The 63,228-nt window shown below is 36.6% G+C and overlaps 4 protein-coding genes across 4 annotated transcripts; all 4 read right to left on the bottom strand.

Moving 5' to 3' along the window:
• Positions 1–7,308: 7,308 nt before the first annotated feature.
• LOC110289495 (olfactory receptor 8K1-like) lies at positions 7,309–8,259 on the bottom strand. The gene has a single exon (XM_021155720.2). It carries the CDS (start codon positions 8,257–8,259, stop codon positions 7,309–7,311), a length of 951 nt encoding a protein of 316 aa, XP_021011379.2.
• Positions 8,260–19,897: 11,638 nt separating this feature from the next.
• Positions 19,898–20,857, bottom strand: LOC110288714 (olfactory receptor 8K3-like). Its single transcript, XM_021154988.1, has one exon. The coding sequence runs from the start codon at positions 20,855–20,857 to the stop codon at positions 19,898–19,900; it is 960 nt and encodes a 319-aa protein (XP_021010647.1).
• Positions 20,858–27,730: 6,873 nt separating this feature from the next.
• Positions 27,731–28,693, bottom strand: LOC110289822 (olfactory receptor 8K5-like). The gene has a single exon (XM_021156210.1). The coding sequence runs from the start codon at positions 28,691–28,693 to the stop codon at positions 27,731–27,733; it is 963 nt and encodes a 320-aa protein (XP_021011869.1).
• A 9,410-nt stretch (positions 28,694–38,103) lies between these two features.
• On the bottom strand, positions 38,104–39,030 carry LOC110289414 (olfactory receptor 8K5-like). Its single transcript, XM_021155610.2, has one exon. The coding sequence runs from the start codon at positions 39,028–39,030 to the stop codon at positions 38,104–38,106; it is 927 nt and encodes a 308-aa protein (XP_021011269.2).
• Between the last annotated feature and the right edge of the window lie 24,198 nt (positions 39,031–63,228).

The raw sequence follows: 63,228 nt of genomic DNA, 5'->3' as shown, positions 1-63,228 counted from the left end.
CTCTTATGGCTCCTTCATGTAAAAAGGAGCTGCCATCTGAATACCAGGTATGGACAGCCTGAGGCAATGTACACTCCTGTATTTGTGAACAATAAGGTAATAGTTCCTCTAAGGTTTCTGGTTGAGGAAGAAGGTTGGAAATATTAAGTGGGCATGATTTGAAAGTAAGTGTAGAGTCTTCAATTAGTACTACATGAAGGGAAAGAACACTGGAGGGAGCCAGAGTTTATGAGTCTTTGTATGTTAGAAGCTCTGTAAAGTTATGAGAAAACTGTGATATTCATCCCAAAGTTTAGTTTTTATTGGACTCTCAACTAAGGAGTTCAGTGGCTGCTAAAGTTCATATATAGTGTGCCCATCCCTGGATGGTTAGGAATGACAAAAATCTCTTCTTCCTTTGTAGAAGGAATTGTTAAAGACAGAATTAGGTATTTTTCTATAGTAATGGCATTGTGGGTTAGGGTAATTGTTAGTCCCAAATAGGTGACCTGAGGAGTTGACAGTTGGATTTTAGAAGGTGAGATTCTGTAGTCCCAACTAGATAGGAAATTTAGAAGAGCAGAGATGTCAGCTTGGCTAATTTCCACAGAGGCACTATAGAGAAGAATATCATCTATATAATGGATAATATTAGATTTAGGGCGAAATAGGTGTGGACTGTCACAGAACCCCTGAGGTAGAACAGTCCAGGTGAATTGGGGTAGAACAGTGGGTGTCAGGGTCAGTCCAGGGAAAGGAAAAAGTGTTTGTGACTGAGCATCGAGGAGGATAGAAAAGAATGCATCTTTGAGCTCTAGGACTGAGAAATGAAAAATTCCTGAGGGGTTGGTAGAAAGAAGTATGTGAGGATTACCCACAATAAGATGGAGAGAAACCACTTCAGAATTAAGGAGTCTGAGATCTTGAACCAGGGAATAGGTCCCATTAGTTAGTTAGTTTGTTTATTTATTTATTTATTTATTTATTTATTTACTTATTTATTACTTTTTGACTGCTAGCATAGGGTTGTTAAAGGGGGAAGGGGTAGGATGGAGATTTTTTCCTTAGGAGGACAGAGATAATAGGCTCTATTCCCCTGAGGCTCTGGAGAGAAAGAGGGTATTGAGGTTGGGTGATGTAGCTGATAGGGTCTTGTAATTGGATGGCAACAGGATAATGGTGTTTAGAAACAGAGGGCTTCTGGAAATCTCAGACTCTGTGGTCTGCATGAGAGGCTGGCAAATGAAATGACAAGTTAGAGTTAGTAGGTTGGGTGGATGGCAGGAGGAAGACAGGGATTGCTGGTAAATTTGGGTTAGGTGAATGGGGGGTGAGCAAAGTAAATAGAGGCTCCTAATTTAGATAGAAGAGTCCTTCTCAATAAGGAACAGCACACATTTGGCACTACCAAAAAAAGAATTAGTGAGGGGAACACCCCTAATACCTCAACTAAGTGGTGGGGGTCTGGTGAGGTTGTTAAGGCTGTCCCCCAACCTGAACAATAGAGAAACAAGAAAATGTGTTGGATCCCCAAAACTCCATCAGGACCAATTAAGAGGCCCCAGTGTCCAAGAGAAAGTAGATGGACCACCCACATACCATGACATCCAAGAATCTTTGCTGGTGTTGGAAGTGGTCAGGTCAAAGGAACTTGGGCCCCTTCAGTCACCCATGATCAAGCCTACTAGATCAGCTAGAGGATGATCTTGGAGTGATATCCCTGTGTCCTGAGTGGCATGAGGGCTATCAATAGCCCATTGTCCCTCCTAATGCCATTTTCTGCATTGTGTATGTCGCTTTCAGGGGTTATGACATGCCTGTGTCTAGTGACCTTGTTGGCCACATTTGAAACAGCAGCTTCTTGGCTCCTGAGTCTTAGAAGGCCAGGAAAGCTGGGGAGTAGTTGGAGCTGGTTATAGCCTTTGCCAGTGATAGAACTTAGTGGGTAAACCCCCACTCAATTCCCGAAAGAATCACAAAAAGAGGGTCTTGATGTAAATACATGAGGTAGTTTAATGAAGGAGCTCTGGACCAACATGTATCCCACACAGGAAATAAAGGATGTCGGCCACGAGGCTCAAAAGCTAGGGGTTTTTATGGGTTAAGGGGCTTAGGGGTGTGAAATTCAGCAATGCGACACACTATTGGCTTATTCAAACATCAGCAGAAAAATTATATGTACGTGCAGATCAAGTATCAGCAGCAAAAAAAATACGTGCAGCAGTTCTGTGAGTTGGATGTTTATCAATGCTAGCAGAGTATCTGGTCAACTTGACTCAGTTCAGATAGCCCTGTTATGTCCTCACATTCCTCTTTATCTTTCTGGTCAAGCTGTTCCCAGGAATGCTTTAACTAAGGAGCATGCCCGGGTTTGTTTTTCCTTTTTCTCAGCTCCAGGCAGCCTCTAGGCTCACAAACAACCAGAAATTTCTGACTACTTTATATGACTTACAGGTCTTGAAATTTCATCTTTCTTTCACCAGCACATGGTATTTTTGTCTTTTGCAGATTTTTTCATCCCTCTCATGGCATACCTTAAAGGCCATAGCAAAGACTTCTGCCTATGGAGTTAGAGGTCCCCTCTCAAAGCATATATGTGTGCTCTTAATATTGGAGTAGCTTTGGGAGAAGAAGTAGGTAATAAGGAGTTGTTTACCTATGGTTCCTAAGGACCTAATTCAGTATATTGTAAGAGTACCTTTGTAAGATGCTCTAAAAATTGAGAAGGGTTTTCTTGTTTCTCCTGGATGACCTCTTGGAGTTTTTCAAAACTGGTTCTAGGGTAGACAGGAGACATGTTGTGAATAAATATTTAGCTAAAATGCCACCTGGGATGTTATAATTGGATTGAAGATCTTGGTTGGTCACTGCTTCACGCCTGATCAGGTATGGTGTGTGGGTTTGATGAACTTCATCTGCATGTGTTCTAGCCTGTTTCCATACTTGCCTGCTCTCCTCTGCGAGTAAATTACTGAGAATCATATGCACATCATGAAAAGTCAAAGTATAAGATTGAATGATACTGAAAATCTTTAATAAAGGCAGAGGAGTTATAGGTATAAGATTCCCAGTCTTTTTTTTTTTCTTTTTTTTCTATTTGAGAAAGTTCATTTGGTGAGAAGGGAACATATACCCTAATTAGAGCATCTACCCCAGTGACATTTCATTTAAAGGAAGAACAGACCGAAGATGGAGGAAGTGGTTAGGAGGAAGTGGGGGAGTGGGGGGTTGGCTGTGGATCTAGCTAGAGCAACTGGTTGGAGGACTGAAAGTAGGTACCAGTGTAGGACATCTGGTGCAGCGTGTAGCTGGCAAAGGAGGGGAAAGGTCTGGAGAAGCTGAGCAAGGATGCTCTGGAGAGGTCTGGTAAGAAGAGGAAGATGGGGAGGCTGGGAAGTAGGAGACATTGTAGAGGAAGCTTGAGGATTGTAAGGGGGAGGTTCCTTAGCTGAATCAACAATAGTAGAAGTTTCTTCTGGTTGGGATTTCATAACTAATAGGAGTTGAGTTAGGGAACAGGAGGAACAAAGATAAGGTTTGGAGTGAAATTAAGAAAAGGCCTGGACATTGAGAACCTCCTTCCATTTTCCAGTTTGTTGACAATAATTATAAAGATCTTGTAAAATGGTAAGATCAAAAGTGCCATTATGCATACACTTAGAGTCATTACCTAGTGAGTAAGGGAGTCAGACCTGATTGCAAAGGTGGATACATTTGGAGGCTTTTATTCAGGTGCTAGTTTTAAAGGTTTGAAGTTTTCCAGAAGGCATCTCAGTGGGGATCCTGGAGACACAGTTGGCTATGCAGGACACATTGGGAAAGTGGAAGCTAGCAAGTTGTTTGTTCCACTGTCCCAAGGACAAATGCAGTAGCTAGGAATGACAGCCAGGCCTTATCACCAGGTTATCATATGATGAACTAGGGAGTTTAGCTCAGGCCAGTGCCTGGGTGCCAACGAGAATGGTTCACCCAGGCCCAGGATTTCAAAGCAGTATAAATAGAACCAACTTAGAAACAAGAGAGAAGAAACTCACCCAAGGGGAATTATTCTAGAATGAGGAGTCAGAGCAGTCATAAAGACCATGGATAAACCAGCCCTCCCTTGGAAACAGGGACTCTGTATAAGCATACCAAATTGCCAGTGTTTGGATGGAAAGAAGTGATCCCATGAGCAGAAAGTGAGCTTGTGTAGCATGTAGACATATCGGGATGTGGTTCAGACCTGTGGGTTTAACCCATGTAGTGGTGGCCAGTCCTTGCCTGCCCAGGATCTATGCAGGGAGATTGCAAACACCAGGTCTCATAGCACCAAGGCTAGAAGTAGACAGTTTGGTCTCAAACAAATCACCTTATGCAGCTGATCTCACATGGGATGTTTGGGGGTGGGGGGCGGTCAGAGGTCAGAGGCAGCCTCTGGAAGAGAGTAGAGAGAGAGAGAGGAGGATGCGTGCATAAAGGGATATGACACAGGGACGACACTGTTGCCTAGAGATGATATGTCTTAACACTGGGTCGGCCACAGCTGGTTGTAAAGAAGCCTGATTGCTGTGAAGTTGCCTCTTGTTGTCCATGGATGCACCTGGTTGCTAACACTAAGACTGATAAAATGCTAGCATGAAAAGGGGAGTTGGGCACCAAGTTTTAAACAGTTGGAAATTGTTTAGATTGAGGAGTAATTTTAATCATCTGAAGTAATTGTCATCTCAGAGTTTACTGGTGAATAAGCTCACCCTTTCCAGTTCTTTTTAAATTCCATCAGGCTGGTTCAATTCAGGGGCTTTGTCTAAAATTCCTCTCCAAGCTGACTAACTCAATCTGTCTTCTCTCAGCTTCTCTCTGAATTGCTCTGCTTGGCATTAAACTAACTCTGGCAATTAGTTTTAATCTTCTGGTTTCTTCTTCTTATTCTCCAGCTTCAACTGCTTCTGCTGACATGCACTTATCTGCACAAATCCAACTATCCTGCATTGCATTGTACTCACTGCACTGACTCCCAACTGACTGAATTAAACTGAACTCCATTGCATTGCCTGAATTCAGCTGTACTGCACTCACAGAGCTCTCCTCCACCAATTAGATATCACTTCCAAACATTCCTGCTTCCTTCTAGAACTAACCTTTAATTGTTTGAGATTAAAGTTGTATACCAAACTTGTGTCTGTATTGAGCCAGACCATACTGTAGTCTTGGGCATGTTTGAATTCCAGCTGGATCACATAGACCTAAAAGCTATTTTGGATGTGATCTCTTGCCAGAGCAGCCAGTTTGCTGTATTAAAATTCCTCTACATTAGCTTCTGGTAGAGGAAGGGTCAAGTTTCTATAAAAATGGATCCCCTGATAAATCAACCATGATCAATTAGAAAGATTATCCTTGAAGTGAGAATAAAAAAGACACAAAATGGGTAATAAATGGAAAGTGGATAGAAATGAAAAGAGTTAAGGGGAGAGAGCAAATATGATAAAAGTAGGTACCAAATTATCAAAGAACTAATGTAAATATTTTAAACAAATTAAAAAGTATATAAAAAATGCCTATGACATTTCAAAAATGTTTTACAGGAAACATAATATTATATCAACCTAAAATGACATCTAGTTTTTCATCATGATTAATTCTTTCATACCACAATCCAGGAATAATAAATTAATGTAATTGTTTTACAAATTAATTTAAATATACCATAGGAATTATTTAGTGATATTGGTATTTATCAATGTTAATGAATATGTAGATCTTTTATTTTGTGCTATTTCTGAATAATATTTCAACTTGTGTATATATATTAATTTGTATTTTAATGTTATTTTGATTATACCTACTTATAATTCAATGAATGTATTTTATTCTAGACCCAGTAAAACATATTCTTACCAGTACATAGATATAAGAATATTAACTATGATTTAATTAATCAAAATTCTTAGATAACCCATGGATCTGTTATAGTACATACATTTTAGAATATCTATTTGTTGGAAGTCTTGTGTCTGATTTAAATTGTCAGCTCTTGTGTAGTAAAGTTTTAATATATTTGTGAGTCCTTTGATCCTGTTCTTAATTAATAATGTTTTAAAAATTGTGAAAGTTTTCTTTACTCTAAAGTAGAAGCATAAAGTCGCCCATGAAACATTTTCTTTTTATTCCTTGTAGACATTTGTGGTAGTAGTTTTTAAAAGTATTAAAACTTGATACATAGTAAAAAAAAAAACCACAAGTGTTAAAATTGTACTTTGATTTTAAAATACATTTTATTGAATTGGAATGAACCATATAAATACTTAGGCTATATCTTAACAGGGTATTCTTTGCTGAACCAATTATGCTTAGCAGTTTAATGTCCAAATGACTTCTTATTTTATGGAGAAATTTAAACATAATTGAGAAAGTTCATCAAAGAAAAGAATATATTAGTATCTGATTATAGAAGTGTGAGAGAAAAGCTCAAGCTGTCTGTGACAGGGTCTATGGAGGATACGGGTTATGGTTTTTTTAGAGACATAAGAGCACCATAGTGTTTCAGAAATCTATCACATTTTATGTCAGCTTTCAATGGAAAAAAGACACCTATGATGGTCACACAACTGCTCCTTCAGTTCTAGTTATCTTCACTGTATAAACATATATATATATATTCATACTGTAGCAGCATATAGATAGATTACCATAATTCATTTGAGGATTTTGGTCTTAAAATATTGTACCAAGTGGTTCTGAACTTACTCATGATAACTCTTCATGGTTTCTAAAAAAAAAAATAAATAAATAAATAAAAAACATCTTTCTGTGTATAATTTTCCTTGATATATAAAGTATTATCTAACATTGATTGAAATTTTATCCTAGATCTATTCTTTACTTTGACCTTTACCTTTAACTTTTTAAATTGATTTTCTGTTGTAATTACATTGATCACATTTTTTTCTTGCCTCCAGTTCAACTGGTATGTTCTTTATGTTATAATCTTATTTAATTTAAGTACAGAGTGACAGCTGTAAAATGTAGGTTACCAATTCTATACTTTATATTGATTCATTTTAATTAACCTTTATTTTTTCTTTTACAAGATGAAATTTAAACAACAAAAAATCCTGCATTTCTACATTTTCCCATATTTATAAACTACTGTTTCCCATGGGATCATGATTGTCTTTTCAAGATTTTATTTTGTTAGTCCTATTTTTTATTCTTTTGTGTTGGAAAGAAAAGAGGTTTTCATGTAAGAAATGAAAAAAGAGACTTAATCTAGTTGTGCATTTCTGCTATTTGATAATCTCATGTGTCTCACGGTCTGACATAGTATGGAAGCTATGCACCTGAATTGAGATATTAAGTGTGGATTCTGAGTCCTTGAGTAAGAGTTCTCTTAAGGCCCTCCTTTACTTCTTTGTTTCTTAGGCTGTATATCAATGGATTGAGCATAGGAATGACTAGTGTATAAAACACAGAGGCCATTTTATCAATTTCAAAAGTATGACTAGATTTGGGTTGCAGGTAAATAAACAGCAGTGTTCCGTAGAACACAACCACTACTGTCAGATGAGAGCTGCACGTGGAGAAGGCTTTGGACCTCCCCTCCTTGGAGTTCATCCTGAGAATTGCCACAAAAATGAACATGTAAGACACCAGCACAATGAGGAGGGAGGAAAGTAAATTGCAGCCTGAGAAAATTAAAATAATCAGTTCTAATTCATGTGTGTCAGAACAGAGCAGAGATATCAGAGGGACACAGTCACAATAAAAGTAACTGATGATGTTAGAGCCACAAAAGGACAGTGTAAATAACTTAATTGTGAGAAGTAAGGACACAAATAGGCTATAGAGATAGGGTACCAGTACCAGCCCCCAACGTACTTTCCCTGCCATGATGATCACGTAGAGAAGAGGTTTGCAGATGGCTACATATCGGTCATAAGCCATGGCTGAGAGGATAAACAGTTCAGTAATAATGAAAATCTCAAAGAATGTCAGTTGCACAGCACACCCTGTGTAGGAAATGATATTCTGCTGCATAACAAAATTTACCATCATTTTTGGACCAATAACTGTAGAGTAACCAAGATCTGTGATTGATAAATGTCTCAGAAAAAAGTACATAGGAGTATGTAGTTTTGAGTCTACATGAGTCAGGATAACCATGCCCAGATTGCCCATCAGTGTTACCAAATATATGATTAAAAATATTACAAAGAGTGGTGCTTTGAGGCCTGGGTTGTTGGTGAGTCCCAAGAGAATAAATTCAGTGACCTGGATCCTCGAACTGTGGTTGGATTTCTCCATTTGGCTCAAATGTGTCGATCTGTGCAGGAAGTAAGTTTAACATAAGTTATCTCTAAAATCCTGTATGTCAGAGAGCCTATAGAATGACATGTATAGTATGGTTTCTTCAACCTAACCCGTTCTGCTTCATCCAAGAGAAATATAGAAGACAACATTTATATCTAAAAAACTATGGTACAGTGGGCTTTACCAGGGGCAGAATAATAAAAGAGTATTAAATGCTTTTAATTTTGTTTTCATATTTTGTTCTGTTTTGAGACTGGGTCTTGCTCAGAGTGGTCTGGAATTTGTATTTATCCTGTCTCTGCATCAACAGAACCTTCTGTAGTCTTGTCTGGCTTCACATTAACTACGTGGCTTAAAACATCCAAGAATTTACAATCCTGCTGCTAATACCTGTGAGAGCTGAGAGATAGGGTTATAGGCATGTGCCATCATATTCAGCCGTAAGCACTCACTGTGATAAAAGAAAGAATATCTACTTCATTTGTTGTCAAGTTTGTAACTAGGTAAAAAAGTTTTTAATTTTATTTCTCCTTTTTAAATTTTCAATTTTAAAAGCACACACATCCTCAAACACACATAAACACACACATACTATAGCTAGATATAGATATAGATGATATAGATGTAGAGCTAGATAAGATATCTATGTTTATGTGTACATCTACAGGATATATACATAAATATAGATATAGACAGATATAAATAACAGGAAATGTCTTTTTCTAAACAAGTCAGACACATGCTTAAAGAATGATTAGAAATACCTTACATGTAATTTTTTACAATCACATAGCAGTTAGGACATCTCTGGTTATGGATGAATGTACATATCAGCTTGTTTCCTAAAGTGCGAAATCTAATTCGAGAGGCTTATTTCAGAATATCCTAACATCTCAGTTTGATTTTTTCGACAATTGTCCGTGTTGAATCACTATTTCTAATGACCTCTGAATTGTACATCTCTGTTTTGTGAAAGCATGGTCCTGAATATCCTGACTGTTTTAAAATACCTGGAGAGAAATATGGAAAGAAACCAGTAGAACAAATATAAATTTCAAGAGAAAAAGGAAAAAAACATTTTGTGCTGGATATACTTTAATCTCCTTATAGACCCAAATTCATGTGATGCTCTCAGTACACTAGGAAGTAGATAGTCATCTCTTTCCCACTCACCTAGGATTCAAGCAAACTGAGGATTAGAGGCTGCAATCATTTTAAAAAGGTGACCTTTATATAAGTGGCAAAGTTAAGCTCCAGGTAACTCATCCAGCATAGGAATATAGTCCCATAAACGCTATATTGTGCCACATCTTCAGGAAAGTCAACCCAAGTAAACATGGACTATGAGGCAGAGGTGAACCCAGATGGATAATGATAGAGAATGATTCTTGTTAAAATGGATGGCTGAAGAGCAAGGCAGTGGGTTTAGATGCCCATTCAGAATAATGAACAGAGACTAATAGAAACTGAATAAAAGGTCTTCTCTGGGCACTAATACTATTAATATTTAGGTCTTTGGAAATAGTTGAGTTTAAGTATGTCTTTAAAACCTATCAAAGCCCACTGTTCCTTCTTACCTGTGTGGAGACCTTGCTTAGGAGTTTTGCTGCTGTGAGCTTCTTAGTTTGTGACAGAATAGATTTAAGTCCCTTTCTGGTCTCATGGGACTCACTGTATTGCAGTTCAAATACAAATGGATAAACAAGTTGTACATGATTTCCTTTGGGATGGTAGAGTGTCTTGTGCATCTACTAATTGTTATTTGAATATAATATTAGGAAAAGAAAAATGATCCATTCCTTAGGCTAATGGAACATATGGACCAATCCATATTATTAAATGATGAAAATCACAAATTTATTAACTGCATGAGCATCTTAGACTGATAACATGATAGAATTTTTAATTTTACTATTCTTTTGTAACCCATAAATAAAAGGAACAATACATTTACATATCACAGACAAATAAATATGAGTTGATTCAGAAAAACACCCCATGAGACACAATGCTTCTAATAAGCCCATAGTGAATAGTAGTGATTCATGGCTCATATATTTATAATATAGTTTATCTATGTTTGATTTCCAGAAAACTGGTTTTGATATCTCTCCAAGTATTTTATGTAACTCTTCCAGAAATTATTTGATCTATGTAGGTCTGTAGAATTATATTTCTTTAAAAACACATAGGAAAGAAAACTAGTGATTGTTTCTTCCCATGCTATTCTGCCTGATATAATTAATACCTTCTTTTCACTATGATGGACCTATGAATTAAGGTTGTGCTAGGGAGATAGCCTTGTTTTTCAGATTACTGAAGTTATCTCTGTGGTTTTAGCTTCTGAATTACCCCTAATTTTCAGTGAAGAAGTAGCACCACTTTCTCTCAAATTACTATTTTTAAAACAGGAGTGTAGGAAATTCTTTACCTTCAGTTAAAGTGTCATTGTTACTCTTAAAATGAAATCAGTCATAGATACAACAATGGAAATATCTGTAGACTAATATCCTTTAACACTGTGTAAAATTTACAACAAAATTCTAGCAAGTGCTTGGAAACAACTCAGTGGGCAAAAGTGCTCCCTGAACAAGTATGGCCAACCTGAGATTAATACCTCAATATGTCTCTGAATTAAATGTCCAGAACTGATGAAAATTCTGAACCTGACCTACTGTAATATCAGTGGTGCTTCAGAAAACCACAGAAAGGAGAATACACAGGCAGTCACAGGCTAACTAGGTTGCCATCGATGGCCTTAAAAAAGAGCCTTTCTTCTTTTTTTTTTTAATATTTTTTTATTACGTATTTTTCTCAATTACATTTCTAATGCTATCCCAAAAGTCCCCCATACCCTCCCCCCACTTCCCTACCCACCCATTCCCATTTTTTTGGCCCTGGCGTTTCCCTGTACTGGGGCATATAAAGTTTGCATGTCCAATGGGCCTCTCTTTCCAGTGATGGCCAACTAGGCCATCTTTTGATACATATGCATCTAGAGTCAAGAGCTCCGGGGTACTGGTTAGTTCATAATGTTGTTGCACCTACAGGGTTGCAGATCTCTTTAGCTCCTTGGATACTTTCTCTAGCTCCTCCATTGGGGGCCCTGTGATCCATCCAATAGCTGACTGTGAGTATCCACTTCTGTGTTTGCTAGGCCCCGGCATAGTCTCACAAGAGACAGCTATATCAGGGTCCTTTCAGCAAAGGCTTGCTAGTGTGTGCAATGGTGTCATCGTTTGGAGGCTAATTATGGGATGGATCCCTGGACATGGCAGTCTCTAGATGGTCCATCCTTTTGTCTCAGCTCCAAACTTTGTCTCTGTAACTCCTTCCATGGGTGATTGTTTCCAATTCTAAGAAGGGGCAAAGTGTCCACACTTTGGTCGTCTTGCTTCTTGAGTTTCATGTGTTTTGCAAATTGTATCTTATATCTTGGGTATACTAAGTTTCTGGGCTAATATCCACTTATCAGTGAGTACATATCATTTGAGTTCCTTTGTGATTGTGTTACCTCACTCAGGATGATGCCCTCTAGGTGCAACCATTTGCCTAGGAATTTCATAAATTTATTCCTTTTAATAGCTGAGTAGTACTCCATTATGTAAATGTACCACATTTTTTGTATCCATTCTTCTGTCGAGGGGCATCTGGGTTCTTTCCAGCTTCTGGCTATTATAAATAAGGCTGCCTTTTTAAATAAACTGAAATGCAAGGAAGGACATCTGAGGTGTTCTTGTGAGCTATCCTTGAGCACTGTGGTTAAAAAACATGCATGGAATGTTTTACTCATGATTGCATTTGTATACACATGTTCACTTACACACACATACAAACACACTGTGCTAGCAAATTAATTCAAAGTGTCATCCAGTATTTTTTCACTTTTCTTAGCCATATTTTTAAAAATTTTAATTACCAATAAATGGTGATTTAATTCATAATCTTTTATTCATAGGGAAATGTTAAATTCAATATCATACATAGTGTTTGGTCATAGGTAGCAATTTGTCAATTGGAAAAGTCATTGTTTGTGTGTTTAGTTTGTTTTATTTTACTGTTTAAAAAGAAGCCTTTTATTGTGATTATTATAAGCGTTCCCTTTGAGCTTATAATAATAAGTTAAGTATGCAAACATTCCTTGTTTCTCATTATCTACTATTGAAGAAGAGAATAACTTACTCGATTTTATCAGTACATATTACACATCAGATTTTCTTAGATTTTTCTTTCTATTAGTCAACAATTTTAAAGCAATAATATTTTGTTATAAATGTAATTTTGCAGATAAGTTTAATTGCATTGTGATCTTGAACATCATGGAATACTCTCATGATATGATAATCCAGTCCTTCTGATGTGGAAGAATGTTTTATAGCAAATAGGCATCCAGGACTGTAACAGTATTTGGCCAATAGGTCAGGTGTTTTTATTTTCTTGAATCTAAAAAGATATTCTACAGTTTACATTTCTATTAAATGACTTTTTGTCTCCAGAAAAATAATTGTAATAAGTAAAATATAAGAAAAGCTTAAGTAACTTAATTACAGTAAATCAGTTGCAAACACAACAGTTTAAATTGATTTTATGTGGCAATCCTGTGTTTGATTTCTATTCCTAAGGCAGTTAATTCATGAAGACAATGAGTGTTCTAGTTTTATAATGTTTGGAGAGAAGTGGGTATATTGGTCTATGTTGTGTAGTGAGCATTGATTTATATTTGACTTTCCCAACAGTCTCGATAAACAGTTACATTTTCCACTGAAAGACCCACAACGTGAGGACTCCCCCACGTTCTGACTCAGGAGAGGCGACACCCCAAATCACACAAGAAACGGTCTTGCTGCAATTGCAAGAGGATTTTTATTCGAGAGCGTTCTTGGGCCCATGGTCATACACTACGCAGGGGTAGAGGACCATGGCGCCCTGAGTAGCTGAGTAAGGGGGTATTTAAAGGAAGAAACCACAACTCAAGGAGGTGGGGAGGGCGTTGTTGGAAAATACCAAAAATACCAGTTAAGAGTCACAAGGAAGTATAAAGTCACAAGTGTCAGGTTATCTCTCAAGACAGTTTCTAAGAGCAAAAGCCCCTAACAATCTAAGAGCCCCTAAAGATCGCACATTTGCATTGCAGGTTCCAGTAATGGTCAGGGTGCCATTCTTTGAATTGAACCCAGGAAGCAGGTGGGTGGAGGAAGGAATGTCGCTATCTGTTTTATGACCAGCACCTGGAGCACTAAGCCACAAAGGCTACACTCCCAAGCCTGGGCCCAAAAGCCTCGAATTTTGTTTTTACTTTGCTATACTTTTTTAATACTTCTTCACCACTATTAAACTGTAAATCACCTTGAAATTCCATGTAAAATACACTTAAGGGGATGGAAAGATTAAAAAAGAAGGTAGATCTGCAAAAGATCCTAAGAATCAAGGGAAAAAGTGGAGTGTTTCTCCTTTGCTGTGTATATATCCAGTAACTTGAAGTTAAATTAAGTCTGAAACTGGTAATGACAATGGAGAGAGACAAAACAGTGAATATGAGTGAACTGCAAACCAGCTCAATATACAAAAAACCTGTTTACTCCACTGGAAAACAGTCCTTCCCAAATAGTCAAAGATCACTGAAAAAATTATGGACCATTCCTAACTATACACAGGCCAAGGAAAGCAAATAAGATATGAAAACCAACCTATGTTGGAATGGTCACATCTCCCTGGGTACTGAATCACTGAACATGTATACATTTCACATTTATAGTATGTGTCATTTGGTGTTTTAGAGACTAGTATGTGGAATGTTGTATTTTTTTATCAACAAGGACTTTAGAGATTATAAAGAGAATATGTATATCTAGTAAAATACATTACAGGAATAGGGTCAACACCTCAATCCGTCTAACTATTTGACCTTCCTTTTCACTGTGTGCCAGTAACACATCCTGGAAATTAAACTCCACCTAGTGCTTTCCCCTAACTGCTAACACCTTTCTATGTGATCCCCCTCAGTCACTTCCATCATATTTACTAAATTGCAATCCCCTCAATCCTTACTTCCCAAGAGGCCACTCTCTTCAATTAAAAAAAAAACAAAAAAAAAAAAAGAAAAAAAAAACTGTGTGCAGATGGAATTTGGCCACTGGCAATTTTAAAATTATGGAGAACACAATATTCAAATGTTTCCTTTTGTGAAAGGCAATTGTTTTGTTCATTTCATGGAAATTTTTTTCTCATTTCAATGTTCATAATGACCCAGCATAGAAGAGTAGCATGCTGCTAATTAGTCTTAATGTATTGTGGGGTTCTGTCTTTCCTGTCATACCAGTTGCAAACATTTTAATTACTCATGAACTTCTCAACAAATGGGGGTTTAATGAAGTGAGCTTATTATTATTTTTTTACAGTCTTAACTTGGAACTTGATGATTTTTCTCTTTATAAGCTTAGGAGTTTACAGTATGTGAAGCCATTGTACTATTATTTTACTGTTATTGTTTTATTCTTGAATTTTTTTTACAAACTTAAATGAATTTGTTCTTTGATAATTTCATACATTTACTAAAATTATTATCTTTGGGCTGTTGCAGTAAATGTCATCCCAAATATGTCCCGGCAATGAAAACACAACTCAGTTAATATGATTACATGTTGTGCACTTAGATTGGGCAGATCTACTGCTACACTACCACCTTCCCCTCAGAACTTTAATTTCTCCAGGCCATGTGCTTCTATGCTTTTCTTCTTCTTCCTCCTCCTCTGTGTCCTCTCCCTCTTCCATTTTCTCCTTCTTCTCTCTCCTCACCTTCCACTCCACCTTCCCTTTTATTTGCCCAATTATCAGCTCTCCTTTATTTTACAAATTAAGGTGGGAAGCATGTTTACAGGAAATCACCTGAGTGCTAACTCCTTCCTTGTTCACAACCACTCACAGGAGAACTGAAATAATTAGCCCCAGGGCTATCCACAACACTGGGCCTCTTTGAATTTCCCTCCTAGTTCTATTATTCTATGAGTTTCTTCACTATATCCATTTGTATTTACTTATTACATACGTTTTATGTTTTTAAAAATATATTTAAAATTAATATTTTTGAGTTTATAATTCTTTACTCAAAACCTCCCTTACTCTCTTTCAAATTCATGGCCTTTCTTTTTCCTAATTCTTATTACATTTGTGTGTGTGTTTGTGTGTGTGTGCATGTGCATGCATACTCCTAAATGCATAAATATGAACTTCTCAATCTATATTTCTTGTATGTTCTATGATACTAACTACATGCTTTCATGCCTGACTATATAAGGAACTATACACTTAAAGTCTTACCAACATGGCTGACTAAACATGGCCTGAATGAGAATTATACATAATTGACATGAAAGTGGGAATGCTCACGAGGCCTCAGATCCAAACAAATGCTGAGAACAGCAGAAAGTATCTTTTCCAGAGAAGAGGTCAAGAAGAGGGCCTCCAACACATGAAACTCAAGAAGAATGAAGACCAAAGTGTGGACACTTAGCCCCTTCTTAGAATTGGGAACTAAACACTCATGGAAGGAGTTACAGAGACAAAGTTTGGAGCTGAGATGAAAGGATGGACCACCTAGAGACTGCTGCACCCAGGGATCTATCCCATAATCAGCCTCCAAACGCAGATACCATTGCATATGCCAGCAAGATTTTGCTGAAAGGACCCTGATATAGCTGTCTCTTGTGAGGCTATGCCAGTGCCTGGCAAATACAGAAGAGGATGGAACACAGGGCCCCAATGGAAGACCTACAGAAAGCACCCAAGGAGCTGAAGGGGTCTGCAACCCTATAGGTGGAACAACAATATGAACTAACCAGTACCCCCCCCCCCCCGAGCTGTGTCTCTAGCTGCATATGTAGCAGAAGGTGGCCTATTCAGCCATCATTTGGAACTGAGGACCCTTGGTCTTGCAAACTTGGTATGCCCCAGTACAGGGGAATGCCAGGGCCAAGAAGTGGGAGTGGGTGGTTAGGGGATCGGGGGGTGGGTTATGGGGGACTTTTGGGATATCATTTGAAATGTAAATGAAGAAAATACCTAATAAAAAATTGGGAAAAAAAGGAAGAGGGCCTCCAAATCGAGGCTCACTGAGTTTAACCATGTTTCTATGCATGTGACCATAGTTTTCAGTGCATTGATTGAAAGTATTGATTAGCACCTAGTCGATACTTCAATGGGTACACAAATGAAGACTGAATATAAAGAGCCAGAAGATAGAGAAGAGGGCTGTGCAATGCAGTTTTTAATTGGGTACTACCAAAGTGTAACACATTTTCTTTATCCATTCTTCAGCTGAGGGAGATTTAGGTTGTGTCTAGTTTCTGGCTATTATGAATAAAGCATAGTTGAGCAAGTGTCTTTGTGAGATGATGGAGCATCTTTTGGGTTTATGCCCAGAAGTGGTGTAGCTGGTCTTAAGGTAGTGCTAGTCCAAGTTTTCTGAGAAACCACCAAACTGATTTTGAAAGCAGTTGTACAAATGCAGTTACAAGCAGTTGTACATACAAGCAGTTGTACAAAAAGCAGTTGTACTCCAACCCATAGTAGAGTTCCTCTTGTTCCACATCCTCTCGGGCATGTGTTATCAATCGAGTTTTTAATTTTAGACATTTGGGCCATGTTCAGTTTAGAATGTAGCAAATCCCCATATCAGACTGGTCAATGGTGTGATAACAGGTATTGACAGAAACTCCCAGAAAATGCTCATTGTGTTTCTCCTTGTTAAATAACTTCCTTGGTGGCTGAAGCTGATACAAAACTATTTAAGTCCAAGCAGTAAGGAGAAAACCAGCTTCCTTCCTTCCTTCCTTCCTTCCTTCCTTCCTTCCTTCCTTCCTCCCTCCCTCCCTCCTTTCCTTTCCTTTCCTTTCCTTTCCTTTCCTTTCCTTTCCTTTCCTTTCCTTTCCTTTCCTTTCCTTTCCTTTCCTTTCCTTTCCTTTCCTTTCCTTTCCTTTCCTTTCCTTTCCTTTCCTTTCCTTTCCTTTCTTTTCCTTTCTCTCTTTCTTTCTTTCTCTCTTTCTTTCTTTCTCTCTTTCTTTCTTTCTCTCTCTCTTTCTTTCTTTCTTTCTTTCTTTCTTTCTTTCTTTCTTTCTTTCTTTCTTTCTTTCTTTCTTTCTTTCTTTCTTTCTGTGGAGGAAACTTTATCTCTTATTTTCTCCCTGTGGAATTCAATTCTACAGATCATTGGCTAGCATATTTATGAAAAATTATCTTTTCAGTCTTCTTTTGCCATGTTTTAGCTGAACATTAGAGACATAAATCAAGAAACTCTACTTTCCATTCCACTCTTCTCCCTCTCCCCCTCTCTTCTCCTGTTCTTATGTTCATGTTCTTGCTCTTTTCATCTTCTTCCTTGTCCATGTCTACTTTCTCCTCTTTTTCCTTTCTTCTCCCCCTCCTTCTCTTTCTCCCCTCTTCTTCTTCTTTTTCCTCCTTCTCCTCTGCATTCCTCCTCTACCTTTCTTCTCCCCCTTCCTCTGCCTCTTCCTTCCTCTTCCTCGATGCTCCCCCCCTCCTCCTCCTCAATGCTCCTCCTCCTTCTTCTCCTTATTTTCTTTGGTATTTTTCTAACTATTTACTGTTAAATTCTGCTAACAGTGTCTCTGGCCCATCTGACATATGCGACTCAAAAATATTACCTGTAAGTCCTTAGTAGTTTGATTATCTTAAATTCAATTTTCACTGTACCCATTATATGTACTATTTAACTATATGTGATAATATACTTTGATTTTTTTTCTTTTGCATTTTTGTGGTGACATTACCATTTAAACTTTCTTTGGATACATATATAATTTTAAAGTATTTATTATTTTATATGTTTACATGTTCTCTGATGAGTTTACGTGCACTAGATGGGTTTAATTCCTATGGAAGACAGATGACTGGAACTAGATTACAAACAGTTGTGATTCTCCTAGCATATTTTCTGGGAAATGAACTAAGATCCTATGCATGAGCAATATGAGCTCTTAATGCTGCAGTATGTCTTCAGCTCATAAAATTATTTTTAATGAAGTCAAGTGAAGAAATAATTCTCAGTTTGAAAAGAAAGCACAGCTGGTGTCAGAGCTAAGACATTTAATCACAGTACTTAGAAGAAAGGAGGAGAATTACTATACATTCTATATGATTCTGTATACATAGTGAGTTCTATGGTAAGCTGAGTGTAGTGCAGGTTGCTGCCTAAATAATAAAAATAGTTTAAATAATACAATATCACATTGTGCCAGCCTATGTAGCTACCCTAATATTATTTATGCTAATGCTATTTATATCTGTACATAGTTTTGAATTAATTTGGTGCATTACTTCTTTCTAGCTTGAAGAATGAATATAACATGATACTTCTAAAGAATCTGGTAACTAGTTTTCAAAAATGCATGCTTACATGAAAAATAATATATTGTTTGGAAAATGACATTAAACAATTATGTGTAAAATACAAGACAAATTCTTATACATCAGACTCACTGTAACTCTGAGGAGCTAACAACATCAAAGGATAATTGTATAGATCAAGTAGAAAGAAATGAAATATATACAATCACTTGATTTGCTAATGATAAGCTGAGTAATACGTTGATATGACCAATCAATGAGAATCAATGTAATCATATTAAATATTGGTTAATGTTATGATATATAAACATGTTGAAAATATACAAAATTACTTTAATTTGATCTTCTTATAGAGAGATATAAAAATTATGTTCTATTAAGTAGTTAGCATATCTCTGTAGATAATTTAAAAAATTGTAATTCTGGGCAGACAGTTACTAAATAGGGCCAGCAGAGAAATACAAGCAAGTGCTTCAGCTCATTTATAATAGTTCAGAGTACTGATCTTAAACGAAAGGTCTCAGATTGTGAAGAAAATGGGTTGAGTGTGACTGGATCGTGGGAAAGTAAGGGTCTTTGTCTTACTTAGGTAAAAGTAACAGAATTATATGTTGAAATGAAAATATTGACAAAGAACTAAGACAGTAATAGTGTTTGAGATAGTCTTTGGGCAAAGTAATAGGAATTCCATTTTATGTAAACAAGCATTATGGAATACAAGTAAAAAATACTATATTGAAAAGTAAAGATTAAGTCTGAGAGAAAGCAATTACTTAGACAAATTAGCATAACAGGGACAGGCATCTCAAGCTTTATTTCAAAGGTGATAAACACATAAGAAACAGATTCATACATACACACACATATACATATACATTTACACACACACACACACACACACACACACACACACACATATATATATATATATATATATATATATATATATATATATATATATAAATAATTATTTCCCATGATACTTCATTGGGTCACTATTCTTAGAGCTAGTGTGTGTGTGTGTGTGTGTGTGTGTGTATCTGTGTGTTATCTTTAAGTGATGGCATGAGGGTTTATATTCTCTCAACTTTTTTATAAAATCAACTTATTATAGAAAAGATACATTTACTTTTTTTTAATTTTGTTTGCATTATAAGTCTATGCTTAGCAGTAAATGTAATATAAATATAGTATATTGTTTAAATTCACATTGAAACTTTTTTTTTATATTTTCTGAATGCACATGGAACAAGCAGTGCACAAGAAAAAATTATATTTTATGAAATGCCAAAGAAAATAACTTACACAAATTACTCAATGTCCTTTTCAGAGCATATTTTACATCTTTGTTTCTCAAACTATAGATCAAGGGATTCAACATAGGGATCACCAGTGTGTAGAATATGGAAACCACTTTATCAGTTTCAAAGGAGTGGCTGGAATTAGGCTGCACATACATAAATATCAAAGTCCCATAGAAGACAATGACGACTGTCAGGTGGGACCCACAGGTGGAGAAAGCCTTCCGCCTGCCCTCAGCAGAGTTCATCCTCACAATGGCTATGAGGATGAGCAGGTAAGACACAAGGACAACCAGAAGAGATGAAATCAAATCAAAGGCTGCTAAGATTAAAATTATCAGTTCAACGTCATGTGTATCTGAGCAGAGCAGAGGTAACAAGGGGAGACTGTCACAGTAGAAATGACTGATGACATTATAGCCACAGAAAGACAAAGTGAAAATCTTAACTGTGACTAGAAGAGAAACAAATGTGCAATAGAGATAAGGAATTGCCACTAGTACCCAACATAACTTTTGTGACATAATGACAGTATAGAGCAAAGGCTTACAGATAGCCACATAGCGGTCATAGGACATAGCAGACAAAATAAAGAGCTCACTAACAATGAACACAAGAAAGAAAGAAAGCTGTGTGGCACAAAGTTTAAATGATATTGTATTTTGATCCACAACAAAATTTACTAACATTTTGGGTCCCACGGATGTAGAATAACCAAGATCTGTAATCGCCAGATGTTTGAGAAAAAAGTACATAGGTGTTTGTAGCTTGGAGTCCACTGTGGTGAGGATGATCATGCCCAAGTTTCCTATCAGTGAGATTAGATAGATAATGAGAAATAGTCCAAACAATGGGGCCTGAAGCTCAGGGCGGTCAGTGATGCCCATCAGGACAAATTCAGTCACCACTGTAAGGTTGTGTTTCCCCATCGTGGTTTATTAGAAAACCTGTTCAGAATACAGATATCAATATCATCAATAGCTATCTTATATGATCAACTGCCAGATTTTAGTATACAATATTAGTATAAACAATACAAAATTCAAAAATTAAAATGAAATTATAATGTAATTATAAAATCTTTGTTCTTAAATGACAATATATTTCATTAAGTTAGAAATGCAAAAGCAGACTGTGTATGTTAATTGTGCATGATTTCATTTGCCAAACATTTTGACACTCCCTATGCATTTCTAGTTGTAATATGAATGTAAACTTCTATTACAGCTTGGGGCATACAGTATAATCTTGTCTCAAAAACTCTGTACTAACCCAAAAGAAAATGAAACAAGTATAAATTCTTTCTCTCTCTCTCTCTCTCTAAATATATATTTATATACATATATATTTATATATATATCTAAATAAATATATATATATGTTTCCTTCTAATGTTTGATGTATCATTACAATCACATAGAAATCCTAGTTTAGTTAAAGATTATACTTAACATCATTTAGTCATGCAAAAACTTATTGCTGTATATTTTATAAAGTAGTAAAATCAGCTATTTCAGTATAAACAAATGAAAATTCTTACACCTATTGATTTACATTTCAATCATCAACCTACTGACATGTTAAATATATGTATAAATAAAAGCAATAAACCATATCACAATTATTTTTATGAGAATGTGAAAATTTCATAGAATTATTTTTATGAACATATTATCTGAATTGTTCTCCCTCTCCTTCTTTTACAAAACAGGATATCATTATACACCTCAATTGTACTCACACTTTTAACAAGCCTCTTACCTCACCCTCCTGATTTCCATGTTTTGAGATATATGTTGCCAACACTTAACATTATAGTGTATTTAGTAAATAATATATTCAAATGTAATTTTGGGAAAATGCTGCAAGAACTAAAAAAAATATATTATAAGCAATATTTTTAAAATTTCTGGATATGATGTAAATTATTTGGTAACTATAGGCAATAAGAATTTCTTCACATTATGATAAAATGTGAGATAAGGTAGAAAAGCCTGTGTTATTGAATTAGGGCTTATCTGAATGCCATAATGATCAGAAGCTGAACAGATTATAAAGTATAATGCATTTTGATAGAAGAGAGTTATCATTAAATTAGTAAAATCATGATATCTAGTGCTTTAAAATGAGAAAAATACTTTTATGATGAAAATTATATTAAAATCCATGTCTGGTGAAACATGAACAAAAATTAAAATATAGAAATTAACATACATAATATTGTAATATGCACTTAAATTATTTAAAAGATTTCTTTCCACATCATAAACCAGCTTTCTTTTTCCCTACTATGTCTTCAGTATTACCAATCTATTGTGTCGACCTATATGCCAGGAAGCAGTCTGAAATGAATATGCTCTAGGAGGGTAATACGAAGCAATATAAGCCTAATTATTTGTAATTATTGGAAGTGAAAAACTTACATTTGGTAAGAAGATGACTGTTTGCACATTTATCTTCTGTAATTCTTAAGTTAGTATATAAGTTAATGCATTGCATTATGACATATTTATACATAAAAGTAATCATTCTCTGATCTTTTTTGTCATCCTTAACTATCTTTCCTTCATCTCCGTAGAAAGCTCAGGAAGATCTCATTTTTTTTTCCAACGCATTCCAATCATTATGTGAGAACACAAGGGGATGTTGGTTTTCTTGTTAAGTCTGAAAACAACAACGACCTTCCTTTCACCAGCTTTAGATTTACATGGGAAGAATCAGATAGCTTTTAAAATTTTTACTGTGAATTGGGTCACTGCCATGTTTTAGCTCTGAATCAACACTTTATCCTATAAAGAAATTGTAAGTTTGTCAGATCTCATTGAAAAATCAAAGAACTTTTGGAAATTCTATGCACCATAACATTGGATTTGTAAATTTCTACTATCTACTCAAATAATCATTAACAATTGTATGACACTTGTTTTTAATAAAAAGCAAAATTTTTGGCATTATCAGAGAGTATTCACTGCGTAAATATTTGTAAGAATCTAAGAATATTTTCATCATGTTACTTTGGCATTCTCATTTTTATAGTTTACTGTTTTTTACTCTCAGTTTTTATCAGCTTGAGTTAAACATATACATACATAGCATCTTCATATAAGTAACAAAACAATGAGATTTTAAGAATATATTTTAGTTTATATACATAAAAGTAAGAAAACAATGAGATTTTTAAGGAAATATTTTAGTTTCTCCTTTGAAATCTATAAGTATCAAAAGGTTTATTTGAATTTATAGGAGAGAAGTCATATTCTAGTTACATTTGGTGGCAGAAAGCACTGAATATTGAATAATAAATGGTGATAATTTTCTGTGTCTTTGCTATTAAACTTAGATAATACATATGTCATTGAAACATTGTGGGTGTGTGTGACACATGATACTCATTTTTACCTGTGATGAATCATCTATCTTGCGTGTCATGTGTTTTTCACATGGAAAATCTAACACAATTTATATATTCTCTCATCTTTTGATATTCTCCCCCTTGGGAGGTGCCAAGCAATATTTTTAATAATCCCAGAACATTTCAGAGTATAAGTAAATGCCTAGAGGAAATTCATTAAATGAGGGAAACTTGTATTCCTTAGTGTATAAATGTTTACTACCAAAAGCACACACACACACACACACACACACACACAAAACACACAATTTGAAACTTCATCTCCTGATAGTTGTGTGGGAGAGAATTCAGCCCAGACTAGAAGCCTGACATTATACATAAATTAATATTTTTATAAAATGAACAAAAATTATTAAGCACTTTAATGTTTATTTTAACAGAACTTGAGGAAGTTACCACAGCTTAGCATCAATCTTGAGTGCTTACTAAAGAAATGAAAAACAAAACATGCAAACAAACAAAACAAAAACCAAACAAAACCAAAAGAACAACAACAAAAAGGAATCTTGCCAAATCTTTAAAGACTATTAAGATTTATGGTTATGTTATTTAGCCTACTCACATTTAAAGCTAAGATGCAAGTATCTAAGAGACAAAGGCAGTAGCAGTGACAACCTAGTAAACTTTCAGCAGCTGAGATACAAGGTCAACAATTACCAGCTTGAAGAAGCCATTTTTTAAATTAACCATTCTATTTGTTTACATCTCAAATGCTACCCCACTTCCTGATAACTCCTCCACAATCCCCTCATCCCACAACCTCTCCCATCTCCTCTTCTTTGCCTCTATAAGGGTGCTCTCCCAACCAACCACTCTCTCCCACCCATCCCTCCAGCATCTCAATATACTGGGCATCAAACTTCCACTGGACCAAGGACCTCCCCTCCCATTGATGTCAGACAAGGCTATCATCTGCTACTTATCTATCTAGAGCCATAGATCCCTCCCTATACTCTTTAGTTGGTGTTCTAGTCCCTGGGAGCACAGGGTGGTTTTGCCAGCTGATGTTCTTCCTATGGCTTTTCAATCCTCCTCAGCTCCTCCAGTTCTTCTGCCAGCTCCCACAGGAGGGTCCTTGAGCCTAGTCTGAAGGTTAGCTCCAAGCATCCACATCTGCATTGGTCAGCTGCTGGCTGAACTTCCCAAAAAGCAGCCACACCAGGATACTGTCAGCAAGTGCTTCTTGGGAATGGCAACAATGTCTGCTTTAGTGTCTGCAGACAGAATGAATTCCTAGGTGGGGCAATCCCCTAATGTCCCTTCCTACAGTCTCAGCTTCTTTTTTCTTTTTTTCTTTTTTTCTTTTTTCTTTTTCTTTTTTTCTTTTTTCTTTTCTTTTCATCTTTTCTTTTTGTTATGGTCCTTGTATTCATCTGACTAAACAAAATAATTTTATAACTGAGATAAAGAAAAGTAACATAAAAATCTTGTTTAGGTTTTGTATGCAGATGTAGTAGTTATACACACATATAAGTATATGTATAACAATAATACTTAAGAAGAATCAATGAATTTGAGTGGGAATCAGGTGATGGGAGGATTGAAAAGAAAGAGGAATGCATAAATAATACAAATTCAATGATGCACTCATGAAATTCTCAAAATATAAAAACATATACAAAACATTAACTTTTAAATTAATAAACTCTCTTTTGTACAAACATCTGGGGTAATAGCTAAAGAGGAAACATGAAAATGTTCAAACATGACTTTAGGAATTTTGTCATAATGATGAGGGATGGTGATTACAATTATCTGTTGGTATTAAGGTAAGGTTGAGAATATCCTATGAAATTCAGATGGTCCAGCAAAGTAAAAATGCAAGATTCTCTTTTAAGGTCTATGACCTAACTAGCATAGAGAAGCAGACTATGCTTCCAGTACTAGAGATTGCTCCCCTATTGTTGAGTGGAACCTAAATCTACTTAGTCAGCTGTTGGTTGCCACCAATGTGTGATTGACAGGCCTGCTTCAGCTTTAAAAGTAAGGAAAGGGTTTGGCCTGCCTTAGAGGATATGTTCTATTCTCTTAGTGAGCCTGGTGGGAATACTCACAGAGGCATAAAATTAAAGTTTAAACAGATATGCCAGCCCTTAATTTTTCTCAGATATAAAGAAAGACCTGCCATAAGACAACTTATAGGGAATAGAAATGATGTTTCTCTTATTTGGGAATTTTTAACCTCCTGACCAAGATTTCTACCTGGGTGCTGTCTACTCAATATCCACACCAGGAGAAGAAAGCTGTTCCCTCATGCACTATGTTAATAGTCTTTTATCTCTACTGTGTAAGTGCTCTTGCTACCCAACTTAACTGGATCATTAAGTGCCCAACTCTATTTCATCACTTAGACTGTTGTTATCACTTTGGCTGTTGTCTTCATTACTTTACTACTGTGAAAAATACCACAACCAAGACTACTTATAAAAAAGTGTGTTTATTGGAGATTTACATTTCATGACAGTGAAGACAGGAAGCATGACAGCAGACACACAGCCATAGTACTACAGCAGTAGCAGAGAGCTCATGTTTTGATCCACAAGAGGCAGAGAGCACAAAATGGGAATCATATGAGTCTTTGAAACCACAAAGCTAGTCTGTAGTCACATACTTCCTTTGATAAAGCCACATCCACTGATCCATCCAAATAGGCCCACCAATGAGGACAGGCCTTTGTGAAACAGTCTCATTAAAACCACCACAGATATTAATTGGAAACCCATGAGTTTGGGGAACATATCAGATCTCAATAGGGTTGATGCTATGATTTACAAACAGATACCAATAAAGGACAAAAGATTGGTTTCATGTTTGGAGAAACTTAGAAAATGTTCCTATCCATTATTAGCTTATTTCAAACCTAATGTACAAATATTCTAATAGAGAACACACAAAATATATAATTTCTGTCACCAGATTCACTAAGCAAAAGAAACACTAAAAAGAGCACTCAGCTTAGTGGTGGTGGTAGTGTGCATGTGGTGAGATTCATCTCTGTATGTGTCAGGAGAAGGTGGTTGTATTAATTGTAAACTGCTAAAGTTATTAGTCTCTTATAAACTCTTCTAACGATCTTGTGAATAGTCCCTGAAACCATACAAAATTCTGAATGTAACATCAGATTTGGGGAGACCTTTTAAAGGAAAAATAGGACCAGAAATAATGGGAATTTCATGGCATCCTGAATATAAATAAAAATAGAAATATACAGTAAGTTTCATCCATCATAATTAATTTAGAAATATATTATATTCTAATCAAATACAAAAGGCCCAGAGGATAGAAAATCAGACAAATTAAAGATATGTCATGTTCCGACATGCTCTGTACATGACATTGATTATATTTGCAGTAGTTTAAGTTCAAAATATAAAGTTAAATCAAGATTAAGCAGAAAAATATCCAACACACAAAATAAAAGTAGCAAACAAAATTCCCTACAAACCAAACAACCAAGTTCATGCCACAGACATTTAAGTAAACATATGCTCCTGTTTGTATAATATTTGTTCAGTGGAACTGATGGAAATATAGTGAATCAATAGCAAGAAATGTTAGGAGGAGGAAGTGACATTTAATGGAGTTCTGTAATTTTTTCAAAATGGAATATTTTATTTATTTACATTTCAAATGTTATCCCCTTTCCAGGTTCTCTCTCCGCAAACCTTCTATCCCATCCCTATTACCTTGCTTCTATGAGGGTGCTCCCCCTACCTCCCACCCTCTACCGCCTCACTGTTATAACATTCTTCTACACTGGGGCATGAGGCCTTCACAGGACCAAGGGCCTCCCCTCCCATTGATGCCAGATAAGACCCCTTCAGATCCATCAGTTCTTCCCTTAACTACTCCACTGGGGTCCCTGTGCTCAGTCCTATGGTTGGCTGTGAGCATCCGCATCTGTACTGGTCAGGATCTAGCAGAACCTCTCAAGAGACAGCTATATCAGACTCCTGTCAGCAAGCACTTCTTGGCATCAGCAATAGTGTCTGGGTTTGGTGTCTGCATGCGGGATGGATCCCCAGGTTGGGAAGTCTCTGGATGGCCTTTATTTCAGACTCTGCTCCACTCTTCATCCTTTTTTTTTTTTTTTTTTTTTTTTTTTGACAGGAGCAATTCTGGGTTAAAATTTTGGAGATGGTGGGTGGCCCCATCCCTCAATCAGGGGCAGGGGGCCATGCCTAACCTCTGGATATGGTCTCGACTGGTTCTCCCTCCCCTGGAGTTCTGTAATTTAAGAACTATTTTGTGTAACTACAAGGGATGCATTCTAATGTTCTATATATTATCATGAGGTTTTCTTCTTTGTCCATAGAAAGGAATATACTAATATAGAGCATTATATTGACTTATATTCATCACATTTTATTCAAGAATTACAAATTAAAGATTAAGTACAAAGTTTACATTGATACCTAAAGACTCTTAGAACAGAATTCTTCACTTCTTTGTTTCTAAAGCTGTAGATCAAGGGATTAAGCATTGGAATCACTAAAGTATAAAACACAGAGGCTATTTTGTCAGTTTCAAAGGAGTGTGTGGATTTAGGCTGTAAGTACATGAAGAGTAGAGTTCCATAAAATACTATTACCACTGTCAGATGAGAACCACAAGTTGAAAAGGCCTTTTTCCTTCCATCTGCAGAATGCATTCTATATATGGCCAGTAGAATAAGAAGGTAAGATACTAAGACTACAAAGAGGGAGGAGATCAAATTAAGTGCTGAAAATAATATGATCAACAGTTCTATATCCCTTGCATTTGAGCACAGTAAAAGTAACATAGGGACATTGTCACAGTAGAAATGGCTAATGACATTAGAGTCACAGAAAGTCAATGTAAAAATCTTACTAGTTATCATCACAGCTTGGAAGATACTGTAGAGATAGGGAATGCCCACCAGAACGTGACAGCGCCTCTGTGACATGATTGCACTGTAGAGCAGAGGATTGCAGATGGCCACATAGCGATCATAGGCCATGGCAGACAATATAAACAGTTCACTGATGATGAATGCAATGTAGAATGCCATCTGCACGGCACAAGCATAATAAGAGATGACATTTTGTTCCACCACAAAATTTACCATCATCTTGGGGTAAATAACAGTGCAATTGCCAAGATCAATGAAAGCCAGGTGTCTGATAAAATAATACATTGGTGTGTGAAGGCGAGAGTCCAACTTGGTCAAAATGATCATGCTCATGTTGCCTATCATGGCGACTCCGTAGATGACTATGAAGACCCCCAAAAGCAGAAGCTGCAGCTCAGGCCTGTGTGTAATTCCTGTCAGAATGAATTCAGCTGGCACTGTTGAGTTCCTGTGGCTCATTTCAAGCTTCTGAAAAGACATGAAATTCCCAACAACTTAAGCATAGAATCAATCAAGCAAATTCAAAGACAAGATAAAATGTCATATTTACATGGCTCATAGAAAAATGATTTAATCAACTAACAGGACACCATAGAGCTCCCAGACACTAAACCACCAACTAAAGAATACACATGTGTGGGTCAATGGCTTCCATTACATATGTAGCAGAGGACTACCATATCTGGCATTTATTTGAGGGGTCGTTCTTGGTCCTGTGGAGCCTTTTTGTCCCAGGGAAGGGGGATGGTAGAGGGGTGAAGAGGGAATGAGTATATGGACAAAGGGGACATTAGAGACAAAGGGGAGGAGGGATGGGATGGGGATTTGTGGAGGGGAGATCAGGAAGGAGGACAACATTTGAAATATAAATAAATAAAATCACTAATAAAAAAAGGAAAAACAATTTTTAAAGTCTGATTCTAAATGTTAAAACAGATGGGAAGCTCTACCTTCTAAAGACACTCGACATTATTTAAATTCTTAATAGAGCAAGAGAGAAGATAAAATTTGCATTCTAATGGCTGCGAGAGAAATGATTTTAATATTTTCTCAGCTATTGGCAATACAATTAATTGATTCTTGTACCGAAATATTGAATATATTTTATTTGCACTAGTGGACTATATTATTTCTTAATAAAATGTGATCTATGTATGGTAATTCTCATTGAGCTTGGATATTTATAAATACAAAGGTGGAGACAACATGAAACTAGTGGCATTTAAATTTAGCTTTGTGTTTGGACGTTTATGGTCCCGTGTAAGGCTTGTTATAATTGACTTAAAAAGCTCAAACTATGTCAAACTTTCAAAGAAAGGTATAGGCTTGTTTAGTACTAAATGATAAGCTCTGAAAACTTACATAAAATAACATATGGAATAAACTCTATACATTTAAGAATTATATATGTGTTATATATGTATGTGTATATATATACACACACATATATATATATATATATATATATATATATATATATATATATATATCACATATATACATGCAATAACAATTACTAAAAAGAGACAATGATTTTGATGGAGGATGGAGAGTAGGGAGGGTTTTAGGAGGCAAACAAATGGATAAATGTTGCAATTATATTGTAGTCTACAAAATAAAGAGTCAATTAAACTCATTTTTTGCTTTCCATTCTGAATTCTTTCCACTATATTTTAATTAAAACCACGAACTATTTCTCCAAGTATTTGTAGGGTCCAACTACATTGTCAATGAATTGATGATACTATTTTTGAAAATTACTGGGAACATTAAAAAGCAACAAATTACTAAGAAATATCATGAAACAACGTTGTACACCTATGCAGAAATGACTTTAAAATACTTACTCTGTAGTATGTGAATGAGAATCTGAAATTTCATTAACAAAATAGCTAGTTAGGTTAAGGGTTTATCTATCTTGTTGATTTTCTCAAAGAACCAGCTCTTGGTTTTGATGATTTTTTTTAAATTGTTGTCTTTGTTTCTAATTGGTTGATTTCAGATCCAAGTTTGATTATTTCATGCCATCTAGTCCTCTTCGGTGTATTTATGTTCTAGGACTTCCAGGTGTGATGTGAAGTTGTTAGTGTAACATTCTCTCCAATTTTTTATGAAGACACTTAGTGCTATGAATTTTGCTCTTAACACTTCTCTCCTTGTGTCTCATAAGTTTGGTTATGTTGTGCTTTCATTTTCATTGAATTCTAGAGAGTGTATAATTTTGTTCTTTATTTCTTTCTGAATAAGTCATCATTGTGTAGATAGTTGTTCAGTTTCCATGAGAATGTGGACTTTCTGTTGTTTTTGTTGTATTGAAATCCAGCCTTAGACCATAGTGATCTGATAGAATTCAAGAGATTATCTCAACTTCCATGTATCTGTTGAGGCTTGTTTTGTGTCCAATTATATGATCAGTTTTCTAGAAGGTTCTGTGAGGTGCTGAGAAGCAGTTATATTCTTTTGTTTTGGGGTAGAATGTTCTGTAGAGTATAACTTGGAATGTAGTGTAATGCAATAGCCATAAAGTGTAATCTGTGGTTGTTGACAATTCCACGAATCAGCTCTTCATAAGTGTTGGGTTTTACTTTCTGACAAGAACATGAGGCTTGGAGAAGAGGGTGACTGTACAATGCTGGGATATCTCTGTCCCCTTCCTAGCTGAAGTTGGCTTTTGCTTTGCCATTTAGTCCTACTCTAATTTAAAGACCCATCTTCACTCACAAATAACAAAGAAAACCCTATTTCTAATTGAAACTTTAATTTACCAGAACATAGCTATATTATTGTAGCATCATGAGATGTGTTGAACTGAGAAAAATAATTAAGAATCAGAGTAGTAACTTGATTTTACTTTAATGTTTTTAACTTGTTGCCATAATTACTCTAGATCATTTCTCAAATCTGTCTACATTTTCAGTGTCAGTGATTATATCCTACTGAAAATGTCTAGGTATGTTAGCTTTTTACTCTTCTTACTTTACAAAGAAAATCTCTTGGATTTTTAAAAAATATTTTATTTTATTGAGAATCAATGATACACAAGCAAAATAGCCTCACAAAATATTAACCTTAGTACTTACAGATGACAAAAGTTATGAAGAGTTGGCACAGATCTTTTTAGACCATATGAATGATGATAACATTTAGGAATTAATTGGTGTTAAGAGTTTTTTCCAAAGGTTCCTACCTCTCTAAAATTGCTAAATACTTTCATTTGCTTAATATATGCAGTGTTTAGTATTAGAAAAAAAACCCCGAAGTTAAGCAATATTGTAGACACTAAATCAAAGGATAAAAGCTTGTGAATGTTTGTCCAAGTGACATTCATTAACAAATCAATTTTTACTTTATGTAACTGCAAAGAAATACCTTAAAATATTCCATTTCAAAGTGGTTTCCTATATATTCATATTTAAATTATATATTAATTATACAAATTGTAAAACATATACTAATTTTACTTTTATATTTATCTGAAAATCAAATGAAACTACACATTTCATATTTTCACCTGGAAATCTGAAATCAATATTTTTAGCTGGTATAGTCAATAATGGAATTTGTAGCCTTGTTTTAATTTTCTTTTCTACTTTCAATATCCAAATCCCACATTGATCTGTAAAGAATGTTCACCAGCTATTAAGTTCATAGAATTTTATTTTTTCTCCAAAGAAAATATTCATGTAGGTAATAACAACTATGAAAGCAGGTACTTAATTTCTGCAATATACTTGAGAGTTAAAGATCTTCTGTAAAAAGAATCATTGAATCAAAGGATCCAAGAAAGTAAAAGAATCATAGAATCTAAGTCAAGGAGGATTAGAAGACTCATGTTCTCATAGACTTGTGGCAATTTCTACTCACCATTCACAGTCTGATTTCCTTCTCCAAAATTATTCTCTCTTTTGCTCTAGAGAGAAGAATTCATAGTTTTCTTATAATTTATGATGTTCCCAGAGGTGATAGCATATAATTTGTTCAGTTTATTATCTGTAAATTATCTGAGAGATTTTAAACAAAATTGTATTGATGTCATACAACTTTTCCCCACTGAGAAAACACAAACAACAAGAATAATCTGAGGAATTTCATGGATACCCAAAGGGTTTATGGTCCCTAATCAAGTAAGTTACATAGCCAGGGATTGAGCCATTAATGGAAAGCACTGTGGTGCCAGTTTATTCCTATAAAATAAAGAAGTATCCTACTGGTCATCAGCATCACTTTTCCAATGGGGTTGTTATCACACAGAAGATTTTGAATGCATTTTCCGTAAATATTTAGTAAGCTGTCAGTGTTGTTGGCTTGGGGAAGATAAGAGTACCAATACAGTATGATTGAAATGCATTATATATGTTTACTTTATCTTCAGCTTCTTTTTAGTTTTAAATATTTTCTTTTTATCAACAACTGAATGAAAAAAGTGCCAATTAAAAGAAAACTGTCTTTTATTTTTGTCTGCATAGCATGGCTTTGTGATTCTTAGGTGTTCTCAACTACCAATGGATCATTGCTGTTAGTGATAGCCTATGTTGCTGATTGTTAACTTTTAATTTTGTAATATGATGATTAGAACCTATATAGTGTTGATCATTGTGTTGTGTATAGGTGGGATTGTCCACGTACTAATACAGAAAATTAGATTCCAAGGAACGTATGCTCACTATATTGAGGACAATTTTATATGAACACATTCATAACTGATTATTTCATATCATCAAGTATTTCACAACCAGGAAGCACCAAGTTGAAATTTGTATATCAACCTAATGTGTAAAAGTTGTCATAGCCACATAGTATGCTTAGATGTAAGACAGGACCAGTTGCTACAAATTTAAAGCAATGTTTGATATCTACCCCAGATTTCTTAACACAGCCCTCAATGAATTACACTGTTCTTTACTCTCACACAGCATATTCACTTTCCATTGATTCATCCAGCAGGTCCAGTTATTCGTGGGTTTCGAGGGGACTCCTCCTTAAACTAAATGGAGGGTGAGAGAGAAACAGAGACCAAGCACAGAAACAACACGGAGCCAAATCTGAATCTTGTCAAGGTCTCATTGTGTTCAGCAAAACTTAGAGTTTTTATACAAAAAGATCAAAGGGGAAATAAACCATATGCAGAAGGGCAGGGGAGGGTGTAGTGGTAATTTTCCTTGGTGACTACAAGAGGATGTGTGATATCTAAAAGTACATCTTGTGGTTCTGACATCTGCTGTTTGCGTCAGTCTGATCTGGAGTCATCTTGTGGTAATTCTGAAACAGTCCATTGGTAACCTTCATCTGGACTTAGTCACCTTGGGGAGGAGGTCCAACTTTATGTCCTAAGACTTGGTAGTTAACTTGGATTATTATAAAGAATTTAGTTTTGGCTCCCAACATTCAATACTCTTTTATTATTCATCAATACGAAGAAAATGTACTCAGCAAAACTGAATCATGTCAGTTTTTCAATAGGATATTTGTCTCTGTGAAGAAAGGTAGATAGCTTATTCATTTATTGATATCTTTTTTACCAAATAGACAATTGGCATGTGTAGGACTATAGCCAAATATATGGGGCACTCCTTCATGCTTACTACTTCTATAAGAAATATTCAGAATATATTTGATGCTGGCAATCACATTAAACATAACTTTATCAAATAATTTTATATCATAATATTTAACATTTTAAAGGACATGTGTCATCATTGTCTGCAAAAAAATCATAAGTACCAATGTGAATATAACAGTATAAGACACAGGAAACAAATTTTCAGTGTTAAAGAAGTGACTGGACTTGGATTGGAAATACATCAATACCAAACCATCTGGCAATAAAGTATAAAAACAGGAGCAGAGGTCAGTTTGATAAACAACCACATTGCCTGACATGAAGAATCAGAGAGTTATATCATAATCTGTCTCAGTGAATTATATTGTCTGAGATAAAATATAAATGGGTGTTCACTTTGGAGACCATAAGAAATCATATTCAAGCTCCTCAGAATAGAATCTGCAAAGGTAGTGAAAGAATAACAACAGATCCAGAAAAAAACAACTTATGTAAATGCTAATTAGAATGAAGAAGTTCATTCCTTAGCCCATCACTCTGCTTTTTGCCCATGTAGCCTGCTTCCACCCTGGAGAACCTGGTAAGACATCCATGCCCAATCCCATGACTGCAGGGACCCCTGCAACATCAGGGAACTGCCCTGTCCGTTCTGTGCTCTACCTTCTAGTCCATACCTAAACTTGTAATTGTAGATCTGCACTTCACACTATGGAACACAGTTCTTCCTTCTGCCCAGGTGGTAGCCTTCATAGACAAGTCTTAGAGGTCTGTCACCACCAGGGACTATCAGGTCAGACAATACCAGAGACAATGAGATGGCTAAAGGCAAAGATAAGAACACAATAAACAAAAGCCAGTGGAATATACTACCATCAGAACTCAGTTCTCCTACAATAGCCAACCCTGGATATTCTAACACACCTGAAGGGCAAGACAGTGGCCTTAAATCTTATTTTATGAAGATGATAGAGGCTTGTAAAGAGGAAACAAATTAAACCCTTACGGAAATACAGGAAAATAAAAGTGGAACCTGTAGACACTTTTAAAGAGGAAACAAATAAATATATGGGAATACAGGAAAATACAATCAAACAAATGAAGGAAGTGAATAAAACTGTTCAGTGCCTGAAAACAGAAATAGAAGTAATAAAGAAAACATTAATGGAAGCAATCCTGAGGTGGAAAGCCTAGGAAAGAAAACGGGAACTACAGACACAAAACATCATGAAAAGAATACAACAGATTGAAGAGAGACTCCACAGATGTAGAAGATACCATAGAAGAAATTGATACATAAGTAAATGCAAATATCACATGTAAAAATTTCCTAACTCAAAACATCCATGAAATTTGTGATACTATGAAAAAAACAAATCTATGAATAACAGGAAGAGTAGAGTGTGAAGATTTCCAGTTCAAGGGATCAGAAAATATTTTCAACAAACAATAAAAGAAAACTTCTATAGCCTAAAAAAAAAAGATGGTTATAAACATTCAAGAAACTTACAGAACCCTAAAAAAATCCTCCTGCCATATAATAATTAAAACATTAAACTTACTAAACAACCAAAGACTTTTAAAAGATGCAAAATCAAAGACTTTTAAAAGATGCAAAATCCTCCTGCCATATAATAATTAAAACATTAAACTTACTAAACAACCAAAGACTTTTAAAAGATGCAAAGGAAAGGGACCAAGTAACATAAAAAGGCAGACCTACCATTATTACACCTGACATCTCAAGAGACACTAAAAGCCAGAAGACCCTGGACAAATGTAAGCCAGACCCTAAGAGACCACAGATACCAGTCCAGACTACTATATTCAGCAAAACTCTCAGTTAAGATAGATCAAGAAACCAAGATAGTCTATGACAATAAAGAATTTAAACAATATCTTTAAACTAATAGAGTCCTAAAGAGGACTCTATTATTAGAAGGAAAACAATAACATAAGGTGCAGTATTATACCCAAGAAAACAAAATAAATTCATCATCTCACAGTAAAACCAGAAAAGAAACACACACACACACACACACACACACACACACACACACACACTCTCTAATATCACCAACAACAAAATAGCAGAAATTCACAATCATTAATCATTAATATCTCTCAATATCAAAAGACTCAATGCACCATTAAAAAGACACATGCTTTGATTTGCATTTCCCTGATGACTAAGGATGCTGAACATTTTTTCAGGTGATTCTCAGCCATTCGGTATTCCTCAGGTGAGAATTCTTTGTTTATCTCTGAGCCCCATTTTTAATAGGGTTATTTGATTTTCTGGAGTCCACCTTCTTGAGTTGTTTATATACATATTGGATATTAGTCCCCTATCTGATTTAGGATAAGTAAAGATCCTTTCCCAATCTGTTGGTGGCCTTTTTGTTTTATTGACAGTGTCTTTTGCCTTACAGAAGCTTTGTAATTTTATGAGGTCCCATTTGTTGATTCTCGACCATCTAGAGAGTGCCATACCCAGGGTTCCATCCCATAATCAGCATCCAAACACTGACACCATTGCATACACCAGCAAGATTTTGCTGAAAGGACCGTGATATAGCTGTCTCTTGTGAGGCTTTGCCGGGCCTAGAAAACATAGAAGTGGATGCTTACAGTCAGCTATCGGATGGAACACAGGGCCCCCAGTGGAGGAGCTAGAGAATGTACCCAAGGAGATAAGGGGTCTGAAACCCTGTACGTGGAACAACAACGTGAACTAACCAGTGTACCCCCCATAGCTCTTGTCTCTAGCTGCATATGTATCAGAAGATGGCCTAGTCGGCCATCATTGGGAAGAGAAGCCCCCTGGTCTTTCAAACTTTATATGCCTCAGTACGGGGAAACGCCAGGGCCAAGAAGTGGGAGTGGGTGGGTAGGGGAGTGGGGGGCGGAGGGTGTGGAGGACTTTTGGGATATCATTTGAAATGTAAATGAAGAAAATACCTAATTAAAAAATAAATTAAAAAAAAGACACATGCTAACAGTGGATGCGTAAACAGGATCCATCACTGTGCTGCATACAAGAAACACACTTTAGCAACCAAGATAGACACTACCTCAGAATACAGGACTGGTAAATGTTTTTTAAGCAAATGAACCCAAGAAACAAGTGGGAGTAGCTATTCTAATATCTAATAAAATAGACTTCCAAACAAATGTTATGGGGAAGGAAACTCCATACTTATCAACGGAAAGATTCCACCAAGATGAAGTCTCAATTGTAAACACCTAAGTCCCAAATGCAAGGATTTCCACATTTGTAAAAGAAAAATTACTAAAGCTTAAATCACATTTCAATTATGACACATTAATAGCGGGGACTTCAACATCCCACTCTCACTGAAATGACAGGCCAACAAATAGGAACTGAACAGAGAAATATAACAACTCTAAAAATCAATCTGGTGGTTTCTCAGAAAATTAGAAATGATTTTAACTGAAGACATAGCTATACAGCTCCTGTGCATATGCCCAAATGATGCTCCATCATAGTCAAAGAACATGTGATCCACTGTGTTCAAAGTAGCTTTATTCATAATAGCCAGAAACTGGAAATAATACAAATGTCCCTCAACTGAAGAATGGATACAGAAAATATGCTTCATTTATACAATGGAATACTATTCAGCTATTAAAAGTTTGGACATCATGAATTTTGCAGGCAAATGGATGGAACCAGAAAATACCATCCTGATTGAGATAACCCAGACCCAAAGGGACATGCATAGCATGTAATCACTTATATGTGGATATTAGCTATAAGGTACAGTATAGATATGATACATTCCACAGACCCAAAGAAGCTAAACAAGAAGGCAGCTCCAAGTGAAGATGCTTGGTTCTCACATATAAGGGGGAATAAAATAGTCATAGGAGTCAGATGGCAGGAGGGAAATGAGTGGGCAAGGGGATGGGAAGGGTAATGGAGTGTTAGGATCAGATGTGGGTAGAGACAGGAGAGAGTTCTGAAGAGCCACAATTAATGGCAATCTGCTGCTGCTGTGTGTGGAAGAGTAGGGGCATCTCTAGGACATGTCAGTGACCTGGAATAGGAAAATCTATGGGAGTGACCTTAGCTGAGACTCATATCAATAAGGCTATGGAACATGAAGAGGTCACCTCATGAAGCCAGGCACAAATACCTAGTGGAGGGGTAACAGCACCTCCCACATATAAAACTTTTGACCCAAATTTGTCCTGTCTACAAGAAATGTAAGGTGATGGACAAGAGACTGAGAGCAACTATTTTGGAAATATCATCATATGGCAGTTACAATTGTCACATATTATTACTTAATACTGAAAAATGCAGTCTTCATAGATTCTTAAATACTCTATGAAAGGCATTTTTTACCTCTTTGTTCCTTAAACTATAAATCAAGGGGTTAAGCATGGGGATCACTAAAGTATAAAACACAGATGCTGCTTTGTCATATTCAAATGAGTGAGCAGATTTAGGCTGAACATACATGAAGAGTAGAGAACCGTAGAATACAACCACCACTGTCAGATGGGAACCACAAGTGGAGAAAGCTTTTTTCCTACCTTCTGCAGAATGCATTCGAAATATGGTTAACAAAATTAGCATGTAAGACAAAAGAACAACAAGAAGAGAAGAGATTAAATTGAAGGCTGAAAACAATATAGTCAATAATTCTGTCTCTTTTACATGTGAACAGATCAAAGGTAGTAAGGGGACAACATCACAATAGAAATGGCTTATGACATTAGTACCACAGAAGCTTAATGTGAAATACCTAATAGGGAACAGCAGAGCCTGGAAGATACTGTAGAGATATGGAATTCCAACGAGCACTTGACAGAGTCTCTGAGACATTATAGCACTATAGAGTAGAGGGTTGCAGATAGCCACATAGCGGTCATAGGCCATGGAGGACAAGATTGAAAGTTCACTGACAATGAACATAATGAAGCATGCCATCTGTGTGGCACAAGCATAATAGGTGATGGTGTTTTGATCCACAACAAAATTCACCAGCATCTTGGGGCAGATGGCAGTAGAGTTTCCAAGATCAATGAAAGCAAGGTGTCTGATGAAAAAGTACATAGGGGTTTGTAGGCGAGAGTCCAGTTTGGTCAAAATGATCATGCCGAGGTTTCCCACCACAGTGATTGCATAGATAGCAAGGAAGACTGCAAACAGTGGGAGTTTCAGCTCACCAGTCTGTGTGACTCCCATCAGGATGAACTCAGTTGGCATTGTTATATTTGGTTGCCCCATTGGATGTTCCAAAATTAACTCTTCTTTAAAAAACAGTAAGGATTTATTAGATTTCTTTCATTACCATATAAACTTTGTATTTGTCATTGTTAGGTAAGTTAAATATTTTATTCAAAACTAGACAATACAAGTAATTTTTACATATTTTAAGAAAATAAAACTTGCTTTTTGTAAAATAGGGAATATATATGAAGCACTTAAAAATAGGAAATGATTAAACTTAAGACTCTGCAAAGAGTTGATGTAAGTACACAGAAAATAAAGTCATGTAAGAATACAAATTTACTTTTGTAAGAATCACACTGACTATTACATTAAATAAATTACATGTAACGTATTTGGATATTTTATGACTTCTAACTCTAAAAAAATACTGCCCCATGGATCTTTAAATCTCAATAGAACAACCTTGTTTGGTTCACTTGAAGAATTCATCTCTTACTTGCCTTGTGGTGTTTATGGTCAGATATAATAGAATAGATTACCATTCTTCTTGAAAATTAAGGTGCAGTCTTTATTTTCTCCAGGCCATAGATTGTCAAATGTAATTTCACAATCATGTAATCAATTAAATATTGTATACTAATGATGTAGCTAGGATCAATAAGTGTGGTTTGTCTTGTTACAATAACTTCCTTAGGCAAGCACTAGCTCAGCCAACTAAAGTGAAAATGGTTATTGTACATTTCTGTCTTATCTACTCTACATTTCATTTTTAATAGAGAAAAACCCAAAATTAGCATAAAACTAATGTGATCATAATCTATTCCTGAAAATACTCCTGATTTAAATCAATATCCAAAGAGGTCAAATGCTTAATTCAATATTCTTTATTTCTTCCTCACTGTCAAAATAAATTCTCTAAAGTACTTAATTATTTAAAATTTTATTATCTTACTTGTTAATTATGTATAATTAAAAAATTTTAAAATATTTCAATTATAACATTTAGTTTCGCAATAAAAGTAAATATTTAGAAAAGATAAAGTAATAGTGATTTTGATATAACCGTAATAAATTTGAATTTCTCACTTATTGTACTCTGTTTGAACTCAGCAGGAATGTGTGATTTCATAAGCATGATTTTTATAAGAATAATAACTATCAAAGTATTCTGTTATGTTTTGTGATGTATTAGAAAGTAATAAGATACAATTCTTTAGTTTGTAGCAGGGGCTATATGTATCTAGCTTATTGAAGTTAGAAACAATCTAAAAATCTGCATTTGGTATTCCATTTGATATTTTACTTTTTGGATTCTTAAGATGGGATCTAAGGAAAAGCTGGTGTTCATAGCTGCTGGAGCACTCTATACATTCTTCTGAGTTTTACAGCTATATTTGCATACTTGTATATTTATATATTTGTGTGTGGGGTGCATATTACCACGAAGAAGGTAAGTAAGTCACAAGCAATTTCCAGATTTCTGTGTTTCTTTCTACCATACACATTAAGGAGTAAATTCAAGCTGTCACCCTGGGTATCCAGTGTCCTTACCTGCTGAGACTTCTTGGCAGTCCTATTTCCTTTTCTAAAATAGGGTTTTCTGCTATTTCTCTTTTTATTTCAAATATTGTTTTAGATCCTGTTTTACACACAAAAATAATAGTCTGTCATCTTTGAAAACTATCTTGGGAAGTATTGCTCTAGTATTTTATGGTAGAGGATAAGTAGTTCCAGATGAAGAAGGAGACTTAGAAGTATTACCTATCTCCAAAATTTAATGCTTTTAATACCACAGCTTCTGTAGTTTGTTGGCTGTCATGTTAGTCTCCCTCTTAGTAGTTATTTTCCTTGAACATAAATTCATTTTCTAATTCTCACAATTTATCTTTTGTGGAAAATAATGTTTCAAGTTTTTACAATTGATATAGAATGTTTAATAGGTGATTTCATTGTAGAAATCTATTTAAATTCTACAACTCTTAAAACAGTTCTGTGCCTGTAATTATGTAATGACTATTCAATATAAAATAATCCATTAATGAGAAACCTTCTAAGAAAATTAACCAGACAATAAAAAAATCTTAAAAATACATTAATAAAATTATATAAAAGCCACTGAGCTTTTTAAAAGATTGCATAAGAAACGTTTAAAATATTTATTCTTCAAACATTGCATGGCAAGCGTTTCTTGTAAAAAAAAATTAGAGATTGCATAGCATATGTTTAAATTTAGAGATGTTTATCTTAAAATCTAACATGACTGTGGATGCCATATTTTATCTGCAAATCTAATTCATGTTAATTTTTTAAAGGTAAGATTTTGGTAAAACATTTACCTATTCCTAAACTCTTCTGTCATTCAAAATTTTAAATATTATCATGATTTCCCACCAATGAATTAGATGTAACGTATTTCAATATTTTATGACTCCTAACTCTAGAAAATTACTGCTCTATGGATCCTTAATTCTCAGTAGAACAACCTTGTTTGGTCCACTTGAAGAATTCATCTCTTACTTGTCTTGTGGTGTCTATGGTCAGATGTAAGAAAAAATCCCCTATATCTAGTAATAAAAGTCCAAGAAAGTATGTATTCTCTTACCTTTAATAAAGAAACTGATTTTCCATTCTAATATTATTAATATGATTTCCTTGTGAATGGAGAGTTTATAGCTTTCTTCCCTCTTGGTAAAGCTCCCCAAGGAAATTTAAACTATTTAAGTCACATCATTACAATTAAACCTTCTGAGAAACTTAAAAATAATATCTTGATATTTGGTGCTAATTACCTAGGACATCTTACAAGTTCCCTTGTGAGAAAAAGTATGGAACAATTCAAAAGGAGAAACAAAATATTATAAAAGACTGGTGAAGTCTAGAAGACATAGACAATGTAAAGGTATTCCAACATTCTCTTCAAGAAAAGTATGATTAAAGTACAACTATATACCTCAGGAAACTTTAAAGCTAGAGAGAAATTTTAATGTAGTACAAGTAAACTCATTCTAAGTATATGGATATGGATATATTTTCTTATACAATACATGCACTTCAGTAGAACTTATCAGAAATAAAATCTACTCAGGTAAAATAACTCAAATCTCATAAATTGCATGCATGTTTTCTTTATGACTTCAAAAAGGTAGAAAAATTGAGAAAAAAATGATAGAGTGAACATGTAACCTAAAAATATTTTTTTAAATTTTGATTTATTTACCAATCTTTATTTTTTTATTTTATTTAATTTTTTATTACGTATTTTCCTCAATTACATTTCCAAAGCTATCCCAAAAGTCCACCATACTCCCCCCCACTTCCCTACCCACCCATTCCCATTCTTTTGGCCCTGGCATTCCCCTGTATTGGGGCATATAAAGTTTGCAAGTCCAATGGGTCTCTCTTTCCAGTGATGACCAACTAGGCCATCTTTCGATACATATGCAGCTAGAGACAAGAGCTCTGGGGTACTGGTTAGTTCATCATGTTGTTCCAACTATGGGGTAACAGATCCCTTTAGCTCCTTGGGTAAAAGGAGCTAAAGGGATCTAGCTTCTCCATTGGGAGCCCTGTGATCCATCCAATAGCTGACTGTGAGCATCCACTTCTGTGTTTGCTAGGCCCCGGCATAGTCTCACAAGAGACAGCTATATCTGGGTCCTTTCAGCAAAATCTTGCTAGTGTATGCAATGGTGTCAGCGTTTGGAAGCTGATTATCGGATGGATCCCTGGATATGGCAGTCTCTAGATGGTCCATCCTTTCATCACAGCTCCAAATTTTGTCTCTGTAACTCCTTCCAAGGGTGTTTTGTTAACAATTCTAAGAAGGGGCACAGTGTCCACATTTTGGTCTTCATTCTTCTTAAGTTTCATGCGTTTAGCAAATTGTATCTTATATCTTGGGTATCATAAGTTTTGGGCTAATATCCACTTATCAGTGAATACATATTGTGTGAGTTCCTTTGTGATTGTGTTACCTCACTCAAGAGGATGCTCTCGAGGTCCATCCATTTGGCTAGGAATTTCATAAATTCATTCTTTTTAATAGCTGAGTAGTACTCCATTGTGTAAATGTACCACATTTTCTGTATCCATTCCTCTGTTGAGGGGCATCTGGGTTCTTTCCAGCTTCTGGCTATTATAACTAAGGCTGCTATGAACATAGTGGAGCATGTGTCCTTCTTACCGGTTGGGACATCTTCTGGATATATGCCCAGGAGAGGTATTGCTGGATCCTCCGGTAGTACTATGTCCAATTATCTGAGGAAGCACCAGACTGATTTCGAGAGTGGTTGTACAAGCTTGCAATCCCACCAACAATGGAGGAGTGTTCCTCTTTCTCCACATCCTCGCCAGCATCTGCTGTCACCTGAATTTTTGATCTTAGCCATTCTGACTGGTGTAAGGTGGAATCTCAGGGTTGTTTTGATTTGCATTTCCTTGATGATTAAGGATGTTGAACATTTTTTTCAGGTGCTTCTCTGCCATTCGGTATTCCTCAGGTGAGAATTCTTTGTTCAGTTCTGAGTCCCATTTTTTAATGGGGTTATTTGATTTTCTGGAGTCCACCTTCTTGAGTTCTTTATATATATTGGATATTAGTCCCTTATCTGATTTAGGATAGGTAAAGATCCTTTCCCAATCTGTTGGTGGTCTTTTTGTCTTATTGATGGTGTCTTTTGCCTTGCAGAAGCTTTGCAGTTTCATGAAGTCCCATTTGTCAATCCTTGATCTTAAAGCACAAGCCATTGCTGTTTTATTCAAGAATTTTTCTCTTGTGCCCATATCTTCAAGGCTTTTCTCCACTTTCTCCTCTATAAGTTTCAGTTTCTCTGGTTTTATATGGAGTTCCTTTATCCACTTTGATTTGACCTTAGTACAAGGAGATAGGAATGGATCAATTCACATTCTTCTACATGATAACAACCAGTTGTGCCACCACCATTTGTTGAAAATGCTGTCTTTCTTCCACTGGATGGTTTTAGCTCCCTTGTCGAAGATCAAGTGACCATAGGTGTGTGGGTTCATTTCTGGGTCTTCAATTCTATTCCATTGGTCTACTTGTCTGTCACTATACCAGTACCATGCAGTTTTTTATCACAATTGCTCTGTAGTAAAGCTTTAGGTCCGGCATGGTGATTCCACCAGAGGTTCTTTTATCCTTGGGAAGAGTTTTTGCTCTCCTAGGTTTTTTGTTATTCCAGAAGAATTTGCTGATTGCACTTTCTAATTCGTTGAATAATTGAGTTGGAATTTTAATGGGGATTGCATTGAATCTGTAGATTGCTTTTGGCAAGATAGCCATTTTTACAAGTTGATCCTGCCAATCCATGAGCATGGGAGATCTTTCCATCTTCTGAGATCTTCTATAATTTCTTTCTTCAGAGACTTGAAGTTTTTATTATACAGATCTTTCACTTCCTTAGTTAGAGTCACGCCAAGATATTTTATATTATTTGTGACTATTGAGAAGGGTGTTGTTTCCCTAATTTCTTTCTCAGCCTGTTTATTCTTTGTGTAGAGAAAGGCCATTTACTTGTTTGAGTTAATTTTATATCCAGCTACTTCACCGAAGCTGTTTATCAGGTTTAGGAGTTCTCTGGTGGAATTTTTAGGGTCACTTATATATACTATCATATCATCTGCAAAAAGTGATATTTTGACTTCATCTTTCCAATTTGTAGCCCCTTGATCTCCTTTTGTTGTTGAATTTCTCTGGCTAGGACTTCAAGTACAATGTTGAATAGGTATGGAGAGAGTGGACAGACTTGTCTACACCCTGATTTTAGTGGGATTGCTTCAAGCTTCTCAACATTTACTTTGATGTTGGCTACTGGTTTGCTGTAGATTGCTTTTATCATGTTTAGGTATGGGCCTTGAATTCCTGATCTTTCCAAGACTTTTATCATGAATGGGTGTTGGATCTTGTCAAATGCTTTTTCTGCGTCTAATGAGATGATCATGTGGTTTTTGTCTTTGAGTTTGTTTATATACTGGATTACGTTGATGGATTTCCATATATTGAACCATCCCTGCATCCCTGGGATGAAACCTACTTGGTCAGGATGGATGATTGTTTTGATGTGTTCTTGGATTCGGTTAGCAAGATCTTTATTGAGGATTTTTGCATCAATATTCATAAGGGATATTGGTCTGAAGTTTTCTCTTTGTTGGTTTTTTTTGTGGTTTAGGTCTCAGAATAATTGTTGCTTCATAGAATAAGTTGGGTAGAGTACCTTCTGTTTCTATTTTGTGGAATAGTTTGTGAAGAACTGGGATTAGATGTTCTTTGAAGTTCTGATAGAACTCTGCACTAAACCCATCTGGTCCTGGGCTTTTTTTGGTTGGGAATCTATTAATGACTGCTTCTATTTCTTTGGGGGATATAGGGCTGTTTAGATCATTAACCTGATCTTGATTCAACTTTGGTACCTGGTATCTGTCTAGGAACTTCTCCATTTCATCCAGGTTCTCCAGTTTTGTTGAGTATAGCCTTTTGTAGAAGGATCTGATGGTGTTTTGGATTTCTTCAGGATCTGTTGTTATGTCTCCTTTTTCATTTCTGATTTTGTTAATTAGAATGCTTTCCCTGTGCCCTCTAGTGAGTCTGGCTAAGGGTTTATCTATAATGTTGATTTTCTCAAAGAACCAGCTCCTTGATTGGTTGATTCTTTGAATAGTTCTTCTTGTTTCCACTTGGTTGATTTCGCCCCTGAGTTTGATTATTTGCTGCTGTATACTCCTCTTGGGTGAATTTGCTTCCTTTCATTCTAGAGCTTTTAGGTGTGTTGTCAAGCTGCTAATGTGTGCTCTCTCTAGTTTCTTTTTGGAGGCACTCAGAGCTATGAGTTTTCCTCTTAGAAATGCTTTCATTGCATCCCATAAGTTTGGGTATGTTGTGCCTTCATTTTCATTGAACTCTAAAAAGTCCTTAAGTTCTTTATTTATTCCTTCCTTGACCAAGGTATCATTGAGAAGAGTGTTGTTCAGTTTCCACGTGAATGTTGGCTTTCTATTATTTATTTTGTTATTGAAGATCAGCCTTAGTCCATGGTGATCTGATAGGATGCATGGGACAATTTCAATATTTTTGTATCTGTTGAGGCCTATTTTGTGACCAATTATGTGGTCAATTTTGGAGAAGGTACCGTGAGGTGCTGAGAAGAAGGTATATTCTTTTGTTTTAGGATAGAATGTTCTGGAGATATCTGCCAGATCCATTTGATTCATAACTTCTGTTAGTTTCACTGTGTCCTTGTTTAGTTTCTGTTTCCATGATCTGTCCATTGGTGAAAGTGGTTTGTTGAATTCTCCCACTATTATTGTGTGAGGTGCAATGTGTGCTTGGAGCTGTACTAAAGTTTCTTTAATGAATGTGGCTGCCTTTGTATTTGGAGCATAGATATCCAGAATTGATAGTTCCTCTTGGAGGATTTTACCTTTGATGAGAATGAAGTGCCCTTCCTTGTCTTTTTTGATGACTTTGGGTTGGAAGTCAATCTTATCACATAGTATAATGGCTACTCCAGCTTGTTTCTTCCTACCATTTGCTTGGAAATTTGTTTTCCAGCCTTTCATTCTGAGGTAGTGTCTACCTTTTTCTCTGAGATGAGTTTCCTGTAAGCAGCAAAATGTTGGGTTCTGTTTGTGTAGCCAGTCTCTTATTCTATGTCTTTTTATTGGGGAGTTGAGTCCATTGATCTTAAGAGATATTAAGGAAAAGTAATTGTTGCTTCCTATTATTTTTGTTGTTAGAGTTGGCAATAGAGTGAAACATGTAACCTAAAAATAGTTTTTTAATTTTGATCTATTTACCAATCTTTAAATTTAGACAAAGGTCACGTTAAACATAAAAAAGACAACAAAAACAACAATAAAGCCCCTATTATCTGCAGCCATAGTTCAAGTTATTTTACTACATGTCCACTGTAATTAGGAATTTTACCTTGTGGAACTGGCCATAGTACTACTACATGACTGCACTCCAAACAGTAGGGACATAGGAAAAAAAAAATCATGAGTTGTAAGACATTCTAATCTAAACATTGAGTTTCCAGTCATCCTGAGGTTTATAAGACTGTCTAATAAAAAAAGATAATAGAAAGAAAAACACACAAGTAAAAATTTTCATGCCTTACCCCATAACAATCATTTCCCAATGCCAAGCAATGGGATATTATCCATACATTTTTGTTCCTAGAGGTGAGTTTTACATACATTGAAACACTAAATGCATACTGCCAATTTTCTACCAATCTTCAGCTTACTTGTGAAAATCACACATGCCAGGATTACTTTGTTGTCTCAAGCTCTCATCTATATAAAGTTTTCTACTGATAAAGATTGTAGTCTTGGTTGTCGTGGAAATCGAAGACAAATATTCCTATAGATTTGTTTATTCTGATTCAAATTTTATTAGCTCTAAATATTAGGGCGTAATCCCTGGATCTTGGGATTTTCAGTGGAAAATTTCCCATACTTCTAGCATTCTCTATTACTGAATTGAGGTGTGGTCATCTCATTTCCCTATTATTATGAATGCTATATTTACATATGATTTTTAACACAGAAAATAGAAACATGAATTATTTTTCATTTCTTTCTAAATGTTTACTTATAAATTTAATGACAAAATATTTATCATTTAAGAAGTAATCATGTTCATAAAGTGACTAAACTTTTGCCATTTTTTGGTGAAATTTGTTTTATTTTTTATTTTATTATAATTTTTTCTCATATAAAATATTCTGATCATGTTTTTCCCTCCCTATACTCCTACTTGTTCCCCCGCCCACGTCCTTTTCCATCTAGACACACCTACTTTTTCTCTCATATAAAAAGATCAGTCTTCTAAGAGATAAGAAACGAAAACAGCTTGTCTAATGCTGTCTCATGTCCAGCAAGATTGAATAGGAACAGAAGTTGTGTTCCACTCACTGGTGGTCCTAAGATCATGTGGAGAGTACTCTAGGGGACTTGGGGGGGGGGGAGGGGTGTCCACAGACTCCGCTCCCAAGGTGACCCAGTGCTGGCTCCAAACAGAAGGATGAAGTCATCGTTTTTAATAGCTGAGAGTACTCCATTATGTAAATGAACCACATTTTCTGTATCAATTCCTCTGTTGAAGGACATCTGTGTTCTTTCCAGCTCCTAGCTATTATAAATGAGGTTGCTGGGATTTCAAATGGGCAAATGATCTCTTGAAGGAGATCAGACATTGTCTGAGCACTTTTGTTGGTGATAGAGAATGCCTCTACCCACCTTGAGAAGGTGTCCACCAATACTAGGAGGTACTTGGCATATTTGACTGTGGGCATGTGGGCAAAGTCAAATTGCCAGTAGGTTCTAGGAAGAGAATCTCTAGCCAGGTGGGTAAGAAGAGAGAGTTCTGTGATACCTGGGGTTGGAGTATGACATTTGACAGATTTTGTAAGTAACAGTGATAGATTTTAAGAAAGGGAAGTCCTCAGGAGTAGGCTGAAGATGGGGACTGACAAAATAAGACAATGTTTGGTGCTTAGGGTGAAATATTTGGTGAAGCTAGGACAGAGTTTTATGAGGGTCAGTGAGTTTTATGAGGGGAAGTGAGTTGTAGTATAAGAATATCCTGTGGTGGGTGAAAAAGTCTAGGTCCCTAAGATCCATAGCTCTAGCTGCCTTGTTGGCTTCATTGTTTCCTATGGAGACAATAGAGTCATTTGTCTGGTGAGTCCTGCAGTCAACAATTTCAGTAGCTGTGGGGAGATGGGGCCTTTAGCATGGCCATAGTTTGGTTTAAATTATTTACTGATTTGCCTTTTGTTGTAAGTAACCTGAGCTCCTCCCAGATAACAGTGTGGGATAGACAAACATGGAAAGCATATCCTTTGGAGTCTGTATAGATGTTTAGGGATTGTTCTTGTGCCAATTGAAGGAAATGGGTAAGAGCTATTACTTCAGCCTGTTGATTAATTGTTTGGTTAGGAAGGGCCTGTGCTTTAACCACCTCTTTGTCTGACACTATAGCATAACAAGCTCTTCTGGCTCCTTCATGTAAAAAGGAGCTGCCATCTGAATACCAGGTATGGACAGCCTGAGGCAATGTACACTCCTGTATTTGTGAACAATAAGGTAATAGTTCCTCTAAGGTTTCTGGTTGAGGAAGAAGGTTGGAAAGAACACTGGAGGGAGCCAGAGTTTATGAGTCTTTGCATGTTAGAAGCTCTGTAAAGTTAAGAGAAAACTGTTATATTCTTCCCAAAGTTTAGTTTTTATTGGACTCTCAACTAAGGAGTTCAGTGGCTGCTAAAGTACATATATAGTGTGCCCATCCCTGGATGGTTAGGAATGACAAAAATTATCCCGTCCCGCGGGATTCAGTTATTCGTGGGTGCGAGGGGGACCGCGAACCTGGAAGGAAATGGGAGGAAAAGAAAGAGAGGCGGAGACCAAGTAGAATTGTACCTATCAAGGTCTCCTTTATTATGCTGAGGTGCCTTCCTTTTAAAGCATACATCGCAGGGAATATGGGAGCGGTCGAGGGAGAATTATACAAAGAACAAAGAAGTGGGCATCTGCTGACATGGGGGCTGAGGTCAGGTGCCAAACGGCGGGCACTCTGCATCTTATCTCTGGAACATAGATCCTCCTTGACAGCCTTGGGTGTCAGGCTGGGCTCAGGCATAGCTCATGTCCTTGGATGTCATGGGAACTCAGGAAGAGATAAGGAAGAGGGGACGATTATTCAACTTTACAGCCTTAGGTGTTAGGAAGGGAATAAGGAGGAAGGGGGGTGGCAACCAGCTCTTAGCACAAGGCCATTTGAGAAGGGATCACTTTCTCACGGGATGGTCTCTGACATCTCCCCCTTCTGAATTAAATTTAATAAGGCCACATTTAACTGAGGTGATCAAATAATCTCTTCATCTTTAGATGAGCGGGCATTACCATGGCTGGGGGGACATTGACCCGATTCCTCCCGTGGGTGCTGTCATAGACCCACACTTGTGGCTCTTGGTATCTTTTGGGGAGGCGAGGCAGAGCCTTAGAAAAATTATTAATTGTAACTGAAATCAGATACCAACCTCTTTCCAAACCGGGTTTGTCTCTCAGGGAACTCAGAAATGGTCTATATGGACCTTCCCCTGCAATACTTAGTTTGCACCCATGCTGGGCCCATACCAGATTTGCATTTTTAATGAACCAGCATGCACAATTCTGAATTTTGTGCAGTTCTCATAGGAGAATTATCAACCTCAGACTCAGTAAGGCCTCTACAAGAATTATGTCAATTGTAACGCCACAATTTGTGGCTCTTAAGCTATAATAGGAGCTGGAGGTCACCCTTCTTCATCCCAATTGTCTCCAAAGCCTAAGGAACCAAGGGGACTCTGCATTAGCAGCAAGGGTGGAAAATTGGAGACGAGTCGCAGTTTCTGTCTCGGTGGGAGGAGGAGCTTCTTCGTCTGAGTCCTGGATATCCAGCTGATGGTAGTGGACTGCAACTGGCTTACTTAGAGCAGCTTCAATCTGTGACTTAACAAAACTGGTTAATTTTTTAAAGGCCCAGGGGCCAAAAGACAAAAGCAGCAGAATACCCAAGAAAGGTCCCAAAAGTGTGGGAAGCAAGGTAGTGACCCAGGGAGAAGTAGAAAACTAATTTTTATACCAATATTCTTGTTTCTCTCTGTTACGTTTTCTCTCTTTTAAACTAGCTCTAACTTTATCTATGCTATCTTGAACTAAGCCAGTCTTGTCAGAGTAAAAACAACACTCTTCTAATATCTGAAATTTTTGTCTTTGTAACTTTAATATTTGTTATATCTTGTCTTATTGTTGAGACCACTACTTTTAAGACAATAACCTTTGTCTCCAATGTTTTATCTACAATAAGTTGCTAATATTCTTATGCATATCATTAACAAAACGATCAGTATGCAGCTGTTGATCTAAAGCTGTGGTAGATATTGAAGTTAAAATTGCAATTAAAGCAGTAAATCTTAAAATTGCTCATTTGACCTTTTTTAAGTTTGCATTCCCAGATTTTTAAACTAAGGATCATATCCTAATTCTAACAGGCAGCAAAACATATGTAAGTCTCTTTAACAAAATCATAACAGCAAATTTCTTATCTAAATTAGGATCTACATAATTAGTTAATTGACAACAATTACAATGAATATGAAAAGACTTGTCAAGATTGGTGATCTTAACTCTTAAAATTATCTAACAATATAGCATATATGTAAGGTACAAAAGCTTTCACAGCTATAGGGGAGTTGGCCTGAATGGCCAAAACCAGTGTCTCTGATGAAATCTTGTTAAATACACTGTAGCAGTCTCTTTGCCTCACAAGTCTTCATTTATAGTTGTCCTCAAATTGACACCAGGTTGGCTCTCCTTGCTGTAGCCCATGGCGAAGATAGGAAGTTTCTTTATCTTGTTTGTAAGTGGCTGCTCTCTCTGATTCCTCTTTTTTTTTTTTGCACTTAACACAGCTTTTTTGTCATCACTGCCAGGGCACTTATGAACTCACAGGTCAGTCTGTCACAGGAATCATTCTGGAAGCTAGCATGCTTCTGCAGTATTCTGTGGATAAAACAGAAACACCGCCCTCTTTTCCCCATAATAACCTTTTGTTCAGGCTTATGCCATGTGTCAATGAGTGGATCCTTATCATCTCACCTAGACATGATTATGTCTAGTTTTAAGATACTATGAGGCATTTATTAAGTTCTTCGACATCTGAATTTTAAAATTCTTAAAAATAAAAGTATGATTTAAATAATGTGTATGGGGGTATAAATAATGTGTATGGGGGTATAATTTCTCCCCTTTTTGTTTAAAGAAGATAGAGTTTTTAAAGTTATATAATACCTTGTCTTTGAGAATTATAAAATTGTTGACAAAACCACTTAAATATTGGGCTGTTATAGTTGGTTTTAATATAACATGGACAGTGACTAATTAAACTTTTAATTGTTTCTCTTGAAGAGAGATTGTAACTAGAATTTTTGAAAAGTTATTATAGTCACATGTGTATAATTTATTTATTTAATAATTAGAAATAAGAGAAACTCCTTAAGTTTGCTTTGAGAATAACTATCTTCTAGAGAAAAGCAGCTTGATCAGTAAGTCTAAAACCCAAATAATTATAAGGATCTTGAGTTTGTAATTTTTTTAGGAGCTATCTGTAATCTTTAACAGTTAAAGCTTTATGTAAACCTCTACAACATAAAAGCAAATCTTGGGGGGCTTTTCTAGGCAACCCAAGACAATTTCTTAACTGTCTAAAAACAGTCTTCTTAAAGGAACAGTATTTTTTCTTATAAGTCGCATGAGCAATTGCAAGCTTTGAGATATAATATTGACTATTAATATACAACTTAAAGTTTGATTGTTCAACATTTTTAAACACCATCTTTAGCACACAATTTAATTATCTGTGCTGAAATAGGATAAGCATGTGATTTAATTCACATATACTTTTCTCTCATATAAAGGCTATTTTTTAAACACAGTAAATGGGATGCATGCATGCATGAATTTATAGAAGATATAGGAGCATGCATAAAAACATTGTTTAACTTATTTTAAGATAATGACTATTAATTTTACTTAATATGATGGTATGTAATAGATCAAACATCAATAATCTGCAATAACTAAATTAATGGCTGTTTGGAACAAGGAAAAGACACTTATATATATAAGCAAACTCTGTACACTATAACTTTATATAAAGTAGGCAAGTCAAATCGCAATGTCTTGATAAATTCTACAGCTTGATTGACCTTTTATAAACGTTGAATTTAAACTTTATTTAGAACAACATCTGGCTAGGTCTGTAACAAGGCTCTAAGAAGTGCCACACAAGCCGTGCTGAGGCTGCTCTCCTTTGAGCTCAGCATCAACCTAAATGCAAACATTTTCTCAATCTGAACACTCTGTCAGAGTCCTGGCCCAAAGATTATCCCTATTTTGAAGTATCTTTAAAGACCGGTTTTTCTGGGTTAGTACTGTTTAGAATGACTTCAACCCTGAGTTCTAAATTTTAAGCTAACTTTTTGTTACAAGCAAAAGGCTGCCTGCCCCTTTAAGAGCTTGTAATTGGCCCTTAGCAGGGCTTTTTTAGCTGTACTTGGCTCTTAGCCACAGTGCAGCTAACTTATCAGTTTGTGCTATGCAAATTGAGACTGCTTTTTAAACAAGTTAAACTAAATTAAAGGATGTACAGCCAGCAGATAAAGTTTTAACCATTTATATTTTTTAACATGAAACACAGAACAACAATCATTCAAACAACAAAACAAAAACAAACATGAATTGACAAATATATGGACAATTTGGTGCACCAAAAACAGACAATAGACAGACAGGGAATAGAACTTGGTGTCTCAAAGGGACACAGATATCTTAACCAGAGCTAAGAATATCTCCATAGGAGATAGAGAGGAAGCAGGACGTCTCCCGTTTTCCTTCTGTTTCCAGGAGAGCTCTGAAATAGCTTATTATCATTTTTTTCTCTTTTGAGAAAAGGTCTCTTTTGCTAAAAGGTCTCAAACAGGGGATAACTGCTTTTCTAAAACTTATTTTCTCTCTCTCATGTTTAGAGTCTACTTCCTTATCTTCTTCTTCTGGGAATACATCCAGAGAAGGGAGAGGAGGCACAGTAGTTGCTTTGATAGTTACACTTCAATAAGAAAAGACAGTTGTAGGGACCGAATCGGGACCCTCATTAGCTAGTTTATCATTTAAGTCTCTACCTACCTTTCACCATTTTTTACAATGTATCTCTGCTTCATCTATAATAAACCATGGACATACCTGGTCTATGAAAATAAAAAGTCTAATCTAATTTTTCTTTTTTACTCGTACTCCTCTTTCTCTGAGAGCTACCTTTAAGCCTTTGATGAAGACTGCCTCTTTAGATAGCTTATTTCCCATAACCTGAAGTGGAGATGACTCACTCACCAAGGACTTCTCGCTCTTCCGTGAGCAGCGGAAAGGGTCCTTCACTGCTTCTGAATTGTTGGGGTCGCGACGAACTTCTCTGGAACCTCCACCGATTAGGAATTACGATCCGGACCTCGCCCTCACGTCGGGCGCCACTTATCCTGTCCCGCGGGATTCAGTTATTCGTGGGTGCGAGGGGGACCGCGAACCTGGAAGGAAATGGGAGGAAAAGAAAGAGAGGCGGAGACCAAGTAGAATTGTACCTATCAAGGTCTCCTTTATTATGCTGAGGTGCCTTCCTTTTAAAGCATACATCGCAGGGAATATGGGAGCGGTCGAGGGAGAATTATACAAAGAACAAAGAAGTGGGCATCTGCTGACATGGGGGCTGAGGTCAGGTGCCAAACGGCGGGCACTCTGCATCTTATCTCTGGAACATAGATCCTCCTTGACAGCCTTGGGTGTCAGGCTGGGCTCAGGCATAGCTCATGTCCTTGGATGTCATGGGAACTCAGGAAGAGATAAGGAAGAGGGGACGATTATTCAACTTTACAGCCTTAGGTGTTAGGAAGGGAATAAGGAGGAAGGGGGGTGGCAACCAGCTCTTAGCACAAGGCCATTTGAGAAGGGATCACTTTCTCACGGGATGGTCTCTGACAAAAAATCTCTTCTTCCTTTGTAGAAGGAATTGTTAGAGACAGAATTAGGTATTTTTCTATAGTAATGGCATTGTGGTTTGGGGTAATTGTTAGTCCCAAATAGGTGACCTGAGGAGTGGACAGTCGGATTTTTGAAGGTGAGATTCTGTAGCCCCAATTAGATAGGAAATTTAGAAGAGCAGAGATGTCAGCTTGGCTAATTTCCACAGAGGAACTGTAGAGAAGAATATCATCTATATAATAGATGATATTAGATTTTGGGGGAAATAGGTGGGGACTGTCACAGACTCCCTGAGGTAGAACAGTGGGTGTCAGGGTCAGTCCAGGTAAAGGAAACTGTGTTTGTGAATGAGCATCGATGAGGATAGAAAATAATGCATCTTTTAGCTCTAGGACTGAGAAATCAGAAATTCCTGAGGGGATGGTAGAAAGAAGTATGTGAGGATTACCTATAATAGGATGGAGAGAAACCACTGCAGAATTAAGGAGCCTGAGATCTTGAACCAGGCAATAGGTCCCATTAGTTAGTTAGTTAGTTAGTTAGTTAGTTAGTTTATTTATTTATTTATTTATTTATTTATTTATTTATTATTTTGATTGCTAGCATAGGGGTGTTAAGGGGTGAAGAGGTAGGATGGAGATTTTTTTCCTTAGAGGGTAGAGATAATAGGCTCTATTCCCCTGAGGCTATGGAGAGAAAGAGGGTATTGAGGTTGGGTGATGTAGCTGATAGGGTCTTGTAATTGGATGGCAACAGGATAATGGTGTTTAGCAACGGAGTGCTTCTGGAAATCTCAGACTCTGTGGTCTGCATGAGAAGCTGGCAAATGAAATGACAAGTTAGAGTTAGTAGGTTGAGTGGATGGCAGGAGTAGGACAGGGATTGCTGGTAAATTTGGGTTAGGTGAATGGGGGGGGGAGCAAAGTAAATAGAGGCTCCTATTTTAGATAAAAGAGTCCTTCTCAATAAGGAACAGCACACATTTGGCACTACCAAAAAAAAAAAAAAAAAAAAAAAAAAAAAAGAATTAGTGAGGGGAATACCCCTAAAACTTCAACTAAGTGGTGGGGTCTGGTGAAGTTGGTATGACTGTCCCCCAACCTGACCAATAGAGAATCAAGAAGATATGTTGAGTCCCCAAAACTCCATCAGGACCGATTAAGTGGCCCCAGTGTCCAAGAGAAAGCAGATGGATCACCCACATACCATGTCATCCCAAGACTCTTGGAAGTGGTCAGGTCAAAGGAACTTGGGTGCCTTCAGTCACCCATGATCAAGCCTAGTAAATCAGCTAGAGGATGATCTTGGAGTGATATCCCTGTGTCCTGAGTGGCATTAGGGCTATCAATAGCTCATTGTCCCTCCTAATGGCATTTTCAGCACTGCCTATGTGGCTTTCATGGGGTATGGCATGCCTGTGTCTAGTGACCCTGTTGACCACATTTGAAACAGGAGACTCTTGGCTCCTGAGTCTTAGAAGGCCAGGAAATCTGGGGCGTAGTTGGAGCTAGTTGTACAGCCTTTGCTAGCATATGGTTTTTTTGTCTTCTGCAGATTTTTTCATCCCTCTCATGGCATACCTTAAAGGCCATAGCAAAGACTACTGCCTATGGAGTTAGAGGTCCCCTCTCCAAGCATATATGTTTGCTCTTAATATTGGAGTAACATTGGGAGAAGAAGTAGGTAATCAGGAGTTGTTTACCTTGTGGGTCCTAAGGTCCTAATTCAGTATATTGTAAGAGTGCCTTTGTAAGGTGCTCTAAAAATTGAGAAGGGTTTTATTGTTTCTCCTGGATGACCTCTTGGAGTTTTTCAAAACTGGTTTTAGGGTAGACAGGAGACAGGTTGTGAATAGATCTTTAGCTAAAATGCCACCTGGGATGTTATAATTCAGTTGACGATCTTGGCTGGGCACTACTTCAGGCCTGATCAGGTATGGTGTGTGGGTTTGATGAACTTCATCTGCATGTGTTCTAGCCAGTTTCCATACTTGCCTGCTCTCCTCTGCGAGTAAATTACTGAGAATCATATGGACATCATGAAAAGTCGAAGTATAAGATTGAATGATACTGAAAATCTTTAATAAAGGCAGAGGAGTTATAGGTATAAGATTCCCAGTCTTTTTTTTTTTTCTTTTTTTCTATTTGAGAAAGTTCATTTGGTGAGAAGGGAACATATACCCTAATTAGAGCATCTACCCCAGTGACATTTCATTTAAAGGAAGAACAGACCGAAGATGGAGGAAGTGGTTAGGAGGAAGTGTGTGTGTGTGTGTGTGTGGGGGGGGGTTGGCTGTGGATCTAGCTAGAGCAACTGGTTGGAGGACTGAAAGTAGGTACCAGTGTAGGACATCTGGTGCAGCGTGTAGCTGGCAAAGGAGGGGAAAGGTCTGGAGAAGCTGAGCAAGGATGCTCTGGAGAGGTCTGGTAAGAAGAGGAAGATGGGGAGGCTGGGAAGTAGGAGACATTGTAGAGGAAGCTTGGGGATGGTAAGGGGGAGGTTCCTTAGCTGAATCAACAATAGTAGAAGTTTCTTCTGGTTGGGATTTCATAACTAATAGGAGTTGAGTTAGGGAACAGGAGGAACAAAGATAAGGTTTGGAGTGAAATTAAGAAAAGGCCTGGACATTGAGAACCTCCTTCCATTTTCCAGTTTGTTGACAATAATTATAAAGATCCTGTAAAATGGTAAGATCAAAAGTGCCATTATGCATACACTTAGAGTCATTACCTAGTGAGTAAGGGAGTCAGACCTGATTGCAAAGGTGGATACATTTGGAGGCTTTTATTCAGGTGCTAGTTTTAAAGGTTTGAAGTTTTCCAGAAGGCATCTCAGTGGGGATCCTGGAGACACAGTTGGCTATGCAGGACACATTGGGAAAGTGGAAGCTAGCAAGTTGTTTGTTCCACTGTCCCAAGGACAAATGCAGTAGCTAGGAATGACAGCCAGGCCTTATCACCAGGTTATCATATGATGAACTAGGGAGTTTAGCTCAGGCCAGTGCCTGGGTGCCAACGAGAATGGTTCACCCAGGCCCAGGATTTCAAAGCAGTACGAAAGGAACCTATCAGAAAAGAGAGAGAAGAAATTCACCCATGGGAAATCATTCTAGAATGAGGAGTCAGAGCAGTCATAAAGAACATGGATAAACCAGCCATCCCTTGGGACCAGGTACCCTGTATAAGCATACCAAATTGCTGGTGTTTGGAAGGAAAGAAGTGATTCCATGAGCAGAAAGTGAGCTTGGGTAGCATGCAGACATATCGGGATGTGGTTCAGACTTGTAGGTTTAACCCACGTGGTGGTGGCCAGTCCTTGCCTGCCCACGAACTATGCAGGGAGATTGCAAACACCAGGTCTCATAGCACCAATGCTAGAAGTAGTCAGCATGTTCCCAAAAAAATCACCTCATACAGCTGATCTCACATGGGATGTTTGCGGGTGGGGGGCGGTCAGAGGTCAGAGGCAGCCTCTGGGAGAGAGGAGAGAGAGAGAGGAGGATGCGTGCATAAAGGGATATGACACAGGGACGACACTGTTGCCTAGAGATGATATGTCTTAACACTGGGTCGGCCACAGCTGGTTGTAAAGAAGCCTGATTGCTGTGAAGTTGCCTCTTGTTGTCCATGGATGCACCTGGTTGCTAACACTAAGACTGATAAAATGCTAGCATGAAAAGGGGAATTGGGCACCATGTTTTAAGCAGTTGGAAATTGTTTAGCTTGAGAAGTAATGTTAATCACCTGAAGTAATTGTCATCTCAGCGTTTACTGATGAATAAGATCACCCTTTCTAGTTCTTACTAAATTCCATCAGGCTGGTTCAATTCAGGGGCTTTGGCTAAAATTCCTCTCCAAGCTGACTAATTCAATCTGTCTTCTCTCAGCTTCTCTCTGAATTGCTCTGCTTGGCATTAAACTATCTCTGGCAATTAGTTTTAATCTTCTGCTTCCTTCTTCTTATTCTCCAGCTTCAACTGCTTCTGCTGACATGCACTTAACTGCATGAATCCAACTATCCTGCATTGCATTGCACTCACTGCACTGACTCCCAACTGACTGAATTCAACTGAACTCCATTGCATTGCCTGAATTCAGCTGTACTGTACTCACAGAGCTCTCCTCCACCAAATAGATATCACTTCCAAACATCCCTGCACCCTTCTAGAACTAACCTTTAATTGTTTAAGATTAAAGTTGTAAACCAAGGTTGTGTCTGTATTCCAGCCAGACCATACTGTAGTCTTGGGCATGTTTGAATTCCAGCTGGATTCCATAGACCTAAAAGCTATTTTGGATGTGATCTCTTGCTAGAGAAGCCATTTTGCTGTATTAAAATTCCTCTACATTAGTTTCTGGTAGAGGAAGGGTCAAGTTTCTATAAAAATAGATCCCCTAATAAAACAACCATGATCCAATAGAAGGTCACATATGTAAGATTATCCTTGAAGTGAGAATAAAAAAGACACGAAGTGGGTAGGAAAGTGAAGGTGGATAGATATGAGAAGAGTTAAGGGGAGAGAACAAATATGATAAAAGTAGGTAACAAATTATCAAAGAACTAATGTAAATATTTAAAAAAATTAAAAAGTATATACAAAAATGCCTATGACATTTTAAAATCGTTTTACAGGAAACATAATATTATATCACCCTAAAATGACACCTGGTGTTGCATCATGATTAATTCTTTCATACCATAATCCAGGAGTAATAAATTAATATAATTGTTTTACAAATTAATTTAAATATTCCATAAGGATTAATTAGTGATATTGGTATTTATCAATGTTAATGAATATGTAGATTTTTTATTTTGTGCTATTTCTGAATACTATTTCATGTTGTGTGTATATATATATATATATACATATATATATATATCTTAATTTATATTTTTAATGTTATTTTGATTATACCTACTTGTAATTCAATGAATTTATTTTATTCTAGACACAGTAAAACAAATGTATATCAGTACATAGATATAAGCATGTTAAGTATGATTTAATTAATCACAATTCTTAGATAACCCATGGATCTGTTATAGTACATACAGTTTAGAATATCTATTTGTTGCAAGTCTTGTGTCTGATTTAAATTGTCAGCTCTTGTGTAGTAAAGTTTTAATATATTTGTGAGTCCTTTGATCTTGTTCTTAATTAATAATGTTTTGAATATTGTGAAAGTTTCCTTTACTCTAAAGTAGAAACATAAACTCGCCCATGAAACATTTTCTTTTTATTCCTTGTAGACATTTGAGGTAGCACTTTTTACAAGTATTAAAACTTGTTACATAATTAAAAAAAGTGTTAAAATTGTACTTTGATTTTAAAATACATTTTATTGAATTGGAATGAACCATATCAATACTTAGGCTAAATCTTAACAGGGTATTCTTTGCTGAACCATTTATGCTTAGCAGTTCAATGTCCAAATGAATTCTTATTTTATGGAGAAATTTAAAGATATTTGAGAAGGTTCATCAAAGAAAAGAATATATCGGTATCTGATTATAGAAATGTGAGAGAAAAGCTCAACCTGTCTGTGCCAGGGTCTAGGGAGGATAAGGGTTATGGTTTTTTTAGAAACATAAGCGCATCATAGTGTTTCAGAAATCTATCATATTTTATGTCAGCTTTCAATGGAAAAGAGATACCTATGATGGTCACACAACTGCTCCTTCAGATCCAGTTATCTTCACTGCATAAACATATATATATATATATATATATATATATATATATATTCATAGTGTAGCAGCATATAGCTAGATTACCATAATTCATTTGAGGATTTTGGTCTTAAAAGATTGCATCAAGAGGCTTCCAGTCCAACCAGCACCGGGGTAGCTAGGGCGCAGAGTGGACTGACACCCTCCAGCTACTCACAACAGCAGCCACGGGACTTTAAGAATTCTGGTGAGTGGAACACAGCGTCTGCTCCAATCCAATCACACAGGACCTGAGACTGCATTAGTTAGGGAAGCAGAAAATGCTGCCTGAGTAGGGGCACAAGTCCCTTCCGGGTCGACCAGCACCGGGGTAGCTAGGGCACAGAGTCGACTGACACCCTCCAGCTACTCACAACACCAGCCATGGGATCTTAAACCTTCAGGTGATACGGCCACCCTCTCAGCCAGAGGACAGGTCTCTGCCCGGCCCAGGAGCCCTTGGCCTCAGGATCTTTGGGAGCCATCTTGGTTCCTGGATTCCACCAAACATAGTCTGCTCAGGTGAGAGTGTGCACAACACAAGCTGACAGCTTCTGTGACCCGCCAAAGCAACACAGCTTCTGGGAAAGGTCCTATTTTGGGCCTTCATCTTCGGCCAGGAGGAGGTCCAAAAACCTGATATATGTGCACCTTCCCTGTAAGAGGAGAGTTTGCCTGCAGAGAGTGCTCTGACCACTGAAACTCAGAGGAGAGAGCCTGTCTCCGATGTCTGCTGATAGAGGCTAACAGAATCACCAGAAAAACAATCTCTAAACAGAGACAACTATAACAACTAACTCCATAGATTACCAGATGGTGAAAGGTAAACGTAAAAATCATACTAACAGAAACCAAGACCACTCACCATCATCAGAACCCAGCACTCCAACTTCGCCCAGTCCAGGGCACCCCAACACACTGGAAAAGCTAGACCCAGATCTAAAAGCATATCTCATGATGATGGTAGAGGACATCAAGAAGGACTTTAATAACAGACTTAAAGAAATACAGGAGAATACTGATAAACAGGTAGAAGACATTAGAGAGGAAGCACAAAAATCCCTTAAAGAATTGCAGGAGAACACTGCTAAATAGGTAGAAGACATTAAAGAGGAAGCACAAAAATCCCTTAAAGATTTGCAGGAAAACCAGACCAAACAGGTGATGGAATTGAATAAAACCATCCAAGACCTAAAAAGGGAAGTAGACACAATAAAGTAAACCCAAATTGAGGAAACACTGGAGATAGAAACCCCAGGAAAGAAATCTGGAACCATAGATATGAGCACAAGCAACAGAATACAAGAGATGGAAGAGAGAATATCAGGTGCAGAAGACTCCATAGAGAACATAGGCACAACAATCAAAGAAAATACAAAATCCAAAAAGATACTAACTCAAAACATCCAGGAAATTCAGTACACAATGAGAAGACCAAACCTATGGATAATGGGAGTAGATGAGAATGAAGATTTTCAACTCAAAGGACCTGCAAATATCTTCAACAAAATTATAGAAGAAAACTTCCCAAATCTAAAGAAAGAGATGCCCATGAACATACAAGAAGCCTACAGAACTACAAATAGATTGGACCAGAAAAGAAATTCCTCCTGACACATAATAATCAGAACAACAAATGCATTACCTAAAGATAGAATACTAAAAGCAGTAAGGGAAAAAGGTCAAGTAACATATAAAGGGAAGCCTATCAGAATTACACCAGATTTTTCACCAGAGACTATGAAAGTCAGAAGGGCCTGGACAGATGTTATACAGAAACTAAGAGAACACAAATGCCAGCCCAGGCTACTATACCCAGGCAAACCCGCAATTACCATAGATGGAGAAAACAAAGTATTCCATGACAAAACCAAATTCACACATTATCTTTCTATGAATCCAGCCCCTCAAAGGAAAATAACAGAAAAAATTAATACAAGGACGGAAGCCATGTCCTAGAAAAAGCAAAAAGGTAATCCCTCAACAAACCTAAAAGAAGACAGCCACAAGAACAGAATGCCAACTCTAACAACAAAAATAATAGGAAGCAACAATTAATTTTCCTTAATATCTCTTAATATCAATGGACTCAACTCCCCAATAAAAAGACATAGACTAACAGATTGGCTACACAAAAAGTACCCAACATTTTGCTGCTTACAGGAAACTCATCTCAGAGAAAAAGATAGACACTACCTCAGAATGTAAGGCTGGAAAACAATTTTCCAAGCAAATGTTAGGAAGAAACAAGCTGGAGTAGCCATCCTAATATCTAATAAAATCGTCTTCCATCCAAAGTTATAAAAAAAGACAAGGAAGGGCACTTCATACTCATCAAAGGTAAAATCCTCCAAGAGGAACTATCAATTCTGTATATCTATGCTCCAAATACAAAGGCAGCCACATTCATTAAAGAAAATTTAGTAAAACTCAAAGCACACATTGCACCTCACACAATAATAGTGGGAGACTTCAACACACCACTTTCACCAATGGACAGATCATGGAAACAGAAACTAAACAGGGACACAGAGAAACTAAGAGAAATTATGAATCAAATGGATCTGGCAGATAGCTAAAGAACATTTTATCCTAAAACAAAAGGATATACCTTCTTCTCAGCACCTCACAGCACCTTCTCCAAAATTGACCACATAATTGGTCACAAAACAAGCCTCAACATATACAAAAATATTGAAATTGTCCCATGCATCCTATCAGATCACCATGGACTAAGGCTGATCTTCAATAACAAAATAAATAATAGAAAGCCAACACACACGTTGAAACTAAACAACACTCTTCTTAATGATAACTTGGTCAAGGAAGGAATAAAGAAAGAAATTAAGGACTTGTTGGAGTTTAATGAAAATGAAGCCACAACATACTCAAACTTATGGGACACAATGGGAGCATTTCTAAGAGGAAAACTCATAGCTCTGAGTGCCT

This window comes from Mus caroli, unplaced genomic scaffold (genome assembly GCF_978045245.1).
Source record: "Mus caroli unplaced genomic scaffold, Mus_caroli_1 scaffold_2, whole genome shotgun sequence".
In the NCBI taxonomy this organism is placed as follows: Eukaryota; Metazoa; Chordata; class Mammalia; order Rodentia; family Muridae; genus Mus; species Mus caroli.
Note: the sequence above shows the minus strand (reverse complement) of the source record. Positions and strands in the feature narration are given on the sequence as shown.

Coding starts and splice junctions, on each gene's coding strand:
- LOC110289822 (XM_021156210.1), bottom strand. CDS start 28,693: ATGTCTTTTCAGAAGCTTGAAATGAGCCACAGGAACTCAACAGTGCCA.
- LOC110288714 (XM_021154988.1), bottom strand. CDS start 20,857: ATGGGGAAACACAACCTTACAGTGGTGACTGAATTTGTCCTGATGGGC.
- LOC110289495 (XM_021155720.2), bottom strand. CDS start 8,259: ATGGAGAAATCCAACCACAGTTCGAGGATCCAGGTCACTGAATTTATT.
- LOC110289414 (XM_021155610.2), bottom strand. CDS start 39,030: ATGGGGCAACCAAATATAACAATGCCAACTGAGTTCATCCTGATGGGA.